We start from the raw sequence: 72089 nt of genomic DNA on the forward strand, positions 1-72089 counted from the left end.
TCTCTTCTGGCCTGTCAGACCTCTGCCTTCTTCAGCAATCTTTCTGAAGACTTCTCTTTTTTGACTGCCCCCAACCCAATTATCATTAAATATCACATGCCTGCAAAGCTGAAAAGGTATTCTACAGAAAATGTTTAAATTCTCAGAGTACTGTAAATTAGATACAGCATTGCTACTCTCAGTTTATTTAGTCAATTATGAACCATTTTCTGGATGCCTAATTCAGGGGGTTTGGAAGTGGAAGGGTTTGGGGTCAAATTTGGAAGAGTTTTTCTAGCTGTTCAGCATTTCCCTGCTTGCTTGCCCTGCTTTCCACCCTATTCTGATACATTTAAAAGTGAGTGAGTGAGTGTGTGTGTGTGTGTGTGTGTGTGTATTGGGGATGGCTGCAAGTTGAAAGGTAATTGGGTTGATTGGGAAAGTTAAGCTTCCCAGATGTTTCTGACCTCTCTCATCAGCGCATATTACCCTAATTATATTATTTTTGCTTCTCTATGGAGAAAGGAATGTCACACAGATGGACTGAATACTGTTTACTGGGCACTCCTCATTCTCATAGCAATCACTGCAGGAAGATATTTGTATTCTGATTTTACATAGGAAAAAAACCCAGACTCAGATGGCAACAGGAGGGGATGGACTTGGAACCTAGTCTATATGTTCCCAGAGTCCTGTCCTGCATACCACACAGACTCCCTTAATATAGTAGAGCACAGGCTCCTTAAAGGCAGAGACCATATTTTCCCTCTTGTCCCCTACAGCACTTAGCACAATGCCTCACACAGAATATGCTTCCTACATGTATTTGTCTAAGCAGGAAAGAACCAAAGCAGAGTGGGAAACATTTCTTTGTTCAGGGAAATCAAATGAGCATCAATATATAAAGCCCTTGAAGAATAAATAACCCATCTGAAATTATAATGTCAGACACATTATTACATTTCACAGTTTTTCACAATTTGCACATTCCTATTGATCCATGAAATAATTTAATTACATAGATTATTGCATTATGATATAGTTTGGCATTGCCGTTTCCCCCAGCATGTTGTTGGAGGGAGATAAATTCTTTCTCAGAAAGGAAATATATTACAGAAGAACCTAAATAAAGATGAAAGAACTTACATTCAACTCTTCCAATCCTCAGGACAGTACTGGCAAGTTCCCTCCGGCAGTTTTTAATGATTTTTGTCCAGAGCAGTTTAAAATATTCCAAGTGAAGGAGCTTCCATCCAGTCTTAAGGAAAACTGTGCAGAAATTGAGATATTTTAATGGGAAAACTGTCGGCTCAATTTCTTTATTTCATTTTTTTAGGAAAATATTATAGTGATTGTCCTCATTAGAATTTTAAAGAAAATCAGAACCTGAAAATATCTTTCTGATACAATTTCATATTTACCACTTTATAGATATAAATAGTAGAACAAATCATTTTTTTATTTATTATGTTTTTTTTAATCATTACCAAAGCTTGATTGCTTGAGACACAGTTATTGTATCATTTCATTACTAAAGTGTCCTGTTTCTTGTAGTTTTTTATGTTTTAGAAACTTTTTTTGTATTTAATTTCATCTTCATTTGATGCACATAGGGCTCTTTGATGGACTTTCTGGTTTCAATTCACAGACACATGATCAAGTCACTTCAGCTAATGGGGAAGACCAGTAGGGGAAGAAAGAAAAGGAAACCGTCTCTCCATGCAGGTAGAAGTCACAGAGAAGTTAGATTTTAAAATTTACATAGATGACTTATTGTACTTTTAACAGTACATCTAAAGCAATGTGTTTTTTCTTTCTTGATGATTGTGTTGGGGGAACATTCATTCATGTTTGTCTCAGTGTTTCTCTGCCTCTGGATTTACCCTCTTCTCTTCCTGGAACCTGATCACTCCTTTTCACAGACTTGTCATTTCTATAGATTCTATGGCTTTGCCCACTGGATTTTGTCTGTGTTTTAATTTAAGACTTCAGCCTGTCCTGGTACCTGTGTGTGCTGCTCTGTGTCTCAGACTGTCCAACAAGCCTGTTTGCACAAGGATGTATCCCTGACACAGAAACCCAAGGGTAAAGAAATGATTGGCAGATTCTTCTGCAGGATGGAGCTGGGAATGTGTCAAATACTTAGGATTACACCCCACTTCCCCAAGTAGAATTTAGTATTATTTCAATTTAATAAATGTGAAAATTAAATCTCAGAAAAGTTACCTGAATTGTGTTTATCTTGTTGCAGACTCAGATTTAGAAAAACTTACATTCAATGGTTATACAACTACCTCATTTAGCAAAGCTTTATGTGTATATTTAGTTGTTATAACAATTTCATAAGATCTCCTAATCAGTCATTCATCTTCTTATTCTACAGTGTCTTTATAAAATTGGAACCTTATAAGATAGTTATGAGACTAAATGATGTAGATAAAGCCATTAACACATTTTTAAGGGGCTAATAATTTGTAACTTATACTAGTTTCTGTATTATCAGAAATATTTGCATCTTATAATTTGCTTTTTTTTACCCAAATTATCTACCACTCTCTCTTTTTAAGTCTTTCAATTAGTTTCCCTTTTACAAATATGCTCCCTACCTGAAAGTTCTTTCAAATTATTAGCAGTGATAATAATGAGAAACCAAGGATGAGAATGACAGTTAAGATTGATAAACAGGCATATGCCAAATGTTTTTCTTATGTCACTGAATTTTTATAAGATGTGCATTATTATTATCCTCATTTTCTGATGAAATTGAAGTTCAGAGAGATTAATTCACAAAGCATAGAAGGACTCAGGCTTACCTGACTTCAGGTCCAGAGATTGTAACCAGGACCCTTGCTGAGAGATTTACTATTTTCTTTTACCATATCTGATAAAAATAACCTATTCCTCAATAAGGACAATGCCAGGAATCACCCAATAGCTATATCTCATCACCATAGCTACAATGATTATGTGATTATGCTAAGATGTATCTCCAGGACCCATGCTTGGCCAATGACTCACTAGCTTGTTTTTTTTTTTTTTTTTGTTTTTTTTTTTTTTTTTAATATAGACCTAAAGGGCAAAAATTCGTAATCCTTTGTTGGCTAAATTTTGAGGATACTAAACCACAAAGTACGTTTCTAGTCATGTGGATAAGGTCATCTAAGAAAGAACTGACAGCCGTGGAAGTGGAGTAGGGTGGGAAAAAAACAGACCTGATGATTTCATACTCCTAGAGGTTGCTGCATCAAGAGCAGGTGGGCCTCCACTTTTAAAGGCTTTGGGAAGGATTAAAATGATTAAGACTTACCATTCACCATTCTTTTAAAACGAGTTCAAGTTCTGTCATTTGTCAGTAAAGCATTTTGACTGATAAAATACTATACTTTCTAAAAGAAAGCAAGGCTGAAGATTACCCAACTGGAAAATGTGGAAATAATTATAGTAAAAAAGAAACAAGCAAAAGAAATGAAAATCAGAGATATAGAAAGTATTTAAGGGGAAATTTTAAATTAAAATATGGAAACCAATTGTAATCATGTGAATTTTAGGAATTAAAATCTTATGATTTTGCAAGTTAACATTTATTTCATAATAAGGATATACATTCATCTCATAGTGATCATGGTTGGTACAAAATTTGAAATCTTATTTATTCATTTCTCCAGTTATTTATGTTCATTTACTTATTCATTTATAAGTTCCTAGTTGTATGTCATGATATTTTAGCATTTCTGTAAACAGAATATAGAATGAATATGACATAGACCCTGTCTTCTTGGAATTCAAAATCAACTCATGAAAACAGAATGAATGTACAGTCTGCTATTCCTACAGAAATGAAAATAGTTCGGTAGCAACAAGGAATTTTAAACTATTGAAAATTGAGATACTTTTAAGAAAAATCTTTGTAAGTCTAACATGAAAAATAAAAATCATGAATGCAAAGAGTGTTGACACATCTGACTCTATAAATATTATGAATAAAAAAAGTTAAAATCAAACAACATCCTGAAAAATGTGCACCACAAAGACATTAATGTACATAGTATACATGTGCATAGTGATGCAAAACTAAGAATAAAATGCTCCAAAAGTCTACAGAATGTAAAATGAAAAGAAATATGCTACACAGAGTACTAAAACATAAATTAAGTCAAGAATTACTAATTTTTCAAATAATAGATTAGCAAATATTAAAAAGGTTGATAAGATTGATTCCCTTTTTGTGAAGCTACATTTAGGATTTTGGTTCATATGTTTTAGATGTCAAAATTAGAGATGCAACTTATATTGGACTTAGCATATGGTTAAATGCAATGATGATAATTACATGGTTATATGTAATAGTACAACATTGTATGTTAATCATCTTTTCATTTCTGTGTCCAAAATACATGACAAGAACAATTTAGAGAAGGGAGAGTTTATTTTTAGCTCACAGTTTCAGGCATTCAGTCCTCAGTTGGTCCACTCCATTGTTCTAGGTCCAAGGTGAGGTAGAACATCATGGTGGAAGGGTTGGTGAAGGAACCTTGCTCTGCTCGTGGTGGCCAGGAAGCAGAGAGAGAGAGAGAGAGAGAGAGAGAGAGAAAGAGAGAGAGAGAGGAAAAGAGAATGGGGCAGGGGGAGGGCACCGTGAGGAGAAGGAGGTCACAGAGAAGATGGACTATTCCAGAGCACATACTCCTAGTGACCCACCTTCTCCAGCCACACCCTACCTGCTTACCACCTACTCAGACCTTTCAAATTAGGACTGATTAGATTACAGCTCTCATAATCTGATCATTTCACCTCTGCATATTCCTACATTAACACAAAAGCTCTTGATGGACATCTCACATCCAGCTATAACAAATTTGAACCAACTTAAATATTGATTGAAGATAATCAATTAATTTTACAAAAAATAGTATATATCTGCATAAGTATACATGGGAATGTTTGCATAGCATAGAAGAATGCATACTGAACTATTGTTAGTAGCTATCTCTGAGAATTGGTTAAGGACATAGAATGAAAAAAAAATCTAAGTTTTTCTTAGACACAGTTAAAGATTTTTTGTAGTTTTTAATAAAATTGTCAGTTAATTATATATTGATAATACTATAAGGAAGAAATGTTTTGGATAAAATCTATTCAAAGGAGAAGTCACAAAGTCACATTCCTATGAGGATAGTGTCATAAGTTTATTTTTCTACTAAGTGAAAAGCAAAATCATTAAATGGAAAGTGGCATGCATCCTGTAAAGTGAACAAGAATTTGGTCTAAAAATGTGGTTGAAGAGAACTATTAGAGAGCAAAGGAGTGGATGACAGAGTATAAATATGGTCCAGGAAAGAGAAGGGAAATAGAAGGACATAATCACCTTTGCTCCCACTGCTGTTAAATTCCACTTTATGTTGTTGGTGACTTACATCTTCATCTCTTGCAAATCCATTGTTTCTTTGAGATGTGCTTTTTTCCCTAGAATCTTTCCACTTATGATTGCTTTATTATTTAAGCAGAAATCATCCCCATCCTTTTCTTCTTCCTCCTCATCAAATCCCATACAGAGGTTCTACTTCCATCTTTTACATTATGAAACAGGATCTTTGGATATCAGAAAGGATCAGTTTATCAGGTCTTCTAAATGTTCCCCCATCCCTCTTGCATACAAAGATCCCTGTCTTTTGGCATTATCTATTCTTAAATGACTTAAAACAATGGATCTCTTTTTTCTCTTATGGGACCAAATAATTTTAATTTTCTGAAAGGGTTTGTGATGTCCAGTTGAAATATACCTGTTCCTAATTATAACCCCTGACTTCATTATACCTTTCTGTAGAGTATTTGTAACTTCTCTGATAAGTTATTTTTTTTAAAAAATTATTATTTGCATATTAAAAACAGATATTTCATTTTTGTTTTCATTTTGCTCCTGTCATTATTTCCTGATTTAACTCATGAAATATTTCTCACTAATATAATTGGAATGATTACATGATGTGAACCACACCGTTTATCTAGAAAATTTAAGTGCCAAATTAATTGTTTTATCATATATAACAATATAAAATGAAAAGTTTGATGATAAATCCAGGTTCCCAACATTTCTCACTTATTCTAGTAACACCTTGATTTTGAATGGATTACTCAATGAGAAGGAAAGGGTTCTCCACATTCTGACACATGCTTTAGTATTCAGGGCCATTTCTCATACCTTAAAAGGCATTTTCTGGGCTGCATAAAGGAAAAGTGGGGGGATGGGAGACAGTCTCAATAGGTTCTGCATTAGCTCATTAAATACTAAAATACCATTTCTATTTTACATAATTTAACATGGCAAACTATAAAAAAGGTGAAACCAGCAACCCCTAGGCATGCGTTTTAAAACATCCTCATTTAGATGCTAATTTTGATTCTAAGTGTATGACTGGCTTAAAAAAAAAAAAAGCCATTAACAACAGGCCAGATTACTTAAAAGGGATTATTAGGCAAATATGTGAGGTTGTTCTGATACCAAGTGGCCCCTTTAATGACCAAACACAACTACCCCAAGTAAAAAGGAATAAAGGTATTTGTTTTTAAATGAAAGAGAAAAATCATACAATATATTTGAAAAAAAAGAGAAAAGTAGATAATAATCCTGTCTAACATAAATCATGCATCTGAAAAATAAAGTTCCCTTCCCTAGAGCTATAGGAACATGGGGGTTACTGTAACATCTATAGCAGGTGGAAATATGAGACATGGTTGGCTGGATAAAGCCTCATGTAATGGTGAAGTGAGCTTAAAAAAAGAAAATCTGCATAACAATTTTATATCCTGGGTTTCTTTTTTAAATAAAATCCAACACACACACACACACACACACACACACACACACACACACACAAATGAAACAAGGAAAAAGCAAACAAGAAGAAGAGAACATTATCTTCAGCTGAGAATAAATTCATGAGGGGCAAAAATGATACTATCATGATGTGACAATGAGACCTGTCAGACAATAAAGATAGACCTAACGCATGATACTGTATAAATAAATGAATGATAGGGATGGGCAGATGGCTGTGTAAGTACATCACAGCTGAGCAATACTGAATTGGCCTTGAATATGGTTCACTGCCAAACTCATGCAAATCACTCCGTAAAAGGAGGACAAAGGAAGTTTGACCAGCAGAGCTAAAACATGCAAACCTATAGAAACAGTCATATTTTACCTTTGAACTTAGTAGACCATTAATCTCTTCCATCTCATAATTGGTTTCCTTGCTTTCAATGTCTTGAACTTGAAGTTCTCCAAGAGGCTGACAGATTAATTTTCCTAAATGGCTTCCTTTTTTGCTTTACTGCTAATCATTGAACAGTTTTATACTTACAAGTATAAACAAGAGTCGTGGGGGGAGGACATAATTGTCTCTCTACCACTTTGTAGTTCTTATTTGAGACAAACCCCTGTAACAAAAGAAAGACTATTAAAAGAAAACAAGACGCAAGTTTATTAACACATCTACCTCATGTTTACATGGGAGACACCGAGATTAAGTAAATATAAAAGAGGGAACTTTGAATCTGGGTTTAAATACAATCCTGCACTTATTGAGAGAAGCATGTGGGGAGGGTTACACTGTAGGGATGTGATCAGGATTAACCCTTTAAACAAAGACAAGCAGTGTTAAGGTTGCTGCCTCCTCCATTGATTAGTGTCTCTGTCTCCAGTGATTTAGCTTCAACCTTCTCTTCTTGGTACAGAAAGTGAGATATATAAATGAGATTTCCTTTATAAATGTACGTTTCTCTTACAAAAGAGTAACTTGTGTTTTCAGAGCTTCTCCTGGGTCTGTAGTTTCTCAACACGATCAACTCAAGATAAAACTTAGGCCACAGGGAGGCATATTTGGGGAAGCATATTCTGGTCTGGGGGTCTTTTGTTTTTGTTACCTGCACAGTAAAGGGCCAGAAGTACTTTCCACTATTTTTTTTCCCTCTTGTACCTTATAAAAAGTCTTGCCTTTTGCAGCTTAACAAACTCTTGTTGAATGGATAGATGAATGGATGGATAGATGGATGGATGGATGGATGGATGGGTAGTTTTATATTCTTCCTCACTGCCCAATCAATCCATGATATTCATGTGACACACAAGCTCTCTTTTATCTTGCCAGCATTCTTTTCTATTACTTTGGTCTACAGACTGTTCTCAGCCAAAATGAATGACTCACTGTTTCCTAAATCCACCCCTCCCTTCCTATGTATCTGTGTTCCTTGGCCCATGCTGTGAACTCCATCTGGAATATCATTTCTACCCTTCTGTATATCTGCTTCTCAAAATACTACCTGCTTTCAAGTTCCATCATAAACATCAGCTTCTCCATTAAAGCTTCCTCTAGATTGATATCTAGCTCTTTTATCAACTTTCAGCTATCTACTTCTTTCAACAATGATGCCTGTAATGTTCTTTTTTTTTGTAATCTCTTGCTCATTTTAAAAATCCCAAACTTCTCATTTCTCTCTTATTATTATTGTTGTTATTATCTCATCTTTTGTCTTATCTGTGCTGTTTGATCATAAACGTCTTAAGAGTAGGAAATGGAATATGATTTATCTTGCTGTCTTCAATATTCCTTTTCAAACTGGAGATTTCCACTCATTTGTGAGTTTTACAATTAATTTTCTGTTCATTATTTTGTATGAACTAGGTTATCAAGATTATTAATTAGAATAGGATAGAAAAATATCAGGAAATACTATTTCATGGAATTTCACTTAGGTCACATAAATATTTCTGAGAGTCTGCTGTGTCACAATATATTTCTTTTCTTACTCTTTCTTGTCATCAAAATTTCCCAAATCATCACCCTATAACATTTAGTTCAGTTACTCATATATAAAAAGTACTAATTTTAATGAGAGAATAAATTTTGTGAATCTCTTCATTTACTTTAAATCAGCTATTAATCTTTCTGCAGACAGACTTTGTTGTCAAAATAGCATTGATAACCATTTCTTCCATTCAGGAATGACAGAAGAGTTAACATTGGTAATGCAGTTTGAGAACAGCAGAGGAAAAATTGCTGTCAAAGTGGAAAGTACTTTTACTTTTTAGGGGCACTTTAATGCTTAGCTTTTGAGGTTTTTCTGTTTGAATAGTGTGGTCCATTTCTATTCATTCCTAATGCTTTTTGTTTCTTAATTCTAGTCTCATGAAAAGGCTCTAAATAAATGTAGATTTCAATTAAAAGAGGCTAGACTGTTATTTATAATTAACTATCCTAATAGTATGAGATTGTTTACTAGCCAAATGAAATAGAAATGGTGGCTTTTACAATAAATTCAGGGTTGGAGCTTGTTGCCACACATTTGACTTTCTGCTATGCCAACACAGCTGGAGGCAGATGGTGGAAGTGGTTCTGAGCCGCCTGGCCATGAATAATGGTAGGCGAGGGGAGCTCAGCCCTGCAGGAGGGCTCTGGCTCTGCCACTTTTAGGAGAGACTTGGAAATACTTTTTTGTGTTTAGAGTATTGTTACCTCTGCTCAGGCTAGAGACCCCCTGCCAATGAACAGGAAATAGTCAAGAGAGCAATGCAGTTTGAAATTAAAGTGATTACTTCATACATAGACATGAACATGGGTTGTGGGGTCTGCTTTCCCTTTCTGGTTATGTTAGCAGGAAACCTTGGTTGCTGTTTTTTTTTTCCTTTTCTTTCTTTTTTTTTTTTTATCCTTATGGGGATTTTAAGTTTCTATCCCTACTATCAATTTTGACTCATCTCTAGCACTTGCATGATGATGTTACAAGGCATGATGATCTTAGGACTTAATGTTAAACCTTCCCAAGTCGATAAGAGGTCTAAATGTTCACTTTCTGTGGAGGTGGCAACAGTACATGTACATTCCTGGAGGATGACTTCGGGGACCATCCCATTTCTGTCTTTTACATTTTTATCTCCCCATTACCACTTATCACTGTATTTTCTCACTCCCCTTCAACATGTCCTGCTTATACATACAGTGGAACTGGCAGGATGCTGGCCTGTACTAGCACTTTGGTTATCTGCATGTCTGCCATCACTGTCATCCTCTAGTCACATATGACATCCTTCTTTCCTGTGCCTCCTATAGGCTGGCATGACAACCAAGAAGGACTAAAGAGAGCTTCAAGAGATTTCAAGTGAGTTTAAATCCTCCAGGCCAAAGTGAATAAGAATAATTTTGTTCAAACGTTAGTATGATATTCTCTTAGTCTTGTTCCAAAGTGTTTGGTTGGGATAACTGTATATCAGTTGTTGAGATTTGATATCAAATGTGTCCCTATATATCTGCATGTGACCCAGAGCTATCTATTCACCTAGAACTGTGCTATCTAATAGTCACATTTGATAATTTTAATCCTAACTTCAATGAACCAAAATAAAGTAAATTATATTCTTCGATTGCACTAGTCACAGGTCAAGAGTTCTGTGTTCTCATGTTGCTCCTGTCCATCCTAGTGAAGAGTGAAAATATAAGGCAATCCCATCACTGCAGAAAGTTCTTTGACTAGCACTATTCTAGGACTTTCTGTCCTTAGCCCCACACTACAGGATTCTAGGACAGCAACCCAGCAACCCCTGGAAGGGGTTTGACATACTTTTCTATCTCTAATCTTTTGAAAATTCTTATTGTCTTGAATCAGAAGTATCAAGGGTACTTTGCTCAATTTATGCCCTATCCTCTGAATCAGGTCACAGTTACAACCTTGTGTGGCAGAACGTCCCTATCCTCCAAAGTTAAGGGACACCAAGGAGAATGTGGGCAGGTTTCCTACCTGCTAACTTTCTCCTAGTGTATTTCCATTAGACTAGACCCTTTCTCCCATCACATCTTCCACAACTATCCAATGTTCACCAAACCTGGCATAAACTATACAGATTTGCCCATTTCTTGGGTCTTATTTCTTTATGACATCTCCTGTGTCATGTAAAAGTCATACTAAATAAATTTGTATGCTTTTTTCTGTCGTTTGTTACAGGGACTTCAGCAATAAACCTCTAATGGATGAGGAAAAGACCTTTTCCTTCCCTTCTGTCTTTTTTCCTGATAGCCCAGAGGTAATTGACAGTGTAATCAGAAGAAGAATGATGTTTACAATACCTTTTCCTAGACAGTTTCTCAATTTCTGAATAATACATTCTTTAATGTTGATAATTCTGGTCTTTCTTGATAAAAATATCTTTGCCTATTTGCCAATATTTCTGATTCTAAGCCCACCGCATTTTGTACCATCCTTTATTTTTTGTGATTGGTGCTACAAAGCACGTTTGTTGATTTCAACAGGTTGGGTTCATAATTTAGCAATGCTCTGAAATTTTATCTCAATGATACTTAATTGGTCATTGTATAGTTTCGTGCAAGCCCAATCCATATGCTCTGTGAGGAGGGCAGGAACTGTATTTATCTGATATAAGGATGTTTTCCTATCCTTAAGCATATGACTGGCTCATAATTTGCTGCTACCCTACACACACATTCACACACTCACAAGTTGTTGAAGGTATGCATGTAATTATGATCTTTTCTCCTACAGACATCTTTGGAATTTTAGTCATAGTAATTAGAATAGGACTGTAGTGTTTATTATATAGACCGTGTTCTTTCTTCCCTGGGCATATTTTGAAAGACTTTTTTCGATTTTTCATGTTTCAAAGGGTAAGTATACAGTACATGCCAGATTCTAATGGCTTGAGTAATGGTATAGAGTCCTATCAAGTGGGTATGTGACTGGTGGTTTGATTCTTGCTGGAAGAGCTGATTTTCTTGGTTTAATTCCTGGCTCTACTGCTTCTTACTAGGTAGATGGATTGAGGCAAATTCCCTTTCTTCTCTGTGCCTCTTTTGTCTTACATGCCAATTGAGGAGATAAGTATACTGACCTCATCATATACACTGTAAAATTCTTAAACTTGTGTCTGGCACATGGCAAGTGCTCAGTTGAGTTTAGTTACTATTTTCTCATTATTCTTCTATCTCCACAGGATTCTAAGCCTTGTTGCCAAATGTAATACGTGCTTACTATTTAAATAAACAAATGAACAAGGGTGTGGCAAACACTCTCTGTTTATAACCAAGATCTCTGAGAAGGATTTTACTGCTGTTAAAAATAAGTGTAAGGATAAATTATATGCATCCATTCAGCTTTGAGGGCCTTTTACTGCTTTGGAAACATGAGGCAAGGAGCCATGCACAGTAAAACTTTTGCTTCCTAAAACTGATGATTTTTCTGCAGTTTATTAGCTGATTGCATGTTGCTAGATTTTTATGTTATTAAATTTCTGAAATTTTTTATTTTTATACTTATTTAATGAGAAATTGGATTTTGCCTGCAAGCAATAAATGGGAGTGAACGTAGAAGTTTATTTTATTATAAAGTTAAGTAGAAGATATGATACTACTAATATCAACATCAATAATAAATATTTCTTCAGTACTGTGTGCTTTTGTGTATTTACATAAATCATCTCATTTAGTACTTACAAGACCTCTATGAGTTATTATGAAATAATAACTAATAATAAAAGAGTTATTTTGAAATAAATATTTGGAAAATTAAGTTTCTTGGTCTAGGTCACACTTGAGGACCATTGTTTTGACCTAGGTAGTCTGATTCAAGAATTTGATGGTACAACAAGACACTTCATTATTCAGAAGAAAAATTTCTCAATTAATAGAGTTCTGATAAACCACATCTCTGAAAAAAACCAAACCAAAACAAACAAACAACAAAAAACCCTCACTTCTAACTTGTAGCATTTGGTGATTTTTGTTTGAAATGCTCCCACCAGAGTCGACTTCAAAATATCAATGGGAAATTTATTGGATCCCAGAATTCCTAAACCTTGGAAGTTTTCTCAGGCCCTCTTATACAGCATAGTTGGGATACCCAATCTGTGTGGCTCAGGGGCTCACCCAAGATGTGCAGCAGTGGTGGTGACACGAACTGGCAGGTATCCTGACTCATAAGAGGCACGGAGTTTCACTGCAGTGCACATGAGAGAAAAGAGAAAGAATCTGAACTGAGCAAAGACTGTTATAGTTGAAAGGGAGAAATTTGAATTTAGGGTTATGTGGCAGTTACTGAAAAAGATTTGAATTTGATCTAAGGACTTATGATACTAAGAAACAACAACAACGAAATAAATTCCTTATTAATTAGGATAGAGATTTGATGGAAGAAATATTTGTTATTTTCCATAACTGAGAGAGGAATTAAACTATAGTCATATTTTCTATTTCTGTGATTTATAGAAACTTTTGCTCTCAGAAAAGTGTCTAAGTTTCATCTTACAGTAAGGCTATGAAAATAAAAAGAATTCATTATTGCTCATTAGCTGCCTTAAGTCATTTCTAGCGTAAGAAATGTTATGTGTGTGTGTACCTAAATGTTTATATATGTATGTATGTAAACACACATTTATACATGGAGACATGTATACGCATATACATGCACATACATAGTTCATTGATATATGAGATACGTAAAAAGCTTTGGATATATTGAAGCATCTAGCTTTACATTTACCAAAATGTCTACTGGCCCACTCTTTCTCACGTTCACCTTCTGGAACTGTGCAGGTTGCAAAGTGAATGGAAATTAGCTGTCTATGGGTGCTCATCAGACACTGAAGGATTCACTTGGGTTGTAGCAGCTGTCGTTTTCTGGCAGAGACCAAATCATTTGGAATGTTGCAAAATGAGAGGCTTCCTGTCAACTGGTGGCACTTACCACAAGGGAGCAGAGGCCTTTTTATGCCTGCTCTTAATCTGCAGCTCCAGGAACTCATTCATTTTTCTTACTCAGCAATGTCTACTTTTCTCATTCATAACAAATCATTCAAGAACAGACTGACTGTGTTGCTCCTGCAGTGTCTGGGGAGGCTCCAGTTTGTGTATGGGAGGGTGAGACGGTAGAACTGTCTCATTTTTAAGATTTTCCTGTAGTCTTCTGTTTAACCTTAACTAAGTACTTGGTAACAGAAGTAAATGGAAAGAAATAATAGTAGCCCATGCTAGAAGGACAAGATTTCACCATTTTAGAGCAAAATAAAGTTATATAGACATGCCGTCAGGCTTTGAATGGTGAAAGACAGATGACAGTTAAAGGAAAGGCACAGCTGTTTCAATTACTTTGGGTTTCAGATGTTAAATTATGATCCTCTTTGTGGACTAACAGGCAGAATTGATTTTAAGACCTTCATATTCAATTTCTTTTTTAAAAAAATTATTATCTTTTTTAAAAAATATTTATTTGTTTTAATTAGTTATACATGACAGTAGAATTTACTTATATACTTTGATCTATCATACATAGATGGGATATAATTTCTCATTTTTCTGAGTATACATATTGCAGAATCACATTGGTCATACAGTAATAATGTCTGTTTCATTCTACTATTTTTCTTATCCCCACATCCCCTGTCTTCCCCTCCTTTCCCTTCCCTCTACCTAACCTAAGGTAACTTTTTAATTTTTTTTTTTGTATTACAATTCTTAATACAAATAAATACCACACTTTTTGTATTTCTGTTTGTATATAAATATGTTGACTCCCAATTCAAGTCTTCATACATGTACTTTGTATAATGATGTCCATCACATTCCACCATCCTTGTTATTCCCCTGCCCCCTCCCTTTCCCTCTCACCCCTCTCCCCTATCTGGAATTCAGCTAATTCCCAAAAAACAAATACTCAATGTTTTCTCTGATATAGGGAGGTTGACTCATAGTGGGATTGGGAGGGAGAGCATGGGAGGAATAGATGAATTCAAGTTCCTGATGAAACAGAGATGTGGAAAAACACTTTTTCATGGGACACAGAAGATTTTGTAAGCTATAGTGTGATCTTAGATAAGAGATACTTTTCACAATAGCTGTGTCTCCTTCTGCACATAGATCATCTCAGAAGCCCAGGCCCTGCTTAGAAGAAAGAATGATATCATTTGCCATTAGATTGCTGTAATTATTCATATATATATGTTTTATTTTTGTTCCAACTTAGCTGATAGTTTAACATTGCTCATGGTTAACAAGCTTCAAGAAAAAATCACTTCCTCTGTCTTTTCCAGGTCACCAGTGAAGCTGACTCCTGAATTCATTCTGCTTGCTTTACCCCACAAGCTATGAGCTTACATTTCTGTTGAGTAGCCAGAAGGGTGCCTGTATTTGGTGAAAGTACTTTTGCGTATTTGTTTATTTTTTAATACAGTGACCAAAATGGAGGGAGGAGCAAGAGATCCATCCTGTTCAGAGAATGATACTTCATGATTCAAATTTAAGCAATGTTTCTCCAAGATGAGGCCATACAAGTTCACTCAATTACTTTGTAATAAACACCTACAGGTTAATGTAGCCCCACACTCAATGCTATTAGCCACCCAAAGTCTAGGGACTATGACTGTCTTCTTCCACTTGTGCTACTAAAACAAAATACCAGAGATTGAATACTTTATAAATAAAAATTATTCCTCACAGTTATGAGGCTGAGAAATTCAAAATAAAGGCAGCGTCAGGTTCCATTTCGAGTGAGGACCCAGGTTCTGCTTCCAAGAAAGTATATGAAATGCTGTGTCTCCACAAGGCAGAGGGATGGAAATACTCATCCCTTCAAACCATTTTGTAAAGATTAATTCATGATGGTGGAGCCGTAGGCCCTACTTACTGCCTCTGGCCCTCCTCTTAATACATCCCATTAGGGATTAAATTTCAATATGACTTTTGGAGAAGACACAAACATTTAAACCAATAGCAGTGACAGCTCTTGTTGCCTCATTGTATACCTTATTTGAATAGGGGACTTGAATAGGGGACTTAAAAAAAAAATGAACCTCCCTTTATAAATTCTCCTAACACAAAACTGTATTTTTTTTCTCTACTTACATAATAAAGCACTTTGAATCTCTGTTTTATAGCTGGGTCTTTTAATAAATATTTTGTTAGCTGTTAACTGACCATTTTTAGAAAAGAGTATTTGTGGATGATCACTTTTTCTGGACTTGTTTTCCTGTTTAAAGAAATAACAAACAAGTCATTTCACAAGTGAATTTTTAAAGATTTGATAGCCCCATGTAATGTAGTATGTAAAAACACCCCTCACCCCAACGAATCCAGTGTCTGAGTACTACATACATAGAAAACATTGTGAACATCTTCATTTGAATTCAGTTGTGAATTTCACAGAGGGTTGGGTTTTGTTTTGTTTTGTTTTTTGCATTCTATTATAGAACTTAATACATTGGTGAAAAACACATTTTTTTCCATTTTCCTGTGTAAATAATAATGAATTGTGTGGACATTTATTCCTAGTGTATTAAATACTTTTGTAAATTAAAACAGGATCAGCAAGGCCAATTTTAACATGGTCACTTAAGGAGCTGTTGAAATTTTCTAATTAAAATTATTTCTTATAACAATAATGGGAGCTGGTAAAAAAAAATGTGTTCACTTGAGCAGATTTTCAGAAAAACTCAAAAGATTATTTAAAGATCCATTCTTATACCTAAACAAGAAAAGAATGGGGAACAGGCTTGAGATGGTCTCTTTTGATCACAGTCACAGCCTTTCTTTTAATAGTCTGATGTCTGAAAATAATGTAGCATGTTCACATCTGATGGCCTGGAATGTATGTGTTCCTCTATCTTCCCATACGTGTGATCTAATGAGTGACTGACACATTCGTAATATAGTAGATCTATGGGAAAATCACTTATTTAAGTTCAAGATTGCCATGAACTTATTTTTGTGTTGTGTTTTGAATTAGTAATATAGAGGCTTTTAAATTCAGTTTGAAGCTTATTTAATTAAGAAAAAAATTCGCCAATTTACTAAAACTTTGTTTTGGTGGGTAAACCACCTCTAGTACACTGGTACATAGTTTTGGGATTTCAGTTTTCCAGAATACTATCAAATGATATATAGGATTTTATTAATAAGGGCTTTGAACTCCAACTTTTATAGCTTAGAGTGACAATGTGTATAAATTTTGTCATCAATTTTTTAGCATGCGTTCCTGTTCAAAATCACTCAGCAGAAAACTTTTTGTTTTCTATTGAAAACATTTTCTTATGTTTATATTGGGCTTTCCACCTTCACAAAATGCTTTCACATCAATACCTCGAATAATGTCTGTTGTATTTGAATAAAAGTATGAATAAATTTGCTGTCTCATTTTATTATCACAACTGCCCTTTGAAATTCAGTTTTTTATTACTCCATAGTTCAAAAGATGAAACAGAAGTCAGAAGCCATGGAGCTGCTTCTAGCAGAACTAAGGGTGAAACCCAAGATGAACTTACATCCAATTCAGTCCTATTGGCTCTACATTTTTAATAAATAAAATCGTAACACCATCTCCCCTCATGTAAGATATTCTAGACACTATTCAACATGAATCTCACTGTTAACTATGTTTAAAATTTGTCGAAGCACCCGTTTTACTAAAGTTTAAGTAAAACTAATTTTTCTTAAGTCAGCAAAAACATGTTAGGTGTCTGCTACGTGCAAGGTATTAATTAAAACAAACACAAAATCTGCCCTCTTGAAGGGCACAGATCAACCATGTAAAATAAATGGTAGAATATGTTGTTGGAAAGTAACAACATAGAGAACTAAGCAGCAGGAACAGGGAAAATGTGCTCTAGAGTAGGTTGCAATATCAAAGAGGATCACCAAAGAAGGTGTCTTAATTCACTTTCTGTTGCTATAACAGAATAACTGAGACTTGGTAATTTATAAGGAGAGTTTATTTAGCTCACATTTCTGGAGGTTAGATGTCTAAGAGCATGGTGCTGGTGTGGGGGTGAGGGTCTTAATTATGGTTAAAATTGGAAGACAAAGTGAGCAAGAACAGAAAAAGCAAAGCACACATAGGAGGGGCTCACGCTACACCAAATTCTCCCTAGAATGAGTCCATTCTCAAGAGAAAGTCATTAGTCATTCTTTATGACCTAATCAGCCCTTAATGTCTGGCAGTCAAATTTCAACTTCACTTTCAGAGGGGACAAACCATATTCAAATCATTGAAGAAGGTCTGACTTACATCATGATGTTTAGATAAAGAATTGAGAAAGGTGAAGGAATAGGCCAGGTGTGTGACGTGAGTTCCAGACAGAAGATGACCTGTGAAGCTGAGTAAGGGAAGTCTCACAGAAGACAGGAGATAAGGAGAACTGATGCAGATGGCAGATTGTAGGTGATCAGGTCAAAGGATCAGGGGAGTGAGAGGGACAGGTGAAAAAGACCATCTGGGCTTCATAGACTGTTGGAAGGGGTGTGACTTTTACTTTTAGTGAGACAGTGAATTGTTTGAGGGTGTTGAACAGAGGAGAGACACAGTTTAACTCATGTTCCAGCGGGACTATTTTGCCACTGTGTTGAAAAGTGACTGTGGAATGTGATGGAAACAAAAAGTCCAATTCACAAGCTATTGGATTAATCAAGGTGACAATAGATGATAGCACAGACATGTTTGGTAGCAGTGTAGCTATAAGCAGGTATGAAGTTGATATATTTTGCATTTTCAAAATATGGGATTTGCTAATGGGACTAGATGTGGAGCATAGGAGAAAACAGAAAATCAAAGGTAACTCCAAGGAGTCTGGCCTTAGCAACTATCAATATTGGGTTGCCATTGCAATGGTCTGATTGTGGTTTGAGATCCACAGAGGGTCCATTGAGATTGGAGGCCTAGTCCCCAATATCATACTGAGAATTTAGGTATTGGGAAGTACTATGAAATTGTTAAGAGATATGCTCTAGTGTGAGGTCATACCCTTGGAAGGTAGTTCTCATTCGACTTCTTCATAACCTTCATGATAGGAGCTTTATAAAAGGAGCACAACTAGTCCCTGCCCTCCTTTCTGTTCTTGTGTGCTTTCTTATCATTGCCCTCTGCACACATAGAAGGTGATGCAGACAAGGGATAGACTTTTACATAGAATTTTTGCCATTTAGACTTTGAACCACCCAAACTGTGGGCTAAATAACTTCTTCCTCCTCATATGTAGCCTTTGTCAAATATTTCATTGTAGCACTGCAAACCTGACTAATACAGCCACCAACCAATATAGAAAAGATTGTGGGAATGCCTGGTTTGGGAATGGAGGGCTTACCATGTTTACTTTGAGATGCCAATAAGTGGAAATACGCAGCCATTTGGATAAAACTATCTGGAGTTTACAGGAGTCTGTATTGCTTATATTAATTTATCAATTATGAAGATGTATAAATTATATGTAGTGCCTTGACATAGGATCAGATCAGGCATACTGAGAATTTAGGTCAATAAGAGAAAAGCAACCAAGAACAGGGTGAAGAGGGTGTCTTTTGAAGAAGGGAGAAACATGCATATTTATATGCTGATAGGAATGATCCAATAGAGAGAGAATGATTATTAACATTTGAGAAAAAGGAAGAATTTCTGGAACACTGTTCTTGGATAGGTAAGAGAAATAAGTTCTAACCCAAGGTGGAGTGGGTTGTTTGGAGGTACAGACAGCTTATCTAAAGTAACAGGAAAGAAGAGAGCAAATGAGCACACCAGTGGATGGTAGATGTAGTGATAAAATTTGGAATGTTTCTATTAGTGAACTAGGAAGGAAAGAGCGATGCTGAGCATAAGAAGGGTGGAAGGGTTGATTGCTTGAAGATTCAAGAGGAGAAAGTATAAAACATGATTTGTGGTGAATGGACTTGGGAAAGACAGTGTGATTACTGTCCGGCAATAAGGGCCTATTTAGGTTCTCTTGGGTATTTGTTGAAAGAGATGCTGATCAGCAGGAATCCTGTCATCATTGTCATCATCATCATTGTAGTCAACTGTGTGAATGTAGGCATGGAAAAGTAGAAAAGTGTGCTTAAACCAGGGTTGGTGCTTTCTCAAACCTGGGAGATGATGTAAAGGAGAAGGGAGTAAAACAGGCAAAGGAATAATTTAAAAGATTAACTCCAGAGTTCAAGTGCACTAAAGAGTGAAGTAAGCCTATGAGGGAAGAGAAGAGTTGGGCACAAGTAGTACGATGAATGAGGTGGAAGATTCAGTGGGCCTGAAAGATCTTGGAATCCATCACCTACAGAGAATGAGCAGAGAATGTAGAAAGCTGCATTCAGATGCAAAACAAACAAACAAAACAAAACCTTTGACTTGAGATTGTGAAAGTTTGTAATTACTGAAAAAGAAAAAGAATTAGTGATAGCTCCGCTATCAAGAAGTAAGATGAAAATAGTACTGACAAGAGGAATGGGCTTCATCATTTAAGATCTTTGAAGAAAGTAGAAGAGTTGCAAGATAATCTGTGTGGTTTGGTAACACAAGATTCAAAGTTGGTTATCTGGGGGAAGAAAGAATAGTCAGAATGAATCTAAAAGGAACAAAGATATCTGCTCAACTCTAAGTTTGCAGTAGTAAGAGACTGACAATTTCTTTAAAGAGCAAGAAATAAAAGAAATCTCAGTAGAGGTAGAAGCAATGGGAGGAGGATTTGCTGGTGAAGAGCTTCTAGCAAGAGAAGATGCACTAGATATAACAGTCTCAGTTTCCTGGGGTACAGATATAAAAAGCATATTAGCTTTTGTGAGCTTAACAGGCATGATGGTGAGGCTGTGAGTGCTGAATGGGTAGTGTGGGTGGGCTTCTGGGTCCCTCTTCACTTCTTCCATTGGAAGATAGGATGGCAAAGAACAAGCTCATTCCTGGTGTGTAGCAGCTCTCTCTTGGGAGAATGGAACTCAACACACAGGTAGCTATGTTAAAGTTCAGATGTGCATGTTCTAGGTCACTACTCTCTCTCTCTCTCTCTCTCTCTTGGTTTTTCTAATTTCCCTTTATTTTTAAAAAATTTGTAGGGTGAGATGAATAAAAAACGGATCAGAAAATCATCCAGTTGATATTTATTTCTTCTTTTCATGCCAGCAACTTTCAGGCAAAAAGAAGTTACACAATATAGTGCTTTCTCACAGGAAAATGATGATTCATTTATGAAGATAAGACATTATGTACAACATCTTTATACTTTATTTATATACAAGTGATATACAATTTGTATTCAATTCAACAAACTTTCATTACATATCTACTCTTTGTTAGAGAGTATATAAAGTATTGTGGGAGAATAATAGTATGCAGTCTCTGTCCTTTAGAGTTGTACAGCCTCAGGAATCAATAAAGGAGACAACCAAATTGTAATGACAAAAAATATGAGGTAGATGCAGTAGAATTCCACATGACCAGAGATAAGTTCCAATTGGGAGAATTTAAGAGAGTCAGGAAGATGGGACTTGATATTGGCTCTCAAGAATGGGTAGCACTTTGGAAAATAGAAAGAATGGATGGAAAATAGTCAATTGTAGAGTATACAAAATTATGTTTACACTTGGAAATTTCAAAACAACTACAGAAAGCTACAATAAAGACATCATAGGGTAACATAAAGATACAGGGAAGACCAAGGGCTGCGGATATATAGCTCAGTTGGTAGAGTGCTGGCCTTGCATGTGCAAGGCCTTGGGTTCAATCCCCAGCACCACACACACACACAAAAAAAAAAAAAAAAAAAGGAAAATAAATGACATAGAAGAAAGAGATCAAGAGGCAGAGTGGAGGGATGTGTAAGGGGAGGCAATGAAGACTGAATTCTTAAAAAGTCATGTTATATGCATATATAAATTTGCCACAGGGAATTTCACTTTTATGTATAAGAAGAATCAATCAAATATAAATAAATAGAGGAGCAAAAGGAAATCTAGTAAAACTAGAGGAAGGAGAAGAGTGGAGGGGACAAAGTATTGGAAGGAATACAGAGGATGATGAACTGAAATCAATTTCTATGCATGTATGAGTTTGTCAGGATGAACCCAATCACTATCTATAATAATAAAGCTCTGATAAAAGAAAAAAGATATATAGGTATGTTACTCAGGAATGTTAACGGGTGTAAATCCAACTGAGAATTATGAATCGAAACTTTTAAACTAAATGCAAATTTTAATGATCAATTCTGGAATAGTTATTTTTGCTAAAAGCAACCCCCCAGATTTATCAGTCAGAAGCCTTGCAAAAGAGTGAGCATTTTTAATGCATTATCTCATTTAAATCTTAAACATCAAGGGAAGTCTTAGAGTGGTCAACAGAGTTGACCAGGTTGGCATGGCCTATCAGCTGTATGATAGGTAGAACCTGACCACATCTGATAGATTCAAGGAACATTTTATTCAGAATAAATCCTCAATAAATGACTTAATTGGCTTTACATATTTTTAAAATGAATTAGTGAATTATAGAAGGGGGGATGGATATTCAGACAGCCTGATTGATTCTTATCTCAGCCTCTAGCTAACTGCATGATTTTGAGTCAGTGATTTTATCTGTAACTTTCAGTTTTCTCATCTATCAAATGAGAATAATAATGTTTCAATCTCATAGGACTGATGTGATGATACATGAAAAAGTACAGTTTTTGTTAGTCTTATCTGGATTAATCCTATGATTGCATTAGTTCCTTGATATAACCATAAGATTTAATTTTGAATCAGCATCCATATTTAGAATACTAATATCTCACAGTTAATTGGTAGCATTCACTTCTTTAAAAAATATTAGCAGCCTTCAAATCAAACAGACCACTTATGAAGTGATGCACATATAATGAATTTATATGCAAAATAAGAATATTGATTTGATTTGTGTGATTTTCAGAAACATTTTCAGGTATTGTAGTGTTTATGATAACAATTTCTTGTTACCTTTTTGTCTTTAGATCATGAACTTATTATTCACTTTCATAACAAGGAATCAGAAACATTGAACATGACTTTCTAGCTATACATATATGAAAGTGCTGTATGAATAACTGTACCGTCTGCTTCAGAAACTTACTGTATCAGGCTGTTTCGTTTTGTTTTTAGAGAATCATAGGAGAATTTTACAAAATAGAATTTTACCTTATAACATGAGGGGAAAGCCAGATGTGAAAACGAAAAACAAGCATTAAAATGGAAAATACTGTAGTGTTTAACTGTCAGTAATTTTAATACATAAAAGATCTTATTTATTCTGTCAATATTCACGACTCCTTTGGTGTAATTAAACATATAACTTCATGCAAAATGTTTCCTGGCTTACAGCCAGAATATATATTTTAAATTCTAAATAATACAAACACTCAAATATAAATATATTTTTAACTATAAAAAGGTAAGCTCAATTATCTGTCTTAGGTGATAGTTTAGAGGAAGAAAGAGAAAAACAGACCCTTTCTATGTTATCAGGTACATCAAAATTTTGCTTAAAAATGAAATTTTCATAAATAAAGATTTCTAACTCTTTTGAATGCAGTGAATCAGGATCTCAATACAATGTTTATCTAGAACACTCAGCCCTTATATAATACTGGCTGAGTAATGCACCCATGGTCTTGATTTCATCAGTTCTAGTATCATTTTGTAATCCATAAAAACAATCTGAACAAACTAGGTGAGTATTTCCCAAAGTGTGATCCATCTTGAGAGCACACATCAGAGGTGTTATCAGGAAAGGGGATTTAATATTCAATAATGTTAATTATTGAGAACTTTCAACATAAAATTGTGCCTTATGATTTTTTTTAGCATACTCAGTAGTTAATAGTTTGCTAAAATTATTTCACAATGAGATCTAATCTTTTAAGGGCACATTGGAAAATTTATAGTTTAGGAAAGCTGAATCTAGAGGTCAAGTTCAATCCACTTCCAAAAGGTTAGCATTACTTGCCTTTACTTTTCGTGTACTTTCCATGGCTTTTGTTAACCACAGCATGGCCAGGGCAGTCCTTCCTGCCTCCTTGATTTGCTCAGCCTGTTTCTGGCACTGTCACTTTATCTACTCCTAAAGTCACTGGCCAGCACTCAGGTGTTGCTGATTCATGACTCCAGAAACCGACTGATGACTCAGTTCTTTAGGTCAGAAGAATCTACCAGTGCAAATAGCTTCAATGGATGCTGTGGTTGTTCCATGAAATAGCGTCCAGCAGGTGAGTGGGAGAGAAAAGCAAGTCTGTAGCTGGTGGGTGACTAAACCAAGAGTCTAATCAAGAGAAGAAAATCAGCCCTATTTTTGCTGCTGAGGAGAGAAAGAGAGACCACTATATTTCTCATAAGGAAAAATGAAACTTCAGCTTTTGAGTTTGGATGCTAACTTACTAAGAATATATAGAGATGAAAATATGCTATACATGTTTTAAATTTATTTTTAAAAATCACATTATTTTAGTTGTTGGATTTTGCTTAAAAAAAAAAAAAAATGTTGTGCCCACATATAGTTCTGGGATGAGAAATCCCAGTGATTCAGGAGGATAAGTCAGGAGGATAGCAAGTTCAAGGCTAGCCTCCACAAGTTAGTGAGACTCTCAGCAACTTATAAAGACCATGTCTTGGGGCTGGGGTTGTGGGTTAGTGGTAGAGCTCTTGCCTAGCACATGGCAAGGCCCTGGGTTCAATCCTCAGCACCAAATAAAAATAAATAAAATAAAGGTATTGTGTCCAACTACAACTCAAAAATAATTTTAAAAAGAGATCATGTCTCAAAATAACAAATAAAAAAGGATGGGGATGTACCTTAGTGGTAAAGCACCTCTGGGTTTAATCCCCAGTATCAAAAGAATTTTTTTTTTTCCTTTTGTAAACCTTATGGTTACCACAAACATTTCATGTACTCAGCTTGGTAGATTGACTATCTTAATGCTTTGGAAAAGTTTCTTCACATTTGCTTCATTTATCATGACATATTACAGCTTTCTAAGAGACTGAATGATTTAAAAAGTCAGATTTCATGGTGATTATTTCCATAGACAAATCACTCAGTGCCCAGTCCTTTGACTTAATTTTTTTTTATTTGTAAATGAGGATGCTGAAGAGGAGAGAGGAGAAACACACAACACACACACACACACACACACACACACACACACACAGTAAAGATTCTTAGGATATTAATAGCCAGATTCTGCTTTGGTAGTCAAAGATAAAAAATCCCTCAAAGAGCTTAAAAAGAAATAGGTAGAATCAAATGCAACACAAAAAATAAGAGCAACATGCTATGGAAATTCAGAGAAAAGGATACTTGTTTACCTGGGAACTTTGGAGAAGGCTTTCTGGTGACAATAGAAGCTACAATCTGTAATTAATAGCAATGGCATTAATGGCAAAGAATTGCAATGGGTACAGGGGGAACTGGGTCCCTTATGTCTGTTATAAACCATAGAATTTCTTCACAGTTCTGGGATGAGAAGTTCAAGATTAAGGTCTCAGCAGATTCAGAGTCTGGTGAGAGAGAGACTCCTGGTTCATAAATAGTTGTCTTCTCACCATGTCCCCCCATGGCAGAAGGGGCAGGAGACTTCTGTTGGCCTCCTTTAAAGGAATCTAATCCCATTCCATGGGGCTCTGTCCTTCTGATCTAATCACCTCCCAAAGTCTCATCTCCTAATATCATTTTGGGGGTTAGGACTCAACAGAGGAATTTTTGAGAGACACAAATATTCAGACCATAGCTCAAGGCCTTAAAAATGTACCTTTCTCATCACTCAGGATAAGATCAAAGGAGACCTGGGAGATTTCTCCAGGTTTTGCCAGCTACTCTCACTTCAGGCATTTACCCTCTTCTATCCAAGTTGCTACAATCCCATTTGGTCTCCAGGAGGAGTTGAGCTCCAGCAGAAGCTCAACCCATTCAGATTGTCAATGTTCCCTTTAAGCTTTTGGTGACTTCTCAAATTGTTGCCTATTCCTCTACCCTGCCCTGTTTCCGCTCCCAAGTATCCAGGACACTGTGTTTAGAAGATGCAGTTAGACAGATGAATATGAACCTAAGGAATAAAAAAGATGCCAGGAAACTATAGCTGTGTTCAGGGAGAACTGTTCTTCTATTGAGTGCAAAAACTGTGGTAGGAGAAAGAGAGTTGAGTGAGAGAGAAGGCTAGAAGACAGATGGGAGCCCTCACATGAAATTCTTTCATTCTCATTTAGTTTAAAAAAATCAGACTAGGTTTTTTTTTATAAGAAGTGAGAGAATATTGAATATATTTAATCAAAGAAATAACATGGTCTAGATTTTTCATTGTGAAGCCTCATTTGGTGACCATGAATAAAATGGATTGGTGAGGCCCATGCAATAATAGTTAATAGAACTTGATCAGAAGTCATAAAATTGGGAAGGCAAAAGTGAACGAAATATGAGATTATGAGGGATTAGAAATGGTGCAGAGGAGAGGCAGCAAAGATGCAATCTCCAAGAAATGCAGAATAACAAAGGTCTCTGAAACTCAATGTATAGGAATCATAAAGATAAATAGGAAAGTTCAAGGGCAGGGAGCCCTTTTATGTTGCCAGTTATATGACATCCCCAAAGCAAGTAGCATGGAGTGATAAAAAGTACATTGAATTAGGAACAAGAAGTTGTAGTCCATCTTGGACAAAATGTGACTTCTGTCAATCTTAATTTTTTCCCAGATTTTGCTTCTCTTGTACACTGGTTGAATGAACCATTTTAAGTAGTTTTGAAGTAAGTACGCGTGGTTGGTGCTTTACAACATTTTTCTGGAAATGAATCTCTGGGGTAGAAAAACCTTAATCTTGGTCCCACTGGTTCAGTGACTTCCTGTGTTGAAACATATTCCCCAGCTTTTGAACTAAGTGACATTTCTGCTCTTACTTAGACCCCTCTAGAGACAGAGAACTACTTACCTTGCTATGTAACTCACTTTGTCCAAGACAGTCCTGAGTGCAAAGAAGTCTTCGGGACCTTGTATAAAGTATTTTCTGAGACCATCAATTCTCGAAGCTTGCTGTGCATGGAAACTAACATAACTTGCGGTCCTAGTGAGACTTGTCCAGGACTGATTTTTGGAGCAGCACAGGAATTTGTTCTCTGAAGAGTTTTCTGAATGATTCAGATGAGGAAGATTTTGGACAAACATTACCCTAAAACTCCACTCCATGTTCTATTTTGACCTCCAAGTTCTATATAGAATAAACCATTATAGTTCAAGAAAATTTCTATTGAATCTCCAACATATTCTTTTCCAACTATAATATGAAATTACCTGGTTACAGTGCTTTGGGTAAATTGACACACATAAAATAATGTGAAACATTATCTTAAGAAAAAGGTGAATGTTTTAATGTTTAGTTAGCATGTTTTACTATAACAGCTAGTGATTATTGAAGATTTCCATGTGCTACCTCTATTATATACCTTATTCTAGTATTCATATTTCAATAATTTCCCCTCAAAAACATAGTTTAGGTTTCAAAAAGTTAAGTATCTTTCTCAGGGTTACAAAGTGACAGCCAAATTTCAAATACCACATTTTATTGCCTTACTTTAAAAAAACTAAAGATTTTTTTTTCTTTTTTAGCCAAGGTGATCTTTAAGGATGTTTATGGATGTGGTACCACAAGAGAGATGTACGTCCACCCTAAGAAGTAAGATTTCCTATCATCTAGTAATATGTTTTTGTTAGTTATTCTTCTATTTGTTTGCATTATTGTTATGTTGTCAGTGGTGCATTAAAACAATATTAATTTGACTCCAAAGATGGATTTGTTTGTGTTTTCTGTGGGAAGTATCTTCCTGTGGCCTTAGCTCCCTGGAGAAGCCTTGTGTTGTGAGCTTGTAGTAATAAAAGTTGGCAAGCTATGAGAATGGAGTGAGAAGAAAAGGAAAAATAAACAACTGAAGACTAGGTTCATCTGTTTTGCAGGTTTGCTTATATGTATCTAGGACTGATGTCTCTACATATGAGGTCTAAAGTAGGTGATTCTGAATCTACCAAGAGTCGTTTTACATATTGCCGTTTAAAATAATGCATAAATAATTGTATTTTTACAATGATATGCTTCTTTTTAATTGTCTGGTTTTTAAGGATTGTGCAATATATACTGAAATACTTCTGTTAGGTTAATTATGATGATAGAGGGAAAAGGGACCCATAGCTCTTGCTTTTCTTAACTAGCATTTCTAAATCCTAGTTGCATTCTATTATCATTTGAAGAAACTGAATAATTATTGATTCTTGGGTTTTCTTGTAGACCAATTATAATCAGAATCTTTGGAATGGAACACAGTTATAATGCATTTTCAAGCTCCCAAGTGATCCTAGGAAACAGCAGTGTTGAAAACCACAGTTCACTCTGTGTTTGTAATCAAACCTGGAATTGTGAACTGCCCCATCCTTACACGTAAAAAACAACAAAACTACTCTGAAAACGTCATCTTTAGTAGAAGTGCTGACTGTTGAAGGATAAACTGAAAGCTGAATTTTATAATGAATTGGTAAACATAGCCAATTCATTAAATTTATAAGGAGAGCTTTTTTAGGTAGAAATATGAACAATTCTCAGAGATAAGAGAAATAGGGCTCATATAACTTTTGAGAATCTGAGGATAAAATTATAATTCAAACTTCACCTCATCTTCTAATATCTTCATAATAATATATGAGTTTATTCTTACTCAAATTCTTATAAAGTTAAAATTTTACTTATTTTTATAATTTGATTAAACCTTTGCTTTCAGACAGAATAATTTATCATTATCAAGTTTGCAGATTTTCTCAAGGAACTCTACTATGGACATTTTTACTGTCATGACTTACTATCATGGTTATTGCTCCAGGTCACTTTGATGACCAAAGAGAGCTGAACAATTGAAGGAAAAGAAAAAAAGAAAAGAAAAGCTTCATTATGTATTTGACTGGTTCCAGTAGTTCACGTTTTCTTTTCCTGCTGGAGGTTCAATCATACCATGTTATTTATTCAACTTTACTTGAAAGAAAGATGCTTTTTGATATGTCATGTACCCAATTCTTCTACAAATGGCAGACCACACATGGAAGTTGCTTTAGAGTGTTGGTTGAATGTTGAAACCTTTTTTGTATCTCCCCAAGGTTTGTTTGAACTAAACGTTAAGTACTAGCTCTTAGACAACTGTGCATGTTGTGAACAGATCCAAAGTGTCCCAACATGCCAGTGGTATATCATAATGGTTACTGTAAAGACACACAGCCTGAAATTACCTTGATTATGGGATGGGGGGGTTCCTACAGAGTACCTGTGATTGACTCCCACAAGGCTAAGGGCCAGCCAACCGCTGAGGGCATTTATTGTGATGTACTCTTTAAGTGGTCTCAACAGGACACCAGGAGACTGAAAATGGAGTTGTTTAGACATTCTCTTGCCAAGAGTGATTTCTGGTTTTGGTGTTATTACGAAAACTCTTTAGTGTTCCCACGGTCATTTCTTCACATAAATCCTTGCTTTTTTATGTCCTTTCACCTCATTCCATTTTCAAGGCAAGTTGGTTTGGTGCCATTTAATTTCCTAATTGTTTTTTTCTCCCGTTGTTCTCTTCTTTCTTTCCTTTTCTTACTTTCTTTCCCTTCTTCCCTCCAAATGTTGGCCACGATCAGAACATGACTTAGTCAAGGAGTATCTACGGATTGTTTTTAGTCTGCAGTACTGACACTTGCCAGTTGTTAGGGGTTGTTTTGAAGGGCATAAATTGAGCTCTCAGTTCAGAATGTTTGAGCTCCTTTCTTTTTTTCTGGTGCTTTTATCTAGCTGCTGACTTTTAGATCCTTTTGCATCATTTTGCAAGGTTTTTATAAAGTCATCCCTTTGTGAAAATGTACCGCTTTGTTGAATGTCGGGGAATTTTTATTGATTTGCACGGTTCCTTCATCTTGGGACAAATCCTCAGTTACCTTGGATGATGTTTTTGTGTGTGTGTGTGTGTTAGCATTCCTTTCATTGTTTGCTGTTTGTGTTCTCTTTGAAGTTTTGATTTTCCAAATTTCAAGCAAAGGTTTTATCTTGAGTTCTCAGTGTAGTTTCCAACATTTTATGTTTGAATATTTTTCATGAAGGTTAAGATTTTTTAAAATAATATGATTAATAATCACATCGCTCTTCCCTTAATTGGTACGGTGGGGTAGAGTTTATAAAGCTTGCGACCAGAAGTTGTGCTTCTCTTTAAATGACTGATAATCTGGACTTGCCCTTTCTCTGATACTATAAGCTGCATCTTGGCTCCTGAGCTGATATTGAAGTCAAATGCCTTTTTTTACTCATTTCACAAGTTTGTGTTGAATCTTGTATGCTACAAAGTACCCTTTGTTAACTGCAAATTATTGTACAAAATAAAGACTACTGTTATCTAATAATGATGACAACAATAACAAAAACAAAACAAAAAACCCAAAAAGTTAAAAAAGAAAAAAGCACAATGGTGTATATCTTCATAAAATTTCAGCTTTCATAAATAGCAGTGTAGTGAAATTATAGCATTTGATGAAACAAAGATGAGCAGCAAAGGAAAGAAAAGAATATTTAAAAAATATGTCAGTATATGGAGGAAAAGATGAATAGTCCAGTGTGAGACAGTATCTAGGAAAGAAAAGCAGTTTGGATGTAACTCAGTTGTATAGTTTGTTATGACAAAATTCATAATGAAAACCAGTAAAGAAATGTGATGTGTTCTTTTGATGAATATTGCTTAAATAGAAGAGATTACAGAGGAGCTGAAGATAGATGGAATAGACACAAATAGAGAAATGAGCAAAAATTTGGTCAAATGTAAACACACACATCTAGGAAAAAAAAAACCTTTATTCCAAAATAAAATCAACTTAAATAACTCTAATTGCATGTATGAAAGGTAATTCTCTGACACACATATAGATCTTATTTAGAATTAAGCGACCTTTTTCTTATTTCTCCTTAGACATTGCCCTTGTCTATTAAACTGCCCTTAGTAAAGTTGATGTACAAGGGGAAATTTGTAAAGACACATTGTCTCAGGCAAGCTTCTGAAGATAGTATATAGATGCAGTAGAAAAATACAAACTTTAAGAGGCTTGCATTCAAAGCCTCCCTAGCTTTCCCACCTTAACAAGGAACATGGATATGGGGCAATGTTTCTCAAACTTTTATGTGCATGTGAATTCCCTGAAGATCTTGTGAAAATGCAGATTCAGGTGCAGTAGGTCTGGCTCCAAGAATTCCAGGGGTTCTGAATGCTGCTGCTCTGCTTTGGGCCACCCTGCGATTACCAAGGGACTGGGGGATTTATTTGTATTCTATAGCGTAGTTGACAAGAAATAGAATTCAGAGCCAATATTCTTCATATTACAACCCACAAAATGACATTAGTTAACTATAAAGTTTCTATTTTTTTCAGAAGCATGGATTTTTACTGATAAGCAAACCAATATGAACAAGTGCACTTCCTCATCATTCATGTCTATTGCTGGGTCATGATTCATGAGAGTCTTCAGCTGAGAACAATCAGCTCCACTGGTGACTGGGTGTTTGGCCTTTCCTCTGTGACCAACCTCCCCACTGGGCTCCAGCTTCTCTAAACCAAGCCTCAGGTCACTAGCTAGACTTAGGGCAGCTTCTTCCCCTGCTGCTCCCAAAACAGTGGGTTCCTGTACTTCTGTTTTTCAAACATACCATTTATTATTATCTTTGTAACTATTTTCACTAACTTTTCTAAATTATTGACATATATATGTGTATATAGGTCTATATGTATACATATGAATATATACTTGTTTTTATCAGTATTCCCTATAATATGCATTATTCTATGTTGATTCTTGAAATTTTTGATTAATTTACTAGAAGACTGTGCTTTCTTTGAAAATGACCCAAAGCTTTGGTAGTTAATTGTTATAGCTTAATAATAGACAGTGCTCTGGCTACAGGAGGTAAATCTATGAATCTTTATGTATTTGTCTTACTTTTCTCAATGAAATATTACTTTTGAAATGCCTGTGTACAATCATCATTCAAAAATTCACATTTAGTATTTGCCTTGTAGTGATGTTTATTATGTTTATAACATTAATCAGGAGAGTACATTTACGTTGATATTTCATTGATACTTTTATGCTTCAATGAACCAGTTTTGAACTGTTAATCTAAGTGTTGGAAAACAAGAATTTAGAGAAACCCAATAATAAGAAGAAAAATAAAGTTACAAATAAAACAGGCATACATAGGATACATGCTTTCTAAGTTATAATAGCTAGCATATAGTAGGTGTGTGCACATCCTTTAATAATTGGTGATTATTAAATATATATTTGACAAACTCAGCAAACATTGTATTCACATATTTCAAATTGGTTATGTATGTTAGCAAACTTGCTTCATTTTTGCTTCCTACAACTTGCAAACCCTTGGCGAGATGACTGCTAGAGTGCAGTCACTTGAAACTTCTATGCACCACATCTTGAGAAATTTTGCAGTGAACCACATTTAGAAATTGGCTATGATAAAGGTTATAAAGGCAGGCTTTACTGCAGAGTTTTAGAAACTTATTGACAATGCTTCAGTAGTATGATTGTGTGTGTGTTGTGTGTGTGTGCCCATGTGTACACGCACATGTATGTGTTAACATAGGCATGTTTTGTAATACATTTAATACAAGAACATTAGATTAGTACTGACATTATGGATGATGTTAAAACCCAAACAGAATAGTTTCCATGAGGATGACTGTCAATTATGTAAAATTGCATTTTCAGATTTTGTGGTTTCATATAGCAAATTATAAATTTATAACATGGTTTATAAATTTCCAATCATGAGAGATCTTTAAGCAAATTTCTATATTTATGGGTTTACAATACATGTTATGTTTGTACATCATGCATCATCATGCATCAAAGCAATTGCTTCTAGATGATTTATGGTCTTTTTTCTACATGGTAATTGATCATGACTTTACAGGTTCTGCCATTGACTCTGTGATATTTTCACTCCACTTGACCTTCCCTGACAATCTCACACTCTTAGAGATACATCTGCTGACCATAGAAGTAGATCCCAAATGTCTACTTCCAGTCGTCACCTCTTTCAGGAGAGTCTAACAGTGTCTCTCCTTGGACATCCACAAATACCTGAACAAAAACTGTTCAAAAATGATTAGTTACTTTCACTCCCATCTCTACCTCCATTCTGTTCTATTCATTTTTTTTCTATATCCATTAATAGAATCATCCAATTTCCTATCACTCAAGCTAGAATCCCTAGCACTGGGTCACTTGGTGCTTTTAATTTTATGTGAGAAATACTTCTCAATGTTTTCTTCTTCCTTACCTCTCTGACCTCTACTGCTTGCTCTAGTTCAGGCTCTTCTCAGCTCTGTTCCTTGCATTACACTGTTGGCACAGCTCTCTTGCTGATCTCCTGCTGACAGTGTTCCCAGTGCCTCTCTATTCTTCCTCAGCCCCAGAGAAATTAGTCTCAGCTGTAACCATGACTCTATCATTCTCTTGTTAGGACCTTAGTGACTCCCAGTCTCCTGAAATTTAAAAGACTACTACTCTTTAGTGAACCTGTAGCCTCATTCCTTCAAATTAAAATATTCAAAATTTAAGAAAAAAGTGGGGGAAAGAGCGTACTAGTTGAAGAAATGTATATGAGTACCACTATCTACTTTTAAACAACGGAATAAGTTTATATTATGCTTTAACAGATTGAAATTTAAAAGCTTGACTATTCCTCAGATGATTAATTTACATTAAATATTATTAAATCCTACGGCATTTTGTAGAAAGGAATGACTGTCTATTTAATTTTGGCATATATGGCTCACGTATGTTGTACATTTATCTAAACAAATCCAGTTTCCTTTCCTGAAACTTTATTTTGAGCAATGTGATTTCTGACTTTTCCACAGAAAAAAGTTATATGTGAGAGTCATGCTCCTGGATAACTACCAGAAGACGGTGCATATTATGAAATAAACAAGGAAAGAAAAATGAAATTTAGACACAAGTAACATTTATCAAATAGTCATCAATAATGAGTCTCATAGTTCAAGAGCTATATCATTGGTAAAAACACAACAGCAACAAATCCATGTGCTCTGATCAGCTGAGTTACTAAGGAATATTTACACTCTTATTTTTAACAAGTTTAACACCAATCTTCATCTTCCAATCTTTCTACCAAATCTTCCTTGTCAGTCCTCATCTCAAAAAAAGGGTTGCTACTGTCTACCCAATTTCTCAAACCAAAAGCCTACATAAATTTGTTAATATTCTTTCCTTTATCCCCAATAAATAACCTATCAGCAATTTCTCAGGGCTCTTCCATCAAAAGATACCTTAAATCTTTCTACGACTTTTTGTCTCTGCCACTTCCTTCTGGTCCATTATCTATCATCTAGACTCTTCCAATCCCTTCCTAACTATTCTTGACACTTCCATTTTAACCCACTTATAATTCATTCTCTAGAGCAAGGAGACACTAAACACAAAAATCAGAGCATTTCATTCTTCCATTAAAAGCCATCCAAGTTTGCCACTACATTATGAGATTCAAACTCCTTGCCATTTCATGCACAGTCCTACATGATCTGGTCTTGTCTCCCATTTTTGAATTTGTCACTTGTCACTCTCCCCCTTACTTAGTTTGTTCTAGGCAAGCTAGACTTGCTGGTGGATCACCCTACTTTCAAGTTCCTTCCTGCCTTGATAGCTCTGTGTTATACTTGGGGGCACTTTCCTTGGAATTCTTTACAAGTCTGGATTTGTCTCCTCATCATGGTCTCAACTCCCAAACTACCTATTATGAACTGAATTGTGCCTCTCAAATATTAATATGTTGAAGTTCTAACCTCTGTGATTTCAGACTGTATTAGTCTGCCAGTGCTGCCATAACAAAATACCATAGATTAGGAGGCATAAACAACAATAATTTATTTTCTTATGGTTCTGGAGGATGGAAATCCAGGATCAAGGAGAGAGTAGGTTTACTTTCTTCTGAGGTCTCTCTTTTATTCTGCAAATGTCTCCATTCTTGCTGAGTCCTAACATAGCCTTTCATTTATATGTGTGTACTCTTGGTATCTCTATCTCTTCTTAAAGGACACTAGTAAAAATGGATTGGGAGGATCCCTCCCTTATGTTCTCATTTAACCATAATCACCTTTCTCAAAATCCTAGCTCCAGATACAGTAGTTCTCCCTTATGCATGATTTCATTTTCTATAGTTTTAATTGTCTATAATCAATTACAGTCTAAAAGTAAAGGAAAATTCAACAAGTAAATAATGTTTTAAATTGCACAAGATTCTGAGTGATGTAAAAAAATACTATGCCTTTTCCCATTCTGTATGTGAATCATCCCTTTGTTCAGCATGTCCATACTGTATATGCTACCTACCTATTAGTCACTATGTTACTTAACTTTTGTTTCTATGACCAAAATACCTGACAAGAAAAACTTAGAGAAGGAAAAGTTTATTTGGGCTCAGTATTTTAGAGGTTCAGTTCATGGTTGGCCCATACCATTGCTCTCAGCCTGAGGTGAGGCAGAACATCATGCCGGAAGGGTATGGTGGGTGAATGCTACTCAGTTAATGGCAACTGGGAAGAAGCAGAAAAAGTGAGAAAAGAGCCACGGACAAGATATAGTCAAAGGGCATATCCCCAAGTAACCTAATTCCTCTAGCCTTTCCCTGTCTGCCTACAATTACAACCATTCAGTTATAGTACATTCAAATTATTAATCTATCAAATGGACGTTTGATGGATGAATTTTATTGATTAATCCATTGATGAAGTTATAGTTTGCAATGTAATCATATCATCTCTGACATTCCTGTATTGTCTAACACATGAGTTCTTTGAGCGACATTTTAAAATCTAAGTCATGTCAGTCACTGAGTAATAATCTGTTTCATCAGATAGATTTTCAGGGCATCATGGTACTTGTGTTCAAGTAGCCCTTATTTTACTTAATAATGGCTCCAAAGCACAGGAGTAGTGATGTTGGCAATTTGGGTATTCCAAAGAATACTGAAAGGAAGCATTTTTAAGAGGTGGAAATTCTTGATTTAAGAAAAGAAAACATGTGTTCTGAGGCTGCTAAGATAGTAAGAATGCATGGGATTATGAAAAATATTCATGATGATTTTTTTTTCAATTCAAACTGCTAAAGTTACAGCCACAGTGAGAGATAAGTTATGTACTATCTGTATAGGAAGATACAGAGTATATAGGGTTTGCTTATTATCCACATTCATGGCTTCATGCATCTACTTAGGACCCTGTGAAGTATATCTACAAATGAAAAAGAGAAATTAAAGAATAAACCAAACTGCCTGACACCTCGAACTCAGATTTCTGGTCTCCAGAATTGTGAGTAAAAACTTTTCTGTATATGCCAACTAGGCTGTGGTATTTTGATATAGCTGCCTTAGAAAACTACTATACCTTCTCAGTAAGGTCTTTTCTGACCAGTCCAGTGAAACAGAAGTCCTTTACTCTTTATTCTACTGTCTGGTCACTGCAGCATTATGAGAGCAGAAAACTAATGTTGTCCTCCATTTTCAGCACTCAAGAAGATGAGTGGATAATGGACTGACTGAATACTCCAGTGAAGAAATTATCCAGGGACAATAAAGTCTCCCCAAACAGCCCATGTGCTGTGCATTAGTCAGCTTTCCATCTTTGTAACAAATACCCAAGATAACCAATTTGTACAAAGATAACAGGTTTATTTTGGCTCATGGTTTCAAAGTTTCTAGTCCATAACTGCTAGGATTTACTGTTCTAGGGATGTGGCAAGGCATCAAACAATGACAGAAATAGGAACTGTGATAGAAGAAAACCACTCATCTCATGACCTGTGGCCTGAAGGTAAAGGGTGTGGGGGGAATGGGTTCCTACAACCTCCATTGAGGGCATGCCCTCCATGACATAAAGACCTCCCCCTAGGCCCCACCTCTAATTGATGACACAATCTTACAATATTACCTCCTAGGGACCAAGTGGGACTTTGGGGAATAGTTAAGATCCAAACTATAGCAGGCTGGGGAAAACTTGAAGAAGCAAACTCTTTTAGCCCCTGCTTTGTGAAAGGAGAACAAAATATGAAAGAACAGTAGGACTGTAGAGATGCAATGTTTTTAGGTCAATGTGTTCATGGGACTCGAAGATTCTAGTAGAGTGAGCGTGAGAAGGAAAATGGCAGAACACTTACTATAACTCAGACCAGGTAAAAGAATAACAATTGCGGAGTTGCAAATATAGTGTAGCTGTCTTTCTAGAAGACTGCAGAAAATAAGAGTGAGGTTATTAACCCAGGGCCTGGTAGGAAGGGAAGACAAGACTCTCAAAAGACTTTTTTCAATAATCCAGGCCTTTCATTTCAGCTGTCATGTGGCTGGATCTCTCTTTTGAAGGCAGCCCATCTATCTGTCACATTCTAGATGTTCAGTCCTGTTTTACTTCCTCTGCCTGAAGTGAGAAATCCAAATCCTTCCTTAACTCTGACATTGAACTTGCCACATGAACTTTCCCTGTATCCCTGATACCTGGCAGTGCTTGTAGTAGTTGTGTTTATTTTTCCTTACTTTGACTGCTTGCTGTTTGTTTAATCCTGGCCCAAGATGACTCATTTTCTGTTTCTTTTAACAAGTCCTAATAAAGAGAGCTGATGTTTCATTAAAATTAAATTTCATTTGAGACCTTGATCTTTGCCCGAGACCCCAGAAAAGGCTAGAGGACAGGAAATTCATGAAGCTTCCAACCAGCACATCATTATCTATAGACAACAGCTCCAGACATTATGTAAAATAAGTTTTAAAAAAATGGAAGCAACAAAACCAGCTTGAAGAGCATGTAGTTGATGTTGTATAACTGTTATAACACATTAACTCTGTATCGGTGCTACGTGTTTGTGTTATATTGGATTTCTCAGTTGGTATAATTCATTGTCTATGTGAACTATCAGCCAGAATCTGAAAATTACCTTGTAAGATAGAAGCCGATGCTGCAATGGCATTATTAAAACCTGATTGAACTTGTATAAACAAAGTAACCACTTTGAGGATCCAGGTTGTAATGATATTTTTAAAAATATTATTGGAGAGATTGGAATGAATCAAAATAACCGTTTAGTTTTGGTGACTCTCGATGATACATTATGAATGGAATTAAAGCTTCCTCAGTTAGCTTTTACTTCTAAAACTTTTCAATAAATTCTATTTTTTTTTCTGAAAATGGATGGTGAATTTATCAGTTCTAAGCATTGCCTTCTAAAATTCTTTCAAATATGTGAGGTAGGCACTATTATTATCTTAATTTTACCCATGAATAAAACTGACATCTCACTCTGACTATAGTCTATATGTAACAGAGTTAGGAATTAGACCCTACAAGTCTGATTCTGAAATTTCTTTAACCATTACTTACGCTGAGTCAGAAGAAAAACTTTTACTATCTACAAATTTCATACACTATTTTAAGTAGAAAGTTTATTTTCTCTATTATAATTATAAACTTTATTGAGATCTTACACATGTGCTTTGGGCAGAATTTCATGCAGATATTCTCTGCCTAAGCTAAAGAAAATACACATATACTCACATATGTGGAATGGCACTTGATAGATTCATTTTTAGTATAAACCACTTTGATATTGTGATTCCAACTTTTCCTCAGTAAGAAACTAGACAAAAGTGTATCTAGAATGGCTTCTCAGTTCCTGCCTTTAATTGCTGCATGTGTAAGGAGGTGTTATTTGTTTTATTAGAGTTGATATTCAGACACGGTTCCCTTTCTCTTTTGTTCACATTATTCTGCTTTCCAGCGACAGTCCAAGCTTATAGTCATGTTTTGATTAAGAGAGTAATGCTTTATTAAATTTTGAATAGAGTCTGTTATCAGTATGGTGTTATTCTTATTGAAATAGCAGCATAATATTCTTCAGCTGCTTTGTAAAAGGAGAGCAAAATGTGATTTCTATCCTTACTCTGATTCCTAGTTGTTTACAGTGGTTTAAATAATTCTTATTGTGAAAGGCTCCCAATTTTAGTTTGAGATGATACTGAGCCATTTCACTGACTCTATTATCTTCAAATACATTGGAGGTGTGGTCCACCTATTCCAACTTTATTACTTCTTAAGAGACAGAGATATATTTACATGAAGTACCAATTTCTACTCTGAATTCTGCCTAGGGGCACCCAAGATGTGCAGTTTGTTTCTGAGCAGCAGATGACTATGTTGAAGTTTTCCTTGCATCTTCTAATTCTCTGGAATTACTGGGTAACTGAGAGACAAGATCTGTGAAGACTTTTTACAAAAGATACATGGATAAGGCCAAAGTTTGGAATTTAGGCACTCTCAGATATTTAAATCCATTAGAAAGAATTCTTATTTATTGTCTAAACCTCAAGTATAGTGTCAGCAAAAAGAAAGGGTTGGAATTCAGCTTTTTCAGGGTGGTGGGGTAGGTACCAGGAATTGAACCCAGAGGTCCTTAACCACTGGACTACATCCCCAGCCCCCCCCTTTTTTTTTTTACTTTTTATTTTGAGACAGTTTAGCTTAGTTGGTTAGGAACTCAATAAGTTGTTGAGGCTAGTTTGGAATTAAGCAAGTTTTAATCCTTCTAATTTAGTTTTATGTTGAATAATCTTATTCATTTAGTCTTCTGTGTTGTAGTGGCCTTATGTTGTAGCGAATAAATGTAATGACAACACATTCATGTATTTGTGGAATACCTAGCATGATAGAAATGAGCCTTTTAGTCATTCCCTGATGGTAAATGCTTCACCTGCATGAAATACATTCATTCATCCAACTACTGTTTATTTACTGTCTGTTTTGTACGAAGGACTGTGCTAGATTAATACATATAAGAAGAAAAATAGACTGCAAATACTCAAGGTGATTTATGATTGATGGAAGTTTGGAGAACAGTGTATCTCCATAGAACCTAGGAAAAAACCAAATGAGCAAAATGAGCTTAAAATTTATGGTCTTAATTTGATAATCTGTGGGTTCTATCTAGCTTACCTGAACACTTGACATCTTATCTAGGTAGCTGACATTGTACAAGGGATTCTCCTAAAAACTCAATTGCAGATATACACAAAAGAAATGCTGATGTACAGCTTTGGGAGGCATTTTGGATTCATTTCCTATTGCTGCTGTAATAAATTCCCTCAAACTTAGTGATTTAATATACCTTAAACTTACCTTACAGCTCTGAAGGTCAGAAGTCCATATTTATTTTTAAGCAATATTGATTAATGGAACTGCCACAATTTAGACTATTTCTAGATGTTTACTTGACCACTGCTGGCCAAACCTAGAATATCTCCTTAAGAGATCACCTTCCAAGAGTGAAACATATTTTCTGTAATACAATATTTAGAATTTTAAACTGATGAACAAAAGCTTGTTTCTAAAGGATACTTTGGATTTTGACAAAATAACCATTTACAACCCATGAAATGAGATTGATTTTTTTTATTGTGAATTAAAAAAGTAAATTGACAAAGGCAAATTAAAAAATGGCTTTTAAGTTCCTGTCTTTAATTGCTGCAAATGGGAGGAGATGTTATTTATTTTAATATTATTAGTATTGTTATTATTATTGAACACTAAGTGCTAGGCCATATTCTAAGTGCTTGTAAATTTACTTAGTCCTCATACCAGAACCATGAGTTATATCCTTGTATTATTTCCACTTTAAGATGTGGGAGCTGAGGCACAAAGGATAAATTACTAGCCCTGGATCACTAGCTAGGAAGAGGGAGAGATGGGATTTGAACTCACTTGCTCCGGCTCCACAATTCATGTGCACTCTCTAGGCAGCTCTGAGAAAGATTCTGGAGCCAAATGACTTTCAGCAGAATTCAAGTGCATTATTCTTAATTTACCTTGGGGAGAGAATATGGTTTAGGAGTCATGGCAACTTCTGGTGCTTTTGTTTTTAAATGCTCATTCTGAATTTTAAATGACTTCTTTCTGTTATTCAGCTTTTTGGGGGATCATTCCTCCCTTTACTCTTTAAGTATATTTTGACCCTTGATATTCTCAAAGGCTACTAATAAACTAGCAATACGTATTGTGATTTTAATAATCTTGAGCTTCCTTTCTAGGTCACACTCCTTGTAATCAGACTTCAAGGTTATATGACTGACTTTTTGCGACTATTATAGTGCCTACCTATTAAAATTTGTGCCCTTTCTGGGATGATCATACTTGTTATTCATTAGGAATGGTTCACAATGCCAGTTAGCTATTATATTTTCAAATTCAATTTACCCTCCAAAGAAAATATTGTCTGTTCATAAAATCAACTGGAGGTTCTAAAGCAATTCCAAAAGACATCTTCCTGTGATGGTTCGGTCAATGCTGTGGTTTTTCAAAGCATTTGCAGAGTTGCAGATAAATGCTGCTTCAGTTGGTTTATCTGTCAGGAGCACTACTAATTTTGTCCACCCAAATAAGATATCAAAGTTTTGACTGCAGCAGTCCATTTAAAATCTTACCGGGAGAAATTCTTATCTCTGAACATTACAAAATAATTATGAATGGTGAATTATTGTCTAGAATGATAACCACATATAGAGTTGATTTCAATTTAATATATACCAAACCTAATTGAAACACAAGGGTTTTGAGGTCATTTCCAACTTCCCTTCATTAGAAGTTGCTGAGAAATATTCTTTAGCCAAGCACACCTAAGAGATGTGTCACTGCCTGTGTCCTGTTATAAAAAAATGTTCTGGGCTATTGTTTCTGATTATTCTGTTTTTGGTCTGGCTCCTTCCTTTTATCATTGAGTGTGTCCCTGTTTTCTAATTATGGACTTCAGAGCTCATTTCAAGTGCAAAATGTTATCGCAGACCTCTACTTTACCCTTTAAATGCCTACACCTGTGGACTTATTATTGAGGAATGGCTTCTGTTTATATTTGTGTGGCCCTGCAGCTTTAATCTCTGCATTTGTTTTCATCCCTTTGTTCTGTGTTCCTCTGAAGGAATGATGAAAGGAGTGTTTTGAAACCACTTATTTTGGTAGGAAGAGTAAGTTACCAAATGAAATCTGAGCTGAAAATGGATGTCAAAGTCTACATTTGCACACACATATATGTATACATGCATGTACAGAGGTTTAATAGCAATAAATTTTCTTTGTAATACAATTAAAATTTCCTTCCTGGCTTCCATTATTTGGGATGTTAACTCTTTATCCAGTTCAAGTTCAAGACCATCCAGGCTAAATCTATATTTCCGAGGGTGCCTGCATGTTAACTCATTGCTGGTGGACAAAGCTTTAGTTTTCTTTTTTTCTTATTTCTTTCTGCCTCCTCCTTTGTACCAGGGATTGAACCCAGGGATCAACCACTGAGCCACATCCCCAGACATTTTTATTTTTTATTTTGAGACCAGGTCTTGCTAAGGTGCTGAGCCTGACTTGAACTTTCGATCCTCCTGCCTCAGCCTTTCGGGTTGCTGGGATTTCAGGCATGTGTTACCATGCCCAGCAATGCTTTAGTTTTCTATCATATTTAAAACCATCTAAATTACTTTGCTTAGCTTAATATAAACTAGTGACCTAGGAAGTAACATTCGTATGAATTTTACAATCCCTAAGTTCCTCACCTTGAAGCTGTATTATAGAAACTCTTGTAAATCCAGAGTTCACTAAGATAGTTTGCCAGGAGATTGAGGTGTGGTTTTACCACCCCCTAGACGACTCTGGCTTCTTAGAAAGTGCATGGAGTAACTTTCCTCAGAAAAAAATGGCTTATCAGCTTTCAAGAGAGAAAATGAAGTTTACACAAACATTGTACCTTTAAAGTAGATTAAGCAACTGCTTCCTATTTAGTTTTTGGATGCAGATAATAATAAATGGAGTCACAAATGCTAAGAAATTTGAGTCGAAAGCAATAAATGGCATGGTTGAAAATAGAAAACCTCTGTAGGTATGTGTACATGCAAAGTGAATGATATAATATGTATCATGATGCATTATATTAGAAAAGTGCATAATAAGATGTATGCTGTAAATGCAATTGTTCATTAAATTAAAACTAATAATAATGCTAAAGTATATTAAAACAAACATAAATCTGGAAATAAAATCTTGATTTTTCAAATAGCAAACAATTATCTGAAATATATAATATTATACTCTTTCTTATTAGCATGCAGTGTATTTTTGCATTATACCTCAGCCTTGAGTCATTAAGGGAAATAAATAAAAAAGGGAGTTTGGTCTGTATTCATTAGAATGGCCCATAAATGATCTTCTGCTAAGATTTAAAAGTAGGCTAGCTCATATACATTAGATTAGATTTTTGTCCTTCTAGAAATACAGGAAATTTTATACTTATCTAAAATATTATCTTAATTTAGTTTTAAGCAGTTTAAGTATCAACTTTTTACCACCTGGTTGATTATTTTAGCCAAATGAAGTAATTACTTTTGTTAGAAATATATTTATGTTAATTAACAATAAAAAACTATGAAGACACAAGGATTATCATTCTTAGACTTACTTAATAAGGCTGGAAAATAATATAAAGTGTGCCATTAATACAAATAGCATAGGAGTTGCTAAAACATTACATTATAATATTGAAAATATAATAAAATTGCCTTTATGCACTCAATTTACATTTCTATTCTCAAAGAAATAGATCAACAGTTTTTTCCCCTACATTTAAAATATACTAAATAAATTCTTGTTGAGTAGATTAAACATGTATTGGCTACACATTAGTCATTTTACAGAGATCTAACATGCTATAATAACAGGCTTTATAACACCTACAGAGGCAGTTTTCCCAAGGATCAAGACAATTGCTTCAACTTTATGTAAAGAGAATGACCAGATCCGTATAGCTGCCTCAGCACTCAGTTTCCAGATCAAACAGCTGTTCACAAAGGCATTACAAAACTTTTTTCAGATGTTTTATTTATATTAGAGGTTAAATAAAACATCTGGTTACACCTCACAGAAAATTACCAATGGGTCTCATAAGCCTTGAGATTTTGTAATTAAAGCGAAGACTGGGGCTAGGGAGGAGGCTTTGGAAGGTGGAGTCAGGGAGCTCTAACTGGCTAAGGAGCTATTTCTTTTAAGTCTATTTTGTCACTTGGCCTATACTAATTTCCAAATTGGCAAGAGAGTTCTCTGCAAATAACAAAACATATAAAAATAATCCCAAATAAATTTATTAACATGAACCTCAATTAGCAGCATTTTCCCTTGACTTATATATTTTCTTCTAACACGCTAGCACATTGTAAATGCTACTTGAAAAATTTACTGTCAGATTTAAAACAATGCTACCAAGAATGCAAAACCTGTAATTTAGTGGAGTTTAAAAAGTTATTAAATATAGAGGAAGTTTAAATTTTCAAGAACAATTTTAAATAGATAAAATATTGAAGTGGAAAAATGGTGTCTTAAAATTTGTTAAGTTCCAATTTTAAGGTGATTGATGAATTCGATGTAGCACTGTCATTGTGACCATTATTGAGAAGAGAGAAGGGCAGAGTCAATAATAAGTTTTTGGTTGATTGGTCTAACCTGTGATTTTTATTTTCTTCTTGACTTTCATGTTGTGCAAAACTAGATGTTCACTAGTAATTGCAGGGGAGGAAGTTTGGGAGAAAAATGCAAGATGTTTGTACACTTTTGTCTGGACAAATACCTAAAGGCATTTCTGAACATTTTGTAAAACATTTTTAAGTGTATTATAGTTATACATAATAGTGGGTTTCATTTTGAAATATTCATAAATGCTTATAATGTAATTTGATCCATTTCAATTCCAGCACTTCCCCTTTAACTCCCCTCCTCCCACCTGCATTCCCTTCCTCTACATAGGTGATCTTCCTTCTATTTATATTTTTTAAGTTGGTGCATTATAGTTATACATAAAAGTGTTCTTCATTGTGATACATTCATATATTTACACAGCCTAATTTGGTCAGTTTCACTCCACAGTTTTTCCTCTTTCTCAACCTTCTTGATTCCTTTCTTCTCCACTCTTTTCCTTCTATTTTCATGAGATACCTTTTTAAAAAAAATCATCTTTTTTCCTCTCTAGAGTCCACATACAAGAGAAAACATTGACTTTTTGAGCTTGGCTTTTTTCACATAGTGTGTTCTCCAGGTCCATTAATTTACTGGCAAATGGCATAATTTGAGTCTTCTTTATGGCTGAGTAAAACTCCATTGTATATATGTACCATTTTTTTTTAAATCAATTCATCTGTTGATGGGCACTTATGCTGTTTCTATAACTTGACTATTGTGAATGCACTGCTAATAAACATTGGAATGTGTGTCTCACTATAATAAGTGATTTAAGTTCTTTTGAATAAATACCAAGGAGTGGTACATTTGAATCATATGGTGGTTCCATTCCTAGTCATGTAAGGAATCTCCATAATGGTTTCTAAAGTGGTTAAACCAATTTCTGTCCCAACAATGTATATATGTATCTTTATCCTCATATCCTTGTCTGCTTTTATTATGATTTGTATTCTTGATTATTACTATGCTAATTGGAGTGAGATGAAATCTTATTGTAGTTTGATTTGAATTTCTGATTATTAAAAATGTTGAACAATTTTTCACATATCTGTTGGCCATTTGTATTACTTCTTTTGCAAAAAGGCTGTTTAGTTCATTCGCCCATTTATCTATTTATTTATTTATTTTGTGTGTGTGTGTCATTATGTTTTTGAGTTCTTTATATATTCTAGATATTAATCTCCTGTCAGAAGAGTAGCTAGTAATGATTTTATTCCTTTCTGTATGTTCTCTCTTCATTCTCTTGTTTTCTTTACTATGCAGAAACTTTGAAATTTTAAGCTATTCCACTTATTGTTTCTTGATTTTATTACTTAATCTTTAGAAGTCTCATTGAAGAATTGGTGCCTACATTGATAAGTTTGAGTATTGACCCTATGTTTTCTTCTCAAAGTCAAGTGTAATTTCTAGGTCTTTCATCCAATTTGAGTTGATGTTCTTGGGTAGGGTGAGAAATAAGGATCTACTTTAAATTTTTGACATATGGATAATCAGTTTTCCAAACACCATTTGTTAAAAGGCTATCTTTTCTCTAACATGTATTTTTCAACACCTTTTTCAAATATTAGATGGTTGAATTACTAGGATATATATATATATTTTTTTTTTACTTCTGTCAAGAATATTATTGGTATTTTAATGGGGATGACATTGAAGTAAATGTCAGCAATGTATATATAATATATAAATCGTGTGTGTGTGTGTGTGTGTGTGTGTGTATAAATCTAAACAAGGTGGTGAAAGACCTCTACAATGAAGATTACAGAACACTAAAGAAACAAAATTTTAAAAGATCTTAGAAGATGTAAAGATGTCCCCTGTTCTTAGATAGGCAGAAATACTGTCAAAATGGTCATATTACAATAAATTTTTCCTTTTGTGTCTTAATTTGAGCTTTAATAGCATAGTCCAATTAGGAGAGAGTCCACAGGGTAGAAGTGATCTTAAATGGCTTCACAACTGTGTTGGACCTATTTCTAACCTCGGGACATAGACCTGACTTTTCTGCTAGATCCCCATATAGATTTCCTCCTGGGGGTCTTTGACCCTCTTTTTTCTTCCACAACCTTTTCATCCTATAAATCTCTTTCTGGTGATGTTGTGACACATTCTGAGCTCCAGTTAGTTTCAGACCTGGATAAGAGAAAAGAAACTCAAAATTCCTGAAGCCAGGAATCCAGTCCTCTCAAATAGTCTTTATTCTGGACAGAATTTTAAAAAATAAGTAAACCAAGCACATTGTCAAAATTATCTTTTAGATAGTGAAGCTCCTATATCTTACTGGGGTAAAAGTATATGTCTTCCACCAAATATTGATATTTTCTAAGTCCCACAAGTTTTAGGGCAGCTTCAGAAAAGTACAGCAAGGACTGTGTTTTGGGGTGGTAAGGAGTGGTAATGGTAAGGGGTGGAGGTTGGGAAGCAAAACTCATCCCATTATTAAGCCATATAAGATATATCAAGAGACCAAAACTCCACCTAATTTAATGTTAGACTCATGAAAAAAAAAAATCCTTGTCAGTTCTGAGTTGCCAAGTCTTTGTGAGAAATAACTTCTGTTACCAGGGAAAGCACTGTAGAAAGTGATTTTTTGTCTTGATTTTGACCTCACTTTGATAAACTGATCCCTTTCTATCCTATAACACCTGTCAAAAAGCAATACTATGAAATGCATTTTGGCAACCTGGATAGTATTTTCTCATCAGAATGCTATAAGTATAGCTTTAGTCCTAATCAAGTACTCAGCACCAAACAAATAATAGATTTTACACATATGTCATAAAAGCAACCATAAAAGAACCATAAACATCTATAGTAATGCAAAATCATAAAATATGCTGTTACTTCTATAAAAAGAACATAAATATCCAGTGCACATTATATATAAAATGGACCCTGATGTCCAATAAAATGTACATCTGAAATTTAAGAAATGTCTAGTGCTTGATAACTTGACCCATAACTAATAATTTTGATAAATCCAACAATAAATACTTTTAGAAACCAACAAAATGTAATTAGAATTTTGATTATTATCTTAAAATTTGGCAGATACTTTAGGAATTAATTTTCTTAATCCAAGTTTCTTGAAAAATCTGTCGAAGGATGTTGAGCAGATTCTTTTTTATTCTCAAATGTCTTGGAAGCTAAGAGAAACATTTCAAATTATTTTAATTTTAGAGCTGTTGAAAGTATCATAGTAAGCATGTTATAATTGATAATTTAAGGAATTTATTCTACTTAGGATATTATAATTTGCCAATAACCATGTCAATGATAATAATGGATATTGTTTATTTTGGTACTTTTGTTGTGCTAGAAACAGAGCCTCATATTTTATTAACTCAATTTACTGTTTCATTATGTTCTATTTCTGCAAATTATTTGTGTCCTGACAAGAGTAATCTTAGATGAAATTGAGGCCCCCAAGAATATAACTGAAAGCTGTACAAGTCCTTCATTTAAAAGAGTAAGAACACTTTTTTTCTGGTTATCCAGGAAACCTGCAAAAGAGTTCCCAACCTCTCCTATCTAATTTCACAAGAAGGAATTAGGCAGCTCCTGAAGTTCACCTGTGATATTAGGAGACAAGATGAAACATCTACCAAAAAGTGTTGTTTATTTGGAAGTGAGCTTTGACATTTTTAAAGTGCTTACATTCTCATATTCTCCACACATAATAAATAATCTATCATAACAACATTTAAGTGACCCATCCTTTAGTAGAACCTGGCTATATTAAGGGAATTATACTTTTCAGAATATGTTTATTATCTCTTGTTTATTTATTTGTTATGGAATGAATTATTTATTTAAGTGGAGGCAGGCATTCCTACAGAGAAATCAATTCCCTACCCTTTTCACTACTAAAACTGTGCTGTATATTTCCGAATTGGAAAAATTAATTTCCATTGAATATATAAAATTACAATATTAGGGCATGTTGGATGAACAGTGATGATTGGCAAGCTTCCTATGTGCTCTTAAACAAATGGAGATCTTGAAATACTCTGTCCAGTGTCTAGCACCGGGTTGCTTAAGGTGGTATTAGGAAGTCAGCAAAAATGTTTAAATTATGCCCAAAGAGAAAAGTTAAGTGAAACTTTGCAAATATGTTTCTTCAGGGACATCTGATGTTAACAATAATATCATAATGGTATGTACTAGGTACCTTCATATATTATAATTTATAATACTAACTAATCAGGAGTTATGTTGAACACTTTATACACATTGTCTCATTCAGTTCTCCGGCAGTTCTGTTTATTTTCATTTTATGCATGAGGAAAGTAATATAAATAGTTAAGATCACATGACTGGATTAATAAAATGATCTCTTTCTCTCTCTCTCTACTGTTAGGCATTATGTCTAGGATATACTATGTAAATGCTCTAACACTGAGCTTCATCTTCATCTGTCTTTCTAATTCTGAGATAGGGCCTCACTTAGTGGTAATTGCCTTGAACTTGGGATTCTTCTGCTTTGCCTCCTAAATTATTACAGTTGTGTGCCACCATGTCCAGCTTAATATTTTCTTAAATTACATGATATTCTGTAGAATAAAAAATACTTTAGACTTTTATTTTGTCTTTGAAGAATTTTGTGATATCTTATTTCTAAACTTAAGGAAATTGTGGTTCAGAAAATTTTGATGACCTACTCAGTGTCACTCAGTTGGAAGGGTCAGAATGAACTGAGACTAAATGTAGAAACTTTTGGTAAAATGCAGAAACATTATGGGAAAAAAATGGAGGAACTTTGATTGGGCAAAGAAGAGAGAAGAGTGGGGAGGGGCATGGGGGCAGAAAAGATGGTGGAATGAGATGGTCATCATTACCCTAGGTACATGTATGACTGCACAGGTGGTGCAATGCTACATTGTGTACAACCAAAGAAATGAAAAGTTGGTTGCAACTGTGTACAATGAAACAAAACAAAACAAAACAAAACAAAATGGAAACATTGTGCCTTCACTAGGAAAATACCTTTACTGAATGAAAGCTTACAAACCATTTGTACATTATCCTATTTGATTTCAAAACTGCTTTTAAAAATTGGTTCTTTTTAATTATATATGACAGTAGAATTAATTTTGATATAATTCTACAAGCATGGAATATATCTAATTCTAGTTAAGACACCATTCTTATGGATGTACATGATGGTGAGACTCACTATGGTGTATTCATATAAGTACATAGGAAAAATATTTCAGATTTATTTCACTATCTTTCTTTTTCCTATGCCCCATCTCTTTCCTTCATTCTTCATTGTCTAAGCTACTGAATATTAATTCTTCCCCTCTCTTCAGATTGTGGATTTACTTCCAAATATCAGTGAAAACATTTGACCTTTGTTTTTTAGGACTGGCTTATTTCATTTAGCATGATAGTCTTCAGGTCCATCCATTTACATGCAAATGTCATGAAGTCATTCTTCTTTATGCCTGAAGAGTTATAGAAATTCTATTTTATAGTCAAGAGAACTGGCACCCAAGGGATCATGACTTGCTTCAAATCACAGAAATAGGAACCCAAGTACTCTGTTTTCTAAGTCAGTGCTTCTCCATTCAACAATGACTCCTGTCAGAAATAGGTTGACATGATAATACATACATAAATGAAGGACATAATAAAGTGAACACTTGGTAGGGATGTAATGTTATTATTGGAAGTAATAAATTGAGAGTCTGGAGAGATTATTGGGGAATGATAATAATCTATAGTTTGTTACTTGCTTCTTTTGCTTCTCAATTCATGCTAATCTCACTATTCTAAATTCTAGAAAAATTGTCTTCCTTTTATTAGTTTATCTTAGTCATATGTAATATTAGGGTTCATTTTGACATAATCATACAAGCAAGGAATATAATTTGCTGTAGTTAAGTCCCCAGTACTATCTCTTTCCCTCTATTCTTCCTTCCTCTTGTTCCCTTTCCTCTAAACATGAATGGGTGCTGGTATTTGTCAAATGTTCATTCTGCTTCTATTGAAATAATTATGTAATTCTTGCCACTAATTTTATTTATTAGGTGAATTATATTTATTGATTTGCATATGTTGAACCAACCTTGCATCTATGAGATGAAACCCACCTGATCATAATGCACTATCTTCTTAATGTGTTTTTAAATGAGGTTTGCCAATATTCTATTTAGGATTTTTGCATTTGTGTTTATCAGGAATATTGAGCTACATTTTTATTTTTTTGATGTGTTTTTATTTGATTTTGGGATCAGAGTGATACTACCTTCATAAAATAAATTTGGCAATGTTCCCTTATTTTCTATTTTTTGTAATACTTTGAGGAAGATTGGTATTAGCTCTTTAAAGTTCTGGTAGAACTTGGCTAAGAATTCATCTGGTCCTGGGCTTTTATTGTCAGAAGGTTTTTTAATAGCTTCTTCAATTCCATTCCTTGATGTTTATCTGAATAAGTTTTCTATATCCTCATGGTTCAACTTGGGTAGATAATATGCTTTCAGGAATTGGTCAATGTCTTTGATATTTTCTAGCTCATTAGTGTATAAAATTTCAAAATATTTTCTAGTGATCCTCCTGATTTCAGTAATGTTTGCATTAATATTTCACTTTCTTTTATCCTTTTTTTTTGTTAGTTGTGGCCTTTCCCTCTTTTTTTTTTTTTTTTTTGGTTATTTTGGCTAAGGGTTTATCAATCTTGTTTATCCTTTCTTGTTTATCCTTCTTTATCCTAATCTCTTATAAACAACATATGATTGAACCTTGTTTTTTAATCTGATTTACAAATCTATGTCTTTTGATTTAAGTGCTTATAACAGTTTTATTCAAAGTTATTATAGATGATTTTTATTTCTTGGCATTTTCACTTATTTACAATGCTTAATTTAGATTTGATTATTCTTTAATTGGCTATTCTTCCAGCATAATTCATGCCTATTCTGGTTTTATTTTTATTTCTTCTTTAATTGAATATGTCTTGTGGTCCAGGCTTAGTGTTTATGAATTCTTTTAATTTCTGCTTGTCTTGGGAGGTTTTTATTTCCTTTACAATTCTGAAGGCTAATTTTGCTGGATATAGTAATCTTGTTGGCAGCAGTTTCAAAGCTTGGGATATATTATTCAGGCCCTCCTGACTTTTAGGATCTGGGTTGAAAAATTAGCTGATATCCAGATTGGTTTGCCTGTAAATGTGAACAGCTGCTTTTCTCTTGTAGCTTTAAAATTCTATCCTTATTCTGTATATTAGGTATTTTCATTATAATGTGTTTTGGAGATAATCTTGTTTGATCTTGCGTATTTGGAGTCCTATAGGTTTCTTGTATTTGGATTTTCATCTTGTTCCTAAGATGTGGAAACTTTTCTAATATTATTTCATGGAAGAGACTATGCATTCCTTTAGTTTGTATATAGGAGGCTAAATCTACTCAAATAATTCTTAAATTTGATCTCTTCGTGTTAGCTCAGATTTCTTGACTATTTTCTGGTCTTGGTCTCTTCATCTTTTTTTATTGTAAGCTTTATTTTTAAGATTATTTACTTTATCTTCAAGGCCTGAAAAAATCTGTCTTTAAAAAGTAGTCTTATCCATTGGTAATTTTTTCAATTGGATTTTTAATCTGATTTGTTGAATCTTTCATTTCCAGAATCTTCATTTGGTTCTTTTTCAGAATTGCTAACTCTTTATTAAAATGATCTTTCACTTCTTGTATTTTATCTCTAATTTCATTCCTTACATCTTCTTTTATTTCTTTGAAAATTTTAACCATGAACTTTTAAGTTCTTTCTCTGACATTTCTTTCACTGTGGTGTCAATGAAGTTAGTTCTTTAAATGTTGTGGGCTATTTGGGATGGTTTTTTCCCTTGCTTTTTCATCCTACTTGTATGCTACCCATCTGTTGAGATGATTATCACTTCTTTTTTTATGTAAGGGACTATTTCTTGAGCTTCTTAAGATCTTCAGGCTGGGTAATCATTTAAGCATTTATATTCTCACTCAATGTGTGTCTTCAGCTGTTCCTAGTATAATCACCACTTTGAGAAATGACACTGAATGCTATTTGCTACAATCACTTCCAAACAAAACCATGTATATTAGACATTTTCAATACAATGTGTCTTGGGGACACATTAACCTTATAAAAAATGAAAAATTTGTTGACATTTTTTTGCCTTTAATCCAGGTATAAACTTGTAGTAAAGTTGTCTCTGGTCAAGTGTTCTATCACTGACTACTTTTTGTGCCATGGAAGAGTCAGGGATAACAACCTAGCTTCACTCTACAATCCTTCTTTCTCCTGAAATAAATTTAAAACATGTATTTAAAAATTTTTTAATTTGATTGCCAGTAAATTTTGGGGTTAGAGATATCTGGAGCCAGTAATGCCTGTTTGTCTCCCTCTTTCTTTCCCTGCACCGAAGGCAGGGTGCACAAAAATACCACACCAAGATGGCTCAAGCCATCGTAAAGAGATAAACCTTCTTAAAGTTATTACTCCAGCCTGACAGACTGGGCTCCTCAGTTCCCCAACACTTCTTGTTAGTAGACCACTCAAGCATTTGCCTGAGAACTTAGGGGAACTATGTTCATCCGTTTTTCATCACTGGGACAAAATACCTGATAAAAACAACTTAGAGCAGGAAAGATTCATGGCTTTACATGTTTTAGTCCATTGTCAGCTGGCATCACTCTTTTGGGCCTGAGGCAAGACAGAATATTATAATAGAAAGTGGTGGTAGAGATGGCAGATGGTAGCAAAGAGAGAAAAAGGAAAGGGCTGAGCAAAAGATATACTCTATCAGGGCACATCCCCAGGGAACTACTTCCTCAAACTAGGCTCTACCTCCTATGGTTTCCACCATCTCTGAATAATGCGATGAAATTGCTAAACCACCAATGGATTAATTCACTGATGAGTTCACAACCCTCATGACCAATCACCTTTCTAAAGTCCCATCTCTGAACATTGCAGTATCAGGGACCAAGTCCTTAACACATGAGCCTTCGGCGGTCACGGATGGAATGTTTTGATCTTCAATGTTATGGGTCTGGAAATTCCTATAAGGACACATGTATTGAGACTTATTTCCCAGGGCAATAGTGTTCAGAGGTGAGGCTTTGGGGAAGTGAATGATTCACAAGGGATAAATAATTGGATGGTATTATTGGGAAGTGGTGACAATCATAGGAGGTAGACCCTAATTGGAGGAAATAGGTCACTGGGGATGTGCCCTAGTGGGTACCTCTTATCCCTGGATCCTGCCTTTTGCTCTCTCTATGCTTGCTCGCTGCTGTTAGGTGAACAGCTTTCCTCCCCAACATACTTCTGCCATAATGTTCTTCCTCACCTCAGGTCCCAAGCAATGGATCCAGCCAACCATTGTCTGAAAACTCTGAGACTGTGAATCAAACCAAATCTCTCCTCCTCAAAGTTATGTTTTTTTCTCAATGCTGTCCCAGAAATCAGAATGATGACTAACACGGTGACCCACACTCTTTTCCCTTATATCCAATGCCAGAAGCTATGTATATGCTCTTTGCTCTTTCCCTATCTGTGCTCCCTAATTGCCATTGTGTGAATGTGAGGCATGCCATGCACCTTCCAGGGTTTGGAAGTATTAACAACTCAAATTTTACATTCTAGTTGTGCCATCATATCGCTTCCCACAATTCAAACCTTAACAGTGAGGCCATCTGGAAGAACCTATGCAGCTGGATAATCTGCTAATGCTCTTTTTTTTTCAGGCCTGTGTTTACTGTTGGAGACAGCAGTCATCCGCTGAGTTAATGACAAATTTAAAGCATTTCATTGAAAAAAATATGGTCTTCAAAGACCTGAAAGGGAGCAGTTGTAAACAAATAAATTATGCTTCTACCCATGTGTGGTGGTGTGGGCCTGCAATCTCAGTGGATTGGGAGGCTGAGGCAGGAGGATTGCAAGTTCAAAGGCAACCTCAGCAACTTAATGAGACCAATCTCAAAATAAAAACTAAGAAGGGGGCATAGTCCAAGAAGGTCAAAATTTAATTGAGAAAACTCTCTGAAAGGTATTTGAAAATGAGTGGCAGTTTCATAAGTTGACTGGGGCAGAGTCAGTCCACGAAGGAGTGATAATATGCCCTCTGGATAAGCATCACAATTTAGGATAAAGGCAAGTAGTTGCATTTATTGGTCTATTGATCAATGGTTCACTGCCTGGTTTGGGCAGGGGATGACTTTGGGAAGGTAAGCACAATCTACCGAGTCTTCTGTGCCACATAATTTGAAAGTCACCCAGCAGACAGGTCTGGACATTCAAATGTTTTTAGCTCAGAAGAGAATTTATCTAAATTACATTTGAAGAGGATCAGCTTATAAGTACTATGGATATATAATTGAAGAGTGGTGAAATGAAAGTCAGGGAGACTCTTTTGGGAATTTCATTGTCTGCTAAGGCTGATATAGCAGAATACTACAGACTAAGGGACTCAAACAACAAAATTTTATTTTCTCACAATTATGGAGGATGCACCCAAGGTCAAGGTATTGGCAAGTTTGATTTCTTCTTAGGCTTCTCTTTGCTTTCAGATGGCTTACTTCCTGCTCACTTTCACATGGCTTCGTTTCTATGCTTTCTTATCTTTGATACCATTCTTTTCTTATAAGGATACCAATCCCATTAGATTAGGTCTTTACCCTTATGTTTTCATCTTTAAAAAAAAAGAAAGAAAAAATTTCAATAGAATCTTTCTCTCAAAATTCAGCCATAGAACCACAATTCATTCCATAGCATTCTGCTGTCAAACCACCAAAATTTATGTCCTTCTAATATGAAAATGTAGTCTTCCCATCCTAAAACAATCTCAAAAATCTAACCCATTCTAGCATAGATTATAAGTCTGAAGTCTTATGTAAACATTATTAAATCAGTGATGAGTAAGACTCAAATTATAGTTTACCCTGGGACAAAACTTTTTTCCCTGTACGAATCCATGAACCCAAACAAGTTAAGTGTTTTCAAAATACAATGGTGGGTCAGGCACAGGATCAACATTTTCCTTCCAAAAAGGAGACACCGAAAGGAAGTAAGGGGTGATGGGTGTTAATCAAATATAATACCTAGTATAACAAATTCTATTATGATTTTAATTCTTGGAAATAATTTTCTTTGATTGAAAGTTCTTTTAGGTCCACTATTTCAGTGGCAAGCTGTGTTCTTTCTATGGCCCCAGCAATAGCCCTCTCCCATGCTTCTGAATAGAAACCTGGCTTCTAGTGCACTGGAAGGTTATAGATTGGCCTACTGAAACAAAGGAGGAGGTGGTCTTATTATCCATATCTGTGCCCTCTAGGGACAGTGTGAGTCCTGCTAGTCTCAGAATTGTCTTTAGCATCTTTCTTTCCTTTTTTGGAAAGATAAGGCATTTTTATATCCTATAGCTATCCTATGCCACAGTCTGGCTCGGCACAAAATAACCGAGCCACCACAAAAACTTGTAGATTCCAACAGCAACTCTTTATTCCCGAACTCTTACCGGCCCTCTACATGCACGTTCTGGGAAAAATACACTCCCTCCACCCGGCTCTGCATACCAATTCTCTCAGAACCCTGCGAGAACTCCACGGGAACTCCAGGAGGGGGCGCCTGAGGCAGCAGGATACGCCCTATTCCCAGCAGGATCCACCCTAAACCCGGAGCCACCCTAATCCAGCAGGATCCACCCTAAACCTGGAGCCACCCTAATCCCTGAGCAGGGTCACCTTTCAAAGCAAAATGCCATGCATCATTCCTACTTGGCTATGGCTCTCAGCAATCCTATAAATCTCAGACTTTGGAAAGTCTTCCTTTACTTCACCCCATCTCTGTTCCTTTTGGTCCAAACTGGGAGCAGGTCTGTTGGTATAATTCCATTTCTATTCCCATGACCTGCTGTCATCTCGATTAAAGCCACAAGTAATTTCTTTGATTGTCTAGTCAGACTTTTGGTGTTCTCTTAGAACACACTTTTTTATTTTGTCCAATACGAATAGGCTGATAGTTTTCCAAATGTTCAGATTCTAGGTATTTTTTTTTTTTTTTTGCTTAATAATTCTTTTTATTTATCTTTCTCCTCCTGCACTTAATATCAGTGAATTATATTTATATATAATAGTAGGCATAATTGTTATTTGTACCTATAAATAGCATAACTTGGTCTATTTCCTTCACCTTTCTCTTCCTACCTTTCCTCCCTTCCCCCAATTTAATACCTATCCTATATTCTACTGGTGTTGCATCTATTTTCATGAGATCTGCCCTTGACCCCTGCTTTTTCTGTCTAGATTCTATATTTGAGAGAAAACAGACAGCCCTTGATTTTTGATCTGACTTATTTCACTTTTCATGATGTTCTCCTTTTCTGTTCATTTTGTATATAGGAAATTCTTCAGCCTTCTTTATGGCTGAGTAAAATTCCACTGTGTGTGTGTGTATGTATATATATATATATATATATATATATCACTTTTTCTTTATCCATTTATCTATTGATGAAAACTTGGACTTTCCATAACTTGATTGTTGTGCATTTAGCTGCTATAAACATGGGTATGCATGAATTATTATAATATACTGACTTTAATTCTTTTGGATAAATATTGAAAAGTGGTATAGATGGTTCATATGGTAGTTGCATTCCCAGTCTTTTGAGAATCCTTCATACTATCTTTTATAGTGGATGTGCTAATTTACATACCATTAACAGGGTATTGTAAATTTTTCCCCCCTCATCCTCACCAACACTTGCATTCTTGATAATTGCCATTCCAAGTAGAGTTTTGATTTACATTTTCCTGACTGCTAAAATGTTAAACATTTTTTCATATTTTTGACCATTTGTATTTCTCCTTTTGGAAAATATTTATTTACTTCATTTGCCAATTTATTTACTAGGTTTTCTTTACTTTTTCTTCTTTTATTGGTGTTAAGTTTTGTGAGGTTTTTGAGTATTGTGGATATTAACTCTCTGTCAGAAGAGTAGTTGGCAATGATTCTCTGATTCTGTAGAGTTTTTCTTCATGTTCTTGTTTACTTTGCTCTGCAGAAGTTTCTTAATTTAATATAATCACATTTATTAATTCTTGGTGTTATTTCCTGAATTTTAGGAATCATTGAGGAAATTGATGCATGCATCTGTGTGTTGAAGTTTTGACCCCTATGATTTCTTCTAATAGTTTCTGAGTTTATGACCCAATTCCTGGGTCTTGGATCTACTCTGAGTTGATGTTTGTGAAGGGTGAGAAATAGGGACTCTAGATTCCTTCTTCTACATATGGATATCCAGATTTTCTCCCACTGTTTGTTGAAAAGGTTGTCTTTTCTCCAACATATGTTCTGTCACCTTTGTTGAGAATCAGATTACTATATCTGTATGGTTTTGCCTCTGTATCTTCTATTCTATTCTGTTGGTCTATGTGCATTTTACTACAAATGATAAGGAGAAACCAGGTCACACTTTCGACATTTTAACTAGAAATATCTTCCACCAAATATCCAAGGTCATTCATTCTCAACTTCAACTTTCATAAAACACCATTACATATTTCAGTCAAGGTTTTGGCTTTATAACATGGATCACAGTTCCTTCCTCATTTATATCTGAGAACTCACCATTCAATCATCTTTAATGTCCATATACTTAACAATAGTCTCAGCAAGCAAATCGAAGCATTTGCTACCATATGCCTCAAAACTCTTTCATCCTCCATCTAATTACAAATCCATTTCCATATTTTGCAGTATTTTTAATAGCAACCCCACACTAATCAATAAAATTATCTGTATTATTCAGGTTTCTTCAGAAAAACAGAACAAATAGTATGTGTGTACAGTCATGTACAACATAATAACATTTTATTTAACAATGGACTGCATTATTCAATGGTAATCCCATAAATTAATTTTCCTACTGATGTCATAGCTGAATTAGTTTATGTAAGTATACTCTATAATATTTACACATAAAATTGCTTAACAATGCATTTCTCAGAATATATTTTTTCATTAAGTGATATATAACTATATATAGAAACATTATATGGAATTGAGTCACATGATTATAGAACTGGCAATTAATTTTAAATCTGTAGTATGTGTTAGCAAGCTTGAGATCCGGAAGAGCTTATGGCATAGTTTCAGTCTGAAGGCTGGTATCCTGGAGACCTAGGAGAGTGATGGTGCAGATGAATTTGAAAGGCCATCTTCTGGAGAATTCCTTCTTGCTTAGGGAGACTGTTGTCTGTTTATTTCTTTGTTTATATGTTTCTGTTTTGTTCAGGCCTTCACCTGTTTGGATGAGGCTCACTTGCATTATGGAAGGCAATCTTTCTCTAGTGTTCACTGATTTAAATGATCATCTCATAAAAAAAAAATACTCCAGGTTGACACATAAAATTAACCATCATAAAAATTTATTGATTATTCTGTGTGAGAGATGATGGGTGTGAACTAGAAATATCCTAGTTTGAACTTGCAATAACCTGTAGGTGATATCAAGGATGACTTTCAGTTTTCACACTAGTGTGACTGGGTATTTGGTCCTATTACAAACTAAACTTGAATGTCCCTAAAGAGGAAAAGTTTAGTAAACAAGATAATAAATATAATTCTAAACATATTGGGTGGGAATGACTGTGGAATATAGAGTAGTCAATCTTCCCCAGAGAGAATGGATATTAATAGCCCTGGATATTTGGGACTTCTCAGATGTGAAAAGCAGTAGAAACTGGGCAGGAAACCAGTTTCACTGAAAATATATGTGAACAAAAGTTAGGCCCTTTCTGTGTCACTATTCTATGTTTGCAGGGAATGGAAACCTAGTAGAGTGAGTGTAAGATAAAAGGGGATTTGGCTTTAGCGTACATTAGCTTCTCATGGAAGCCAAGGGTTCTAGTTCAAGAATGAATTAGAGGCAGGTATGTTTGCTTGTTTGTTCATTGTATTTTTAATATAAGATACATTTAAATTTGCTTTTATATAGTTTTAAAGGAGCCAGTGAAAGGGAAACATTTAACATAGGTTAACAAAATGCATAACTAATGGGGAATGATTCATAAAAAGAATGGAAACTAGAACATTATTTCTCAGACTTCTTTGAGTATAGGAATATCATGGGGATCTTGTACAAAATTCATTGAGTGAATGATGAGAGCTGAGATTTTGCACTTCTAGAGGTACTTGGCAATTCTGTTGGTCCACAGACCACACTTTGAGTTGCAAGCATTTGAGCACAGTTGGGGAACTTTTCCCTATAATGTGTACAACTCTTTATTCTAAAACATGAAAGAATTGCTTAAGGAAAAATCATACTTAAAATTTCATCAGCATCATTCTTGAGCTCAGGCAAGATAAGCAATCAAGCCTCTAGTTAGAGAATGAATATCCATCACTATGAACATGTTCACATATACAGATACAACCCAGTAGGCATATTAGTCTGTTTTGGTAATCATCAACATTTAAAAATCTTTTTTCATTTTCTGTAGTGGCCCATGTTACTTTATCTTTCCACTTTAAAGGGAATTCCACACACCTTTAATTTCTTCCATAAACATTTCTTTTTTTTTTTGGTTTTTAAAATAATTTTTATTTTTTAAAAGTAAATTATACATTGCAGGAAAAATAAAAACACAAGCAAAGAACAAAGTCATCCAGTCACAAGAAGCTTAGTTGGACGTGTCCCTCTAGGTTGTGTTCCATTAACATTTCAATGCGTATTGTTAACAAGTAGGAATTTTAAAAAATGGACACATTATGCCAAGGCCAGAAGTACGTCTTGCCTCAAATATGTATTTTTCACCCTGACTCAATGTGTGTTAATTCATTTGAATCAGTATCCAAAAGGTTCTTAATATGGCTTTTTGTTGGCTTAAGTATACTTTAATATATAACAGTTACTCCTCTACATTATCTTTCAAAGCTTTTACCTGTCAAAGAAACCTGGGTTATTTTCTTTTGTTTGACATTTCCCTCAATCTGAACATGCTGACAGAATCTTTATGATATTAACATGTATGGCTATCCCCCATATTTCCTGTAAAATTACACTGGATCTAGAGACTTGATTCAGTCTGGTTAATTATTTATTTGCAAGAGTGGTTCATGGAGGGAGCTGTGTAATTCTTTGCATCACATCACAACACATGAAATTTCTTGTTGTTCCAGTTTGATAATGTTAATATTAATCAGTTTGTTCAGGTGTTGCCAACCTGATCAATCTATTATCAAGTTTCCCATTAACTTCTCACAAATGATGGTTACCATCGTTAATGGTCACAACATAGGTTCATTAATTGAATAAAAGTTTCAAAATGGCGATTTTTCTACTTCTGTTATTTCTTCTGCATTTATTAGCTGCTATTCTTCTCTATAGAAGAATTTTGTATATTCAAATATTTCATGCTAGAAAGGCAAGATATATCCATGATCTTTTTTCTCACTATGTTAGTGAACAATTTTCAGAGTAATGATTATTACCATAGCAATTTCCAAAAATGACTAAAAATATGCAATTAGCAACATCTGGACTGTGGGGAAAATCTATAGAATAAAATCCCTAGTTTCTTAAAGTAACACATTGAAATAGATAAAAAAGAAGATAGAAAAACAAGGAGAACTGATGGAATAAAGCAGACTTAGGGATCTTTCTATCAATCACAATATGTAAGTCATATCTCATCCTTACTTAAATAAATTTTTTAAATGATATTTGAAAATAGATTTAATTTGGACTTTGGCCAAATATGGATGACACTAATGAATTATTGTTGTTTTTTTGTTATAGTATTATGGTTATTTTTTCTGAGATATATAAGAAAATACTTATGAATGGAATAACATGGTACTTTGGTTCTTTTTTTTACAGATTTGACTGAATTTATTTTGAGATATCTATCAATGCATATTTTTGAATGCATATATACAAATGTGTCAATCTTTATATAAGTGAGATCACACTCTATATTTTGCTTTGTAACTTTTTTATTTAATATTGAAATCACCATAAATATCCATCTGTATAAATTTTAGTGGCTATATAGTTTTACTTTATAAAATAATTTTAAGGGCTTAGTGATTTCAAGGGCTTTGTATATAGAGGACAGTATTTCTTTGTTTTGTATTGCAAATTTTGACCATATTATTACTGTTTCAATCTTTTTCAGAGTTTTTCTTTAGACAAGCTATTAAATTTTATGAAATAAACCTAATTTTATAATTCCTGGTTTTCTCAATGTGCTCAGAATGATTTTCCCCACTCACTACAAGATAATAAAAGTACCTTCATAATGTTGTTTCATACTTTAGAATTTTATTCATGATATTAAATCTTTATTCTATCTTGAATTAATTGGTTTAAGGGATACCAAGTTTCCTCAGATTATTCCTTTCTTGGCTACCATGAATTTTTGATATTTATCAGCACATATAAATTGTACAAATTAATGAGAGTCATTGTGATGTTTCTAAACATGCATCAAGTATACATTGATTATATACATCCACCTTTTTCTCAACCTTAGCCCTGTTCCCAAACCTGGCACTCTTCCTGTCCCTAATAATCACTCCTTTTTTAGGACCCATGGACTCACCCTCCCTCCCTCATTCCCTCCCTCCCTCCCTCCCTATCTTCCTCCCTTCCTCTCTTCCTCCTTTCTTTTCTTCTCTTCTTTCTTTATCTCTCTCTCTCTGTTTCTTTTTTGATTCCATATTTGAATCCTTTTCCTCCATATTCTCAAAATCACTTGTTATTTTTTTTAATAGGAATTCTAATTGGGCTGCAGTGGTCTCTTCATAGTTTTGATTTGGATTTCTGCAAAGGCTAATGATATTGAACATTTTTTTTTATTATAACAATTGACCATTCGTATTTCTTCTTTTGAGAGGTGTCTAGTCAGACCATTTGTCCATTTTTAAATTGGGTTATCTTTTAAAAATTTTTTGAGTTATTTATATATTCTGTATATTAACCTCAATCACATGAATAGCCAGCAATATTGTCTCCCATTCTGTAGGTTCCTTCATTCTGTTGATCATTTGCTGCACAGAACCTAAGTTGGATGAAATCCCATTTGTCAATTTTTGCTTTTCTTTCCTATGCTTTTGGAATCCTAACCAGGAAATTGTTGCCCATACCAAATACATTCAAATGTTTCTGCCAAATTTTCCTTTAGTTGTTTCAGAGTTTGAATTTATTATGGGCTTTAGAAAAGTTCCTGAATTTTATAATCTTTTGTATTCTAGTACTTTACTGAATTAGTTCATTAGTTCTGATAGTCTTTAATGCTGATTTAGGTTTTTCTTATTTTTTTTAAGTACATTTCATTTTTTATTTTTACTAGAGTATTATATTTATACGTAGTATAAATATAATTTATGTTATAAATATACAATATATATTATATAATATTATAAATATATAATTAATATAATTTATGTTATATTGACATAATTATACATACCAGGAATTTGATTTTAGTCCTCATTCCCTTATCCTTTCCTTCTATTCTCCATCCCCCTTTTCTTTCTCCTCTACTCTGTTGATCTTCCTTTAACACCTTTACTTATTTTTGATTGGTACTTTTTACATATAAGCAAAGGACATATTCTGTTTGGCATATTTACATATGTATATAACATGATTCATCAAAATTCATTCCATATTTTTTTCCTTTTCCTTCCCTCCTCCCTTCTATTCCACTGATCTGTGTATCTTCCTGATATCTGATCCCCTCTCCTCACTGCCTGCTTTCCTTTGTTTTACTTTAGCTTCCACTATAAGAGAAAACCTTAGACCCTTGATTTTCTGAGTCTGGCTTATTTCATTTAGCCTGATTTTCTCTATTTCTCCATTTACCAGCAAATTCCATTATTTCATTCTTATTTATGTTTGAGTAAAACTCCATTGTTTCTATGTATCACATTTTCTTGATTCCTCCATCTACTGATAAGAGATCTTTCAGTTCCTTGGCTAGATAATTCCCAGGTATTTTATTATTTATTTATTTATGTATTTATTTTAAGATATTATGTAAGGTATAGATTTCTTATTCAGCTGACTTGCTGTTGGAATACAGGAAAGCTCTTGCATTTTGAGGGTTGATCTTGTATCCTGCTAGTTTGCTAAATTCATTTATGAGTTCTAGGAGTCTTCTGGTGGAATTTTTTGAATCATCTAGACATAGGGTCATGTCATCAGCAAACAGAAATAATTTGACTTCTTCTTCTTTTCCCACTTGTATCCCTTTAATTTCCTTCTCTTGCCTGATTGCTGTGGCTAGAGTTTCAAGGACTATATTGAATAAAAGTGATAAGAATGTTCATTCTTGTGTTGTTCCTGATTTTAGAAGAAATGCTTTCAGTTTTTGTCTATTCAGTATGATGTTGGCTTTGGGTTTGTCATTTATAGCCTGTATAAGGCTGAGGTAAGTTTCTTCTATCCCTTGTTTTTCAGAGTTTTTAACATGAGTGGCTGCTATATTATCAAAGGCCTTGTCTTTACCTATTGAGATAATTATATGTTTTTTGTTCTTAATTCTATTTAATGATGATTTAGGTATGTTGAACCAGCCTTGAATCTGTGGGATAAGGCCCACTTGGTCAAGTGAATTATCTTCTTATATGTTTTTAATGTGATTTGCTAATATTTTATTAAGGAATTTTGCATCTATGTTCATCATGGAACTTGGCTTGTAATTTTTTTTCCTAGATGTGTCTTTGTCTTATCTTGTATCAGGACATACTGGCTTCATAGAATGAATTTGGGAGTGTTACTTTCCTTTTGATTTCATGAAATAACTTGATTTATTAAGTTTTTTCTAAGTATTCAATCATATGATCTACAAAGAATAATAATATAACTTCCTCCTTTTTTATGTCTTTTCTTTCTCTTGCCAACTTGCTCTGTTTAAAATTCCTAGTACTATATTGAATAAAATCAGTGGAAATGGACACCCTTGTCTTATTTTGATTTTAGAGGAAATACTTCATTTTTTCCCTGTTCACTATGATGTTGGCTATGATTTTTGTCCTATGTGGGATTTCTTATGTTGAGGTATGATCCTTTTATCATGAAAGGATGTTGAATTTTACCAAATGATTTTGTTCTCTATCCATTGACATAATCATGACTTTAAAAAATCATTAATTCTGTTTGCTTGATGTACAGTGTTTATTAATTTGTGTATGTTGACCCTTTTTGTCTCCTTGTAATAAAACTGACTTGATCACGGTATTTGATCTTTTTGATATGCTGTTGGATTTAATTTGTTAATATTTTGCTAAGGAGTTTTGCATTTATTTCCATCAGGGTTATTGATCTATAGTTTTCTTTTCTTATTTTATTATGTCCTTGTCTGGTTTTAGTGTCAGGGTAATGCTTGCTTCATAGAATGACTTTGAAAGGGTTCCCACCAGTTGAAATAGTTTGGGAGGAAGTGGCATTAGTTCTTCTTTAGATTTTTTTAGTTAAACATTATTGCCGTGACCTGATAATTAGTGAAACTGCATAAATATGTGAAACCATTATACTATTCTGTATTTTTTATAAGTGTATACAATTTGTCATAAGTATAATTTTGAGAGTCTATCCCAGATATGAAAATTAAAGTAGCAGTCAAATTAAAATCATAGGATATATGTTCTTTCTCACTTGAGATCCTTAAACACCTGTAATTAGTAATATATTTCAGTAATGTATATTACTTTGATATCAGAATTTGCTCTCATCACATACTTAACTGTTTGTTTAGTTATTTCCTTCTTTACACATCCAACATATAATAAAAGGAGGGCAATTCTCTCTCTCTCTCTCTCTCTCTTTGCAACGTCTAGCAAAATTTATAGTACATGCAGATTTCTTACCAAATGTTTCCTTAATAAAGAGCTGGTGTTTTCAATAGTGGTATAGTAGGTAATCAGAAAACTTCCAATGGAGAATAAGTTATTTGAAAGACAACAAGCATATGGTCAAAATGATAAACAAAAGACTTGTTAAAACAAAAGAAAGGTAGTATCAGAAATTACAAAATCTAGACATATGTAAAATTTCGGGAGCTATCGTAGTTTCCCATTTCATACTATATGAAGATGGGATGCCTTTATGTTTTTACTGTTATCTTTTTCTTTAAAAATTGTTCATGTGAAAGTTAAGGCCCATGTATTGTGATAGAAAATAAGTATATCTTATTGTTAAGAAATCAATGAATTCTTACAATAAGAAATGGAAAACGAGGACAGATTATTAGTTTCCCTAATGCTGAACTTATTTCATATTTGTTCTCTCTGCAGTGCAACTCTCAGGGCAGATTGGAACTCTAATTAGGGGTCTAGCTTTCCTTTGATGTTGACGGCAACTCTTATTAGTATTAATGTATATGGAAGAGAGAATAGATCTTTAAATAATTTAAAAACAGCTTTGTGTATTATGAATACAGACATATAAAAGATTTAATGATGTGACTTTTACATATTTATACTATGTGTGCATAAACACACACTCCATGTATTGTATATAACTATGTCTTGGGGACTAAATGAAGCTCATAAAATCTTGCCATTAATTATGTTGACAGAGGGAATATCCTTTTGTGTTTATTCATTCATTCCTAGAAATGGCTGCAGCTTCTCTCAACAATGATCTGACTAATTTTCAACCCCAGTGTCTTCAAAGACCCCTAGCTTAGATTTCACAAAGTTGAGGAACACACATTTTGCAGCAATGGTGAACTGCAAAAGTAGAAGCCTCCGTGTATATCTTTATGTGTCAGGCATAGAAGAGTATACATTTCTTCGTAAAAATGTTTCACAATAGGTGACCTTTGTCTCTTTTTGTGTGTTTCTTTCTTAAATATTGTGAACTATCATTGTAATCCTTCTTTGGGTGCATGTGACCTACAGTGTGATTGTACTGTATTGTATTTGCAAGTGATAAGTAGTACTTGACATGGCAGTAAGAATAGCTGGTCTGTGACTTTCACAGTAAGAGGGACTAAGGTTTTGTGGATCAGAGGTGCATTTTTTTTTTTTAACTTCTTATGGCATAACTTCTGTAGTTGAATGGTCCAGTTTCATTTAATCTATACATTCTGGTTTTATATAGGGAATGCTTAACATCTAAATTATATTTTGAAGAATTTCTCAAAAGCAGAAAAGAAAAATAAATAATGACGCTAAGTAGATTTGTATTCAAGGATTACAGAAATAAAGCTAATAACAAAATTCTTCTATAGAGTTTATTCTATTGATTTAGATTGAAGGTCAGAGCATTTCAAATTTCCTATATGCATAAATAATTTTTTTTTTCTTTAGAAAACCTTGCCCCTGAAAAGCAGCCCTGAAATGGTTTTAGTAAAGCCCCTTTTGAAGGACTCTCTGCACAGGTCAAGGAATAAACAATGCCAAGGGGCAAGGTCTTTGTTATGCATGAAGCCGCTGGCCATTTCAGAGCAGCTCTGGGTGTCAGGGAACCCAGTTGATGACAGATGGTGTGACTGTCCTTGCAAATTTTTCACCTTAAAATGACAGCCTATGTGGAAATACCCTGTAATCGCTGGAGAAAGATACTCTAAAAGCCCCTTGATAATTACATGAAGGGAAACAGTTTTTATTTCAGGTATGGTTCTGGGATCTTTTGATATTTAAGGAAGCTTGGATGTTTATAATGAAAAAAGGCGAAAGAAGAAAAATGTCTCAGTTCAAAGGGTAGTGTTCCCCTACACACAAAGCAATAAGCGGGAGGGGGGAAGGATAATCAATATCCTTTCAGATTCTGTCTTTTAAGTGCATATATTGTTTGGTTAGTTGCACTTGGAGTCTGTTAACCATGTACCGTCCACTTTGAATGAAAGAAAGTGATTTGCTACTTTAAACACTGTAAATACTAGCAAAAAACGGTTAGAAAGATTTCCCAGGTATATCCCAAGCCAGATATATAAAACAAAATAGAGCCATAAATTGCTTTAAGCAACTTGCTTCATATATTGTTGTCAGAGGTTTTTTTAAAAAAATTCTTTCCATTCTCTATTTGCTCTAACTGGATCTATAACCCTGAAGGTGGTGCAAGGACGAATTATTTAGCTTTAGGAACAATTTTGTAGGTTCTTCTGCATCTTTTAAATTTTTAATTATGTGTGTTTGTTTAAAATCATTAAGAAAAGATTGCTAAAATTCTGAGTGACAGTGATGGGTTTGTAGCTTATATACTCTATAGATTTTCAGTGGCAGTCAGTATCATAAAATTAAGACATATTAAAAGGCTTGGTTAATTCTAAATGCAAACATTGTTTTAGGTTTATTTTAATGAGAAAATCATAGCTGTCATTTCTTCTTCACATTCAGCCTCGTGTACTATAATTTGCTCATAAAATACACTATGGTCTCAAGGTGTAAGCCAAGGAGCGGAATGAATTCACAAAAAAGGAATCGATAGTTCATTATTTTTGATTCAATTACTTGTATGTTCTTTTAGTCACCTTATTAAAATTAGAAAAATACTGAAAATTAAAACAACATTGGGATCAATCCATTAAAATGTTGGTTTATCTTTCTATGTGAGATTTTACTTTGAGCTTTGTACAAAAAGAATATCAATTTTATCTTTATAAGATACAGGACAGTAAGAGTTACTAAGAGAGGTGCTTTGTTGATGGGGATGATTGACTCTCTTATCCCAGGTTGGTTACATTTATAAATTATTTGCACCTTTGTTCATTGTTACCTACATCCCTGTGACAGTTGAACTTTCTTTTGGTTCACTATCGTAATTACATTTCTTGAAATATGGATGAGATTCTGTCGTATTTTGCAGTTTACATTATTTTTAGGAAGTGCACACCTGGTTGCATCAATAAGCTAAATTTTGGTGATTAATTCTTTTTTTTTTTTTTTTGGTACTGGAGATTGAACCTAGGGATACTTAAGCACTAAGCTACATCCTAGCCCTTTTTATTTTTTATTTTGAGACAGGGTCTTACTAAGTTACTGAGGCTGGCCTTGAACTTGCAATCCTCCTATCTCAGCCTCCCAAGTTGCTGTGATTATAGGCATGCACCACCGTGCCCAGCTTGATGATTAACTTTTGATTAATAAGTATATTATGAAAATGAAAAATAGAAGAAAAAGGAAGAAAAGGAGGAAAAAGTAAGGGATAACTTGAGAGTACAGGAAAGAAAGGAAAGCTTCCCTAAAAATACAGCCAATTCACTTTAACGTATTAGCATTCTAAATTAGCTGTTCTCTCCCATGCGCTTTTAGTGTGGTCACTTGTAATATTTTTAAAAAATTATATAAGATGATAAAATTATGTAACAGTCCCCCCAAATGTGCCCCTCACATTTCATGCCTATGTGGAGAGCTGTGCTAAGGTGACAGAAAGGTGTTGAAAGCTTACGTATCTGCTAACGCTCACCTCACTGTCTGTAGCTCATTTCTTAATTTATTTGTAGTGGTCTTGTTATCTTTCCCAGCATCCTTCAACCCTCTTGGTCAAGAATGTTGTGCGTTGTTTCACAAATCATTAGTCAGCTTTAGCATGTTAAAAAGCTGTTCTGATTTTTTTTGAGGTTGTGCTATTTAGATGATTTAAACTGGTTTCTTATATATAATATTTCTCAGAAACCTTAATATGCTAAAATAAATTACAGTGTCAAAACTGGAGCATATCTTATGGCAAAGTTTGTAAACTTAAATGAGCTATCTTCTAGAATTCTGCAAACAGCTCACAAGGCTCCTGGCTCAGAGGACACTGAAGAGGAGAATTTTGACATGTGTCAGAGTGCCCTGAAGTCACACAACTGAGGTCAATGAAGAGGGGTCTGCAGAGTAGTGGAGAAGATGAGCTTTGTCTCAGGCCAGGTCTGAAGACCCAGTCAGCTGCAGTCCCTAAAAGAACATCTTTCACACAGAAGGAGCCAGGGCTGTTAGGTAAAATAAGTATCAAGTTTGTTCCCCAGTCACTTAATCCCTCTGGGGCTAAGTATTCTCAGCTATAAGATCAGCTCAACCCACTTCATAATGGTAATAAGATCAAATCGTGTTTGCAAAAGCTCTTTGAAAATGGCAAAACATGATACCAGCAGAGGAAATGATTATTGTGGGATGCGGTCATGTAGTGAAAAATAGGATAACATCTAACTTTACAGGTTTATGACTCAGTTTTGCAATTAGCAAGATGTGGAAACTTGGCTCAATTTCTGTGACCTCTCAGGTTCTCAATTTCATCATCTATAAAATGGGGATAATCATGTCTTCTTCATAATTGTTGAGAAAACCAAGTGAAATCAAATGTTCCAAAGCTCAAATTAGGCAAATGCGATATGAAGAATTTTCATATTAAGAAATGTTCTTAGGGGCCTGAGAATTCCTGGATACATATAGAAAATGCTGAGGTCCCTTTTTAGTAAGCATGAGGGCTTCTATGCCATTGAACTTATAAGAAAAAAAAAAAGGACAACTTTCTCTTGGCCTAAGTATAATATTACTAAGAAGCAATAGTTTCAGAATAAGGAACTAAATATGTTCTAAGATGGCCAAATACTCCTACCTGTAATGATATCAGTCTTGTTCAATTATTTGAGAAAGAAGCTCTATTTCATTACTTCAGAGAGTTGCCTGCCTTAGTTATGTAACTTTTCCAAAAGACTAAGGGAGAAGCACAAATGTTATTCAAATCAATTACCTAGATATCATAAGGCGATACTACGTACTTCATGTCTTTCATTTATGTTGGTGACTTTCTTCTCTCCTAAGTCTGTGGCATAGAACAGAACAGCATCTTCCATTAGCAATACTTGCTGAACACGGTGTGGGGGGCGCAGGGAATGTCCCTTTGCTGTAGCAGTTTCACATCTTCCTCCACACTTCTACAGATGTGTAAAAGAAGATGTGAGCTTGGCCCCAAGCCATGAGAGAAAGCATGTACCACTTGTTAAAAATTCCAAAGAAGTACAGATTTTCAGTCTTATTCTTTTCTCTAAGATGACATTTTATTTTTCAATTAAAGATGTATACATCTACAAAAGTTGATTAAGTGTTGCAACTAGGAAGGGACAATCCATCAGGGCACCCTCTTGTTCCCTCTACCAAGATGATTCCTCTGCTAGGTCTTCTAGGAGACTTTCCCCTTCTTGTTAAAGTCTTGAAGCAAATATCACTCACTACTTTATGTGTCAGGGTTTTCTTGTTTACTTCCCTCTCTAATTGATGTCCCCACTCTGTGCACCTTTAGGCTTTATTTAGTGACTTCATTCACTTATTTGATTCAGCATTTAGGTTTGTCTCTCCACCAGGTCCCCCCCCCCTTTTTTTTTGTTCCTACTTGGTGTTCTAAATATTATTGCATAAAAATAGGTGTAGACTTGGACATTATTTTTCTGTGTTTTGTAATATGATTATGAACAACAATTAAGTGTGTACATGACATACACCACTCTGTTCTTGTAATATTTCATATAATCCCAACAATGAAGCTATCAAGTAAATACCACCATTATCCTAGCTTGAAGATAAAGAAACTGAAACATGGAGACATTAAAATTACCTAGCATATTAGTACATTTTTTGTGCCTATAACAAAATACCTGAACTGAGTATTTTATAAAGAGACATGTATTTAACTTCCAGTTTTATAGGCTGAAACTTGAAGATCGGGTGTCCTCATCTATCTGACATCTGGAAAGGAACATCCACTGTATCACAACATGGTAGAGAAACAGAAAGGGAAACTGCTCTATGCAGAACCAACCAAGTGCCTGGAGTAGTCTTGCTTTATAACAACCCACTTGTGTGAGAACTAACTCACTCGGTGAGGTGAGATTAGCCCTAATCTCTTTCAAGGGTGGTGGCCCCATGATGTGGAATTACCTTGAATCCACATCCTAAAGGCTCTACTACTTTAACACCACCACCACACTGAAGGTCAAGCCTCTAGATATGAACCTTTGGAAGATGCACTTAAACTATATCTCAACCATGTAACTAGGTAGTTAGCAGATGAATTAGGAATTATATATGAGATTTTTCTCTGGGGTCTGAGCTGGTCTATATTCCTTCAATTACATTATTATAAAAATGATGTATCATTATTTTTTTAATATATAACAAATGAATTCCATTTCAGTGTTTCTCACCTACCATAAATCTGAGGAAAAAAACAGTGGGTTGCAAATGCATTCCAAATAATTTCATAGTATTTTTGAAATGCTGAGCAGTTCCATTTCCATACATCATTTTAATTTAGTAATAGAAATATCTTTGCGGCATCCCTGTCTTTCATCACGTTCGCCTACAAGCTCGTGTGTAGGGAGTATTTACAACTTAATATAACATTTTTGGAGGTTTTTGGAGCCTTCATTGAGAAAATATCCAGAGTCTAGCTGAACTGTCCATGATGGAATGTGACTGTTGAGAGCCCATGGACTCTACCTGAAGATAATGCTTTGGGTAAAATAGTAATTCAAGGCTTTTAGATTAAAGGAAAGCATTCACTTGTGTTCTCAAATTAAAGTTTTTTAAAAATGCTTTGAACCAATAGTGTAAGAGTTAAATACTCTTGATTAAAAAGTTAAACTCTAAGAATGTGAGTTTTCCTAGAGCTCAAGCCTGAATGGCCCTGAATTTTGTCATAAAGCTTAAATACCCAACTCTGTCACTGAGAGGTCTGTTTTCTATCACTAGAAATGATGTTGCTCTACAGGACTTCA

Source organism: Callospermophilus lateralis, chromosome 16 (genome assembly GCF_048772815.1).
Source record: "Callospermophilus lateralis isolate mCalLat2 chromosome 16, mCalLat2.hap1, whole genome shotgun sequence".
In the NCBI taxonomy this organism is placed as follows: domain Eukaryota; kingdom Metazoa; phylum Chordata; class Mammalia; order Rodentia; family Sciuridae; genus Callospermophilus; species Callospermophilus lateralis.